Source organism: Carassius auratus, chromosome 2, assembly GCF_003368295.1.
Source record: "Carassius auratus strain Wakin chromosome 2, ASM336829v1, whole genome shotgun sequence".
NCBI lineage: Eukaryota > Metazoa > Chordata > Actinopteri > Cypriniformes > Cyprinidae > Carassius > Carassius auratus.
In genome coordinates this window covers 25,882,144-25,937,386 of record NC_039244.1, presented here as the reverse complement: position 1 = coordinate 25,937,386, position 55,243 = coordinate 25,882,144, and the positions used below count along the sequence as shown (strand labels likewise).

Genomic DNA, 55,243 nt, shown 5'->3' with positions numbered 1-55,243 from the left:
ATTTGGATACATGCAACTATATATATTTTTATTATACACAGCGCTAGTTATTGCTGCTTAAATTTCTATATTTATATTCATTTAGATTCAAATATTTTACCTGTTGTTATGGCAGAGCTGTGGTGCGCCGCGTCGTTTTCGTGCTTCTTGCGCGCGTCTCTCCTGTTCGCCTCGCACGTGATGGACTGAACAACTGTGCAGAAGACGCAGATGAAGAGCGCGAATCCTTTCATCACTGCCGGCGTCATTTGCCGATCTAATGGAGTGTTTAGGTTTGTCAGCTTCGCGTTAGACTGTCCTCCTAGAGATCACTCAACAAGTGCGGTCCGTGCTGAAGCTCATTTGCAGCGTTTTTAAAGCCCAAATTCACCCACGCCCACTCGGGTACGAGCACTCCTCATTCAACACCCTGCCAAAGTCTGGCTGGGCATTTCACTCATCTATCGCAGATGTATTGCTGTTGTCAATCATTAACACAAAACTCAACAAATATCACAGCAATACATTAAAAAATTATCAGAATATGAGAATATTTAAGCTTGCATTAGCAGACATGGTTTAAGCCTAGTCCCAGATTAAAATGCATGTCTGTTGTGGTTTAACTGTAAGAAACTTGCACTGACATATCTTTAAATATGTTAGTAGTTCTATTGATTTTTCTCTAAGTGCACACCAGAGTTATTATTATTTATGTCCTAATTGTAAAAGTACTTGATCATAAACTTGATTACCCGAAGTTTGTTGTAAGATGTTTTGACACTGAAGTTGATAGCTCTCCAGCTCCATCAGTCTCAGTGGGGACTGTTTGTGTGCAGCTTTTAAAAGCCATTTTACAGATGCGCAATTGGACTGGACTCTAAACATCTGAAACCTTAAAACTGCTGTCTGTTTGGGTCACTTTCCTGGAAGCTCCAAGGGCTCATACGGAGCGCAGCATGTTGTCCTCCAGCATTTTTGTGTAGCTCTGCTCATTTTTCTTCCCCTTCATGAGTTCTCCGGTCCCTGCTGTTAAAGCATCCTCGAAGCATGATTCTGCCATCGGCATGATGCACCAAAATGAATTAATTAGATCATAGATACTCAGAGACCTATGAGAAGATAAATTGTTGCAGAAGGAGTAGCTGTAGTTGCGTCAGGGTGGATAATTATTTATACATTCAAAAATGCATTTTATTTTCTTACACAAAGGAAGATAATATTGCTATAGATTGTTCTTTCATAGCATCAGATAATATATGTCTGTGGCTACTGTATACTGTTTACATTTTGGTTGTAGATACAGCTGCAGCACATTTTGTAGTCAGTACCAGTTGCAGCTGAACCCAAGCAATCCCATTTATAACTCCAATATTATATAACAGCACCTGATAAATCTAATTTAATGCCAAATACATCTTTGTTCCCACATTTTTATTACAACCTGTTTAGAATTATGGGTACTGTGCACAAAAATCATAATATGATATTTCAATACTTTGACAGTGAGTTATCAGAAAGTGATTTACCTAAAAGGTTTGCCAAATTCTGAGAAATGTTTACTTAGCAAGTGCTAGGAACTATTAATTTTGACCTTATGTACCACATCGCAATAATTCACACGAGGGGGGTGGCAATGAACATAATTTTTTTGACAATAAATATAAATTCGGATCCGGCATAAAAAAAGTCTCAAATCATTCAAATTAGAAACACGTTATTGATTGCATTTGAAGTTTCACATCCAATCACAGTAATGATGTTAACAAATAAATCAGATAATGCATTGGCAATTTAGTGATATTCCTGCAGTTGTGGTTGACCTGTCTTGAAATACAATCCTGAGTCCTCTTAGTCTGAGACTGAGAAAAGACAGAGTACAAATGCGGTCGAGACCAAGACAAGATCAAGACCTTTAAAATATGGTCTCAGACCCCATAAACTGTTGAGAAAACATACAAAAAACAAGGCAACTTGATGACTCAACTTATCCTCTGTGTGATCAGTTTGTTTTATTGCCCTTTGGGAGGTGATTTTTAATGCCCAAAGCAAAGACACATATTTATAAAAGATATTTTGTACTTTCTGCGATCTGATTTATTCATCAAGAAGCTATGTGATTCAGTTTATTGGTATTTATGTGTTTTGTAGCATGTGTCTGTATGTGTGTTTGGTTTTTGCTGGTGTGGTCAAAGACAAATTTCAACGATGGTTGACAATAAAGATGTATTATTGTATTGATGCAGTAAGACTTTAGAGTTGTCTCAACATTTCTTTTATAGTTCTTCTAGGAAACAGTACTGTGTTCAGCCTACCTAAATTTGTCTTATTTTGCTAATAAAGAAATTCATCAAAGCAACTGAAACAACAATTACTGTTGTTGATTCAATTTATTATTTTATATCCAGGATATAGATTTAAGTGTTTGAACATATACTCTTGAACATACTTGAGGTTATTGAAGGGCTACACATAAAATCTTCAGAGTAATCGATCAGAAATTGAGATGAGCACTGTGACCAACATTCCTGAGTTCTTATTTTATGCATACACCATAAACTTGGTGACATAAGGTTAAAATGCAATTATCTAAAGCATGTTGGCAAGGTAATGCATTTTGTATGTTGTAAAGCATAGCTACAAAATAATAATTTGGGAGATAATTGGATTTAATTTGAGTGTAATTCAATTCAAGGTAATTTGTATAGCGCTTTCACGATACAGATCATTGCAAAGCAGCTTTACAGAAAATTAAGTTTCTACAATATATTTAGTAGCAGCTTGCCAGTGGTGACTATATCAAATTAATGTATATGGCAGTACGGTAAAATTAAGTTAACGCTTAACAAAAAGTAGTATACTTCAAGTTTATTTTATTAAGTATACTTAAGTAAAGTTCAAGTATATTTTTAAGTATACTTTATTTAGCAAGTATACAAATATCTAGTCATGTGTTCTAGTAACTTTAAGTGTACTGTTTCAATACTCCTTGGGACTAAATTGGCTTTCTAGTATATAAAAGTATACTTTTAAGTATACTTTAAGTATAACAGTAGCAAACGAGTACAAAAGTATACACAACTAGTTTACCTCTATGTTTACTAATTAAATACTTTATTCACTTTGAAGTATGTTCTCAGTGAACTGCTAGTTTAGCAGTTTTATACAGCAAGTATACTCATAAGTTTTCTTTAAGTGAACTTTACATCATAGTTTAAGTATACTACTATGTCCCTATTTAGGTTTTAATTTGTATATATTTTGTTATATGAATATCTGAACATACAAAACATCCAAAGAAAGAACAGGGTATCTGCTTGTAAACAAAAAACATTTTATTCTAGCTTCATGCATTCTTTCTTAATCTTGTTGACATTTTATTCCATAACGTTACAGTTTGGATGCTGTTTCATGTCAGATAAATCAAGTATCATGTGTTAGTATCTGCTGTTTATTTTTCTTCTTCACTTGTGTTTTCTTGGAAATTCTGTACAGACAGTGTGTACTAGCGCCCTCTGCCGTATAACAAAGAAAACACAGATTCTAGAAGCACAAGTATAGTTCAACTATATTTAGACTTTTTGTAAGTATACTTAAAAATCTAACTTAATGTATTTCTGAGGAGAACATAATGCCCACTTCTGAGAAGAACATAAAAAGTAAACTAAAAGCACATTTTCCTATTTTATCTTAAAAGAAGTATTCTAATAGCACACTTGAATGCATTTCTTTTTTGTACAGGAATCAAACAGAAAATGAACACTATTAACAGTAATAATTATATGTTGCAATCAAACTTGTAGCAAAATGGCCACTTTATTAGGTACACCTTGCTAGTACCGGGTTGGACCCTCTGTTGCCTTCAGAACTGCCTTAGATGAGGCATAGATTCAACAAGGTATTGGAAGCATTCCTCAGAGATTTTGGTCCATATTGACATGATAGCATCACGCAGTTGCTGCAGATTTGATGGCTGCACATCTATGATGCGAATCTCCCGTTCCACCACATTCCAAAGCTGACCTATTGGATTGAGATCTGGTGACTGTGGACTCCATTTGAGGAAAGTTAACTCATTGTCATGTTCAAGAAACCAGTCTGAGGTGATCTGAGCTTTGTGACATGGTGCATTATCCTTCTGGAAGTAGCTATCAGAAGATTGGGACACCGTATTCAAAAAGGAATGGACATCGTCAGCAACAATACTCAGGTAGGCTGTGGTGTTTAAACAATGCTCAGTTGGTACTAAGGGGCCCAAAGTGTGCCAAGAAAATATCCCCCACACCATTACACCACCACCAGCAGCCGGAACCCTTGAGGCAAGGCTGGATGGATCCTTGCTTTCATGTTCTTTATTGCAAATTCGGACCCAATCTTCTATTGTCCAATTTTGGTGAGCCTGTGCGATTGTAGCCTCCGGTTCCTGTTCTTAGCTGACAGGAGTGGCACCCGATGTGGTCTTCTGCTACTTGTAATCCATCTGCTTCAGGGTTTGAAGTGTTGTGTGCTCTGAGATAGTATTCTGCATACCTTGGTTGTAACGAGTGGTTATTCAAGTTACTCTTGCCTTTCTATCATCTCTAACCAGTCCGCCCATTCTCCTCTGACCTCACCAAGGCATTTTCATTCACACAGCAGCCGCTCACTGGATATTTCTCTTTTTCTGACCATTATTTCATTATCCTATAGATGGTTATATGTGAAAATCCCAGTAGGTCAGCATTTTGGACCACATGTAGCTTGTTTATTGAAGATGCAGGGCCAACACCTAGAAGTGCATTACAATAGTCAGTCTAGAGGTCATAAATGCATAAATGCAACTAGCTTTTCTGCATCAGAAACAGGTAACGTTTCATAGATTGGCAATGTTTCTAAGATGGAAGAATAGCTGTTTTTGTAACAATCGGAAATATGATTTTCAAAAGACAAGTTGCTGTCTAATATAACACCCAGATTTCTGAGGAAGTGACAGTACATTCATCCAAATTGTAATGCAAAAGATTCTGTGTATTGCTTTTTTGTCCAATAAGTGATATATGTCCTAACCCGAAATTCAACAGAAGAAAATTATTGGTCATCCAAACTTTTATATTTCTTTTATACTTCTTCAAGTATGCGTCCTAGGACTAGATCTTAAAATCTCTTGATAATTAGCAGGCACTGTTGTTAGAGATGTCCTCTTGGGTGGGGTTGAATTGGGGGGATAATCGCATGGTGCCTCCACTAGCTAAACTCTGCAGTGCATTGGCCCTCCAGGGCAAGATTTGAGGAACCCTGCCCTAGGTGATATAACTTCATCTGTGAAGCCTTGGGTAAAAAATCTGGGTGTTATCTTTGATGATGGTCTAAAATTTGAAAAACTGTTATGACACAGACGCAGGATGCAAAAGCAATGCGGTTAATTGACAAAGTAGATGAGTTGGTCAGACAAACAAACAAGGAAGTCCAAACACTGATGGAGAGTGGCGATGATCACAAGCTTTGATGGTCGTTGACGAAGGGACCTCGGTGGACAACCAATGAAGATCCTCTGTGATCCGGTGCTGTTTCTCCCAGGGAAGGTGCTCGTGATCCACAATCCAACACAGCCAAGGGGACAGAATGGAACACAGGAAAGAACCACAACGATCTGACAACATGAGACACCAGTTACTACACTTAAATAGACACATACAATGGGACGCAGGTGATGTGATCACAGACCACTAAACAAGCCGAGAGAGACAGGGAATTCATGAACTGTGACACAAACAGATTAATTCATTGGTTAAATCCTGTTTCTTTCAGCTTTGACTACTAGCGAAAGTTAAACACATTCTATCTAGTAGTAATTTCGAAAAAGTAATTCATGCTTTTGTAACATCTAGATTAGTCATTCAGCACTATCTCGCTTTCAGATAGTTCAAAATGCAGCTGCTAGGCTTTTAACGTGTTCCAAAAAACGAGAGCATATTACACCATTTTTTTACGTTCTCTACGCTGGCTACCTGTGCGCTATCAGGTTAATTTAAAAATTCTTATTTTATTGTTTAAATCATTAAACAGTCTGGCCCCTACCGTTCTTTCTGATTTATTGACTGAACATTGGCCCCTCTTGTCTCTTTGGTCATCCAACCAGAGATTATTACGCAATCCCTAAAATGAGGCTGAAATGCAGGGGTGACCGCGCATTCTCAGTAGTAGATCTGCACCTCCACTATCTGTTTTTGAATCTATGTTGAAAACATACCTTTTTGATTTGGTGTTTTGTAACTGAAGGATTTTCTACTGTACTGTTTTATAGTATTATTTTGTATTGTCTTGCTGAAATATTTTTATTGTTGTTGTTCAGCACATTGGTCAAGCCATGTTGTCTTTAATATTGCTATATAAATAAAATTGACATTGACATTGATATTAATTCCATATTTTCTAATAATATTACCAAGGGGCAATATGTATATCGAAAAAAGCAGAGGACCTAGGACAGATCCTTGTGGCACTCAATACTTGTACTCTTCTAAATCTCTCATGTACCCCTTGTGTATTTTATATGGGTGTAAAAGGCAGTCATTTAATAGTGGCTGGTATCTTTCAAGAAATGTCAGCTTCTGATATGATTCCAAAAACATTTCTTAATTTAATCCGGAAATCAAAGTTTCAGGATTTTGAAAAATGTAAAACATTGAAGTGTTACGTAGAAGATGAAATTATTAAAGTTCTCCAGTATTAATCAAATTAAATATTGAGTCTTCTAAAACAATGCTGGATAACATGATCATCTGGTTTTGCACAAACTTGTGGAATTCATGTCAGCTCAGATTGTTGTTAAAGCAATAGCTGGACAATGCCACACTTTGCATATACCCAGATGAATTAGCATGTGTTCTGGTTGTAATTTATTTAATTTCCCCACTCCATCCATCCACTATATCAACATTTACTCTACCATATGTACGTAGGTACTCATCTTATCCCGTAGGTTTTAGGAGTCCCTTTTGTGATACGATCTTGAGTCATCCCTGATATCTTGCAGTTTTCACTCCTGATAAGATGCAAGTGCCTGCTCGGACTGATCGTCACTCAACTGTCTTCATTCCATAGGTCATATCTCCTTCAAGAGTTGTGCTGTTATTATTGTATTTACTATTTAGAATAGGAATTTGGTTTCTACTGTAATACTTACCTGCCTCAAAGAGCCTCAGTGTTCAAGACTATATTTTCACATGCATAGTATGAGCTGACAAGTCATTAATGGCTACCTTATGTTTACAGATATGTGTTCGGTGCAAGAACTTTAACTTATGAACATCTCTTATTACTTTGCAAGTGTTAATATTTTTGTCCATCAGTGTACTGTAGCTTTCGATTTGACCATTTTGGGGATATTAAAAAAATATATATCAATATATAAAGCCTCTACCCACATGTTCTTAGTTAGGTAGTGGGATATTTAATTTCTGACAGGAATGAAAACGAGATGGTGATGGATGGAAGTACAGTGCATTCAGTGGGTTTAACAACATACTGATTGTTCAGCTGACAAAAGTCTTTATGAAAAACCTACAATAGACTAAACTTTTAAAACTGTTTTGAAAGTTTTGAATTGTGAAAACTGGCAGAAATGTTATACCCCTTGCCATACTGTGATGCCGTTTCCCGGCACAACGAGACAAAACCAGTAAAACCCATTATAAAGAGGCGTTTGCTGCATCCAGTGGGGACAAATTTACTGATTATAATGACTTATAATGTATTTTTACGCGTTGCATTGCATATTGCGTTACATAAACATAAAACCATGTCTGCATTTGGGATCTGAGAAACGACAACCAACAAGTTCTACTCTACACTGCTCAAAACTCACATTTGAATCGTCAGTTTTTAAATATAAAAACTCACTTACAGGCTGTGACTCAGAAGCACCAGACTGTCCTAAATTTTATAAAGAATATCTCTTTGGATTTGAGACTTATAACTGTGACGATTCATGTACCAGAGAGACACAGGAGATAGTAGATCCAATCGCAAGTATTTATTAAATAAAGGGTAATCCAGTTCTTGGTCGAACAAGCAGAGGTCAAGGCCAAACAGACAGTCCAAAAATAAACAAACAAATAAACAAAGGAGAGAACAGGAAAGGGAACTCGGAAGATGAGAGGTTAGGGTCAATCTCAGGAGACAAAAAGATGAAGGGGAATCTCTGATGACGAGAAAGCTGATAACCCGAAGGGTAAGGACTCCATACAAACAACAGGGAAAGACTGGTATTTATAGGGAGAGTAGTGACACTAAAGTGACTGCACCTGGTGCAATTAACAGGAGTGCAATTACTGTGAAGACAGGACAAGACTAGAGGAATTCTAGTGCCTACGGTGAAGTGCCTAAGGGGAAGTGAGCCCACTAGTGGACACCCAGGGAAACAGAGACTAGAAAGCGTGACAGTAACACTCCAAAGAGAAAGGGAAAAAAATATTTGCATCATGTGACCACTTTAAAAATTAATACACTACATTAAAAGCAGAATGCCATCAATTTACCGTTTTCATATTAGATCCATGTATATGAGAAGTAGAGAGTTCCATCTAAATAGAATCCAACAGATACACAATCCATGTTCGTCTGTCCATTGTGTGAGGAGGATTCCAGCAGTTGACTAGCAATTTTTATTTTTTTATTTTTTTTGCTGCTGTGAGAGCAGCTAACAGTAAACATCTTTGTTGGACAGACAAGGTGAAGTCAGGCATATATCAATACCCAACAAATAAATAGTGTGTGATCTCTAAATCTAAACTAATACATTTTCATGTCTGCATCAATTAACCAGCTCCATGTACAGATTTTTTTTTAGTATAGTGATAGTCTGTTCACGCTTTAGTTGCTTTATTTTCTATTATACGATTATACTGTATAATTTAATATGTTGATCATTCACATGTATTTTCTTTGAGTAAGAACTCGATAGCTTGGTTTGTGAGAGTTCCCAGCTCATGTGAAATTTCTTTGACATAGCATGAGTTATGAGTAATCGACAATGTGTAAATAAATTCAAACGTGACAGCATAAGCATTCATATGACAGCCTTAATTCCATAACTATTACAAACAACCACCATAGAGGATACATAAATTTTATAATTCAACTCATATACATTAGAAATCATGCAGATCAAAATCAATTAAACAAATTAGATTAGGGCTGCTCTGGATAGACATCAACAGAAAATGACACAAGCCTTATTTTAATTTTTAGGCTGGAGATGGCCAAGTGCATCTTGTTTCAATAAAGAACAAAAACTATGTGGGCTTCCAACTCCATCTTAACATTTTTAGGCTTGACAGAGGAAACGCTGCTGGAGAAAATGATTCTTAAAATTATTGTTTGTTTTTATAAAGATTTCAAGATTACAAATATTTGAGCCCAGCAGCATAACAGCCCTCCTTCAATGTTACAGCACACTGGTCTCGTTCAGAAAGGGAATATAGAATTAGAGCTGTACTGAGACAATACAAAGCTCAGAGCACAAAATATTTGGCCTACTGCTGCTCCAATAATTGCAAAAACATCCTTGAAAAACTATTTTGACAGTATCTCAACAAAAACAAATATTTCCTTATTAACATTTTTTCCCAGTAAAATTTCTAAATATCCTTAAAAAAAGATTAGTTTGAAAAGCAAAACTGAATTTGCTTTGAAATTGTTGTCAGTTCCTGAAATTCAGATCTACAGTATGGCTGTGATTGTGATGTTGCTTTTTATTTATATTCTGAAAAAGTGTGTATGTTTATAATTTCTAGCAGAATCAAGAGTTCAGACATTCATTGAGGTCATGTTTTTCTCTGTGTGTGTGTGTGTGTGTGTGTAGTCGTCTAGGAAACATCGCCTGATTGGCTCCTGCGGGCTAATTGTTGGTGTGTCCTGAATGGTGCACAGCACTTTCAAACTTTTGATCCTGTTTTTGGGTTAGGTGGTTAGGGGAGCAGTCTTTGGTTAGGTAAGGTAGAGGTTTAAATACTAGGAACATTTCTTTTGCTATTTTGGCCTTGTCAGTTCTAAAAACTAAGCTCTAGAAACTAAACTCATTATTGTTTTTTTCTTATTTTAAGCATAAATCTTACATTTCGCAAGGTTTATCTTAAAATCAAGAAAAGCTACTCGGCAATAGGGTAATAAACTGTCTATGTCTTATTATATAAAAGGTTTTGGCTCCTCAGTGCAAAATGAATGTTACTTGTTTTAAGGATATTTAGATTCAAATAAATCAGCTCTAGTGCCACACATCTTGCTGCTCTGTAATTTGTGTTCAGCTCGAGGCCAGGAACAAATGATTCACTCACATTCATCAAGTGAGGCTAATTGTCAGGCCTTTCAGCTGACCCTGAGATCTTGAAGTAGTTTTTTTGGCACACATTTTTTTCAGCACACATGCACCCTAATAAAACACATTCTCCGCCCTTAGGCATCAGTAGATATTAAATCATTACCGACTAAATGTGTTACATTCCATGCCTTCACACACTATCAACATACACTATCTGATAAACACACACACACACTCACACTCAGCATGAGGTGTTTGGTGACAGCTTAAGGTTAAACAGATGACTGGAGCCGCTAGTCTTTTGCTTAGTTTTATTCTGTAATTAATAGAGGTCCACAGCGAGGCTGTAAAGCGTCGCCTAGAATGTGTTTTACATTTGGCATGGGATTACTTTCAAGTCAAACTATGAATTCATGGGAACATATTTCTTCTTCACACTTGTGCTTATGCCTCCAGTCGAAGCAGACTTGTGGATGTTTTGTCCAAACATTCAGTCTGACTTGACAGGTGTGTAATGTGAATGGAGACATCCTCCAATTCTTCACGCTGCTCAAGCCACCATTTGTTTTGGTTTGGTCTGTTTTGATTCATACCATACTTTAGATCATGCATGGACAGATTAGGTGTCTTGCTTATGACGGTCTGGAAAGTAATTGTCTTGGGGTTAGAATTGAGTTTTGCATTTTGTTTGCCCATATTGAGCCCCAGGAAAGAGCAGATGGTCCACAACAAGGTTAGTTTCTTGGCTTTAGAGGTGCATTTTTACACATTGTTATTGTTCTCCTTATTTCGTTACTAAGCAGCTAGCCTTTTCACACTGATAAAAGCTTAGAAGTTGGACTAATGCTAAATATCACACATTGCAAACTAGATGGTCATAAGTTAAATAAAAGCTGAAAAAATCATAATAGAAAACATGTGAAGAAAAAATATTTATATGGAAATAGAATATGTCTTGATCTGTTGCAAGACAAGTCTTGAATATTTGCTTTTGTTCATTACATATTAAAAACAAGAGTGCTTAGTGTTTGTAACATTTATTGTTGCATTAGTGTTCATAATATGAAACAGACCTGCCACAAAAGCAATTGGTTTTATAGCACACAATTACTCTGTTTATTTGTTGAGCTGAAATGTGAATTTTTTTATTTTCAATGTTGAAATGCTTTCCCCAGAAAAATTACAGGCATGACAGTAATCTATTTGTAGAATGATATATCCAAGGCACTTTCAGAACTTAAGAAAATATGTTTATCTGCACATCATGAACAGCTTGATATCTGATTTTATGACCAATGACAGCAAGCCCTGAATCGCCTCTTTTTCGATACAGTGACACTATCAAAGGAAAAAGCGAGACACAAGACCGCTCAAACACATCCAGGACATAGACACTAGTCAACTCTGAAGTGTATAATTAAAAACATGATTCATGAGATGATTCATAATCAATACTGAGTGGATTCGGTGTTTACAAAGAGCATAAAGTTTACAAGAAAACTACTTACAGATGTTTCCTTGTATACACTTCTGGTAGTCTCTCAAAGCAACTTCTGCCAGTTTGAGAAGAGCTGTTCAGGGAAGCCTCAGAATGTTCAAGGGTAATGGGATGTTTTATTTCACGCTCTGTGTTTCAAAAAAAGGGGCGAAAGAATTAAATATTAATCTCTTAGGATTTGCTCATAGATCATTTGCAAAAAAAAAAAAAATGTTTCTGAATGGTTTCCTAAATCAGTCAGACTTTGTTAATCTGGCAGCACAATTGATACCGATATCAAAGATAATGTGCTGCAGTAATTGCACTTACAGAATTCATTATACACCAGGGCTTTTGATTTGACATGTGAAGGGGGGGGGGGGGGGGGGTTAGGGTTACATAACTTTTTGGGTGAATTACGAGACTATTTTTCCAGCCCATGAATTATCAGCTTGCGTTCTTATTTATTTATTGATTGTAATGTAATTTAATTACATTACCTGATTTACTTTTTTAAACTTCCTTTGGAATCCTTTGGAGCGTCAACCTCTGAAACATATCTCACCACCCCATGAAGTCTCTGAACTGACTGAATTGTTCTGAAAATGATTCCAGTTATATCATTTTTATTTCTGTGCAGTTGTCATAATAGTTGTGGTGTGGACTTTCAAAACCTAGTTCTTTACAGTCATCGTTATAATAATCGTCCCCGGTGTGAATGCAAACTCCTGCAAAGCAAGAGGTCTGCCATATCTTCCTTGAGTATATACTGTAAGTACCATTTCACATTTTGTGATGTCATTCTCATCCACATCGGTCCAGATTTGCCTGAAGGCTTTATGATAGGATGTATAAAACTACAGGGTCTGCAATGTGCATTATATTACCTTACAGGCACGTAGCGAAGGGAGCGTGAGAGAAATGCTCAGTACATTATCTTCCTTTTACATTGCATGATGGTGTGATCTTCATTCCCACTCAGATTAAGCAGACTGACACTGAAGAGGCTGTTCACTGGAATAGTTCCCCAAAATACATTATCTCTTCCTAACAGGATTTATTTATTTATTTACTTTGGGAGCCCCTGGTGCCATATTCCAGCCTCCTACCAGGGCTGAATGCGCAGCATATGGTTTTAACATAAAGATGTCGACAATATCACAGTTTGGTGTATGTGTCATAATATATTTCCCATGGATCCCTGAGTCAACCCATCCAGTGATCAGTAAAAATTACTTTCCTTTTTAGATTTTTTTTCCCTTTCTTGCAGTTTTGAGTCCTGAACATATAGGCAAAATATTACCACATTTGCTTGTTGCTAATGCTAATGCTATCAGTGTGCAATTTCTCTGTATTAATTCTTCACAAAGCAATTTTGGTTTACCAAACTAAGGGTTTTTTTCTGTGACGCACAGATTTTTTGGAAATTTGTTCAGACTTGCTGTTCTAAAACAACTGAACTGAGGATAAACTAGAAATCAAGACATCTTAGATGTTACCGCCACATGGAACAGCGAGACTGTTTTGTACTGATTCACTTGCCTTTATTTGTTCCGTGACTAACCAGAATTACATTCGAAAATTGCCTGCTTAATTTTAAAGCAACACTGATGGCAAAACTTAAACAAATCCAGATTTTAGCTGTTGCTAATTTTGGAGCCACACAACAGAGGTGACCCCACGATCCCACCGAGTCGCCTTCGCTCATATCACAAAACCAAAACTCGACCCAGAGCTAGTATGTATTTAGCAATGTTTATCAGGCCCTGAACTTTCTGGAAAAACATCCCAAATGAAACATCATGTAGCCATTGTGTTGGATTTCACTACTGATATTCTGATGATAAATGGAGAGCATGAAGAGTGTAAAGTAGTGGAGTAACTGAGTCTAATAGTGTCCGGGAGATCAAATCTGATAGCTTTATCCTCAGGGATAAGTGGAATTGCTGACTGGCCCATATTCACATGTATGACTTTAGCAGGCTGAGTTATTTGTCATCCGCTGATTGCAGATGACAGCGTGTTTGCTTTCCACTCAGCTACAGTGGCCAGAAATCACTAAACACTTCAAGACATGTTAACATTAAATCTCTAAAACAAAGGCTTTTTCAAGTTTTGGACCTACTCATTCTACCCTTCAGGAAACTCTACAAAGAGTTTACATTTTCCTTGAACTTTACACAGACAGAAGGTTTATTATTGTGAACGTTGCGCCATTTGGTGTGTTATTAATCAAGCTGAGAGAATTATTATATTGGATTTTAATAAAGTAATATCATTTTAATCAAGACATTTCAGATCACCATACAGGGCTCATTATACAAATGACTAATTATTTATAACAGATTTCAGAAACTGAGATTTGTGCAGAACCAGTTGACTCACTTATCAAATATGTGATTGAAAAAATATCTGCCACATACGTTACATGCATGAATAAAACATTCAGATAAGTAATATGTGGAAGTATTTTGTATTCTCTTTTTCCAAGAAGTTTAACCATTTTTGGCTCGATGACCTGTTTATGATCATGTCTCCGGATGAATCATACATTTACATTTACATTTAATCGTTTAGCAGACTGTATCATACAACTGTATCAATTTATTCTGCAATCCAAATCACAAAGCCGATACCTAAATGAGAGTAATCCAAAACAGAAGTCAAAAATCTGGGTAACAAACGCAAAATTGTATCAGAGAGTGAGTGATGTTACTACTTTGGCTGCTATAGTCCAAGTGTGAGTTGGACTCAGATGTGCTATAAAATCTATATAAAACCACCTGATAGAATCACACATGCACTCACACACATCATTAAACCATTTAAGCAACATCTTTCAGTTAAGTCATTAAAAAGTGTGTGTGTGCTCCAAATCATTTCCTGGCACCAGTTGGTTTGATTCATTCAAAATAAACAAAACTGCTATTCTTTTCTTATTACGGACTAAGACCAAACAGCAGATTTGAAGTAATTGCCCTGTATTTGGTGTTTATTCTTTTAATTTCTTTGATGGGGTTCTTGGAATGGTCCTTCAGAACTCTGCTTTTCTGGACTGATTCGCACCAGTACGCTCCATGACTCCTCATGAACCCCAATTCAGAACTAAAGACAGATACAAGCAGTTTCATAAGACAAAATGTTCCCAAGACCGGCCTGTTCCTCAGTAAAATTATGGGATGGTTATATAAATAATAACACTCAACTAGAATTCATTTCAAAGGGAGTAAGTGGAAAATGAATCAACTTTAAGGTGGACACATATGATGACTTTTTATTTGGTCTCCTGAGATCATATCTCTCCACTTCTTTATATTCATGTGCTGTTAAAAGTCTCTAGGCTCTCTGTTCACTTCCACTTGTGTTCTATACATGCTCTATATAGATTTAAACAGGGAAAAGTTGAAACATATGTGTTATGTTAGTCCAGTGGTACCGTCATGAAGTATTCATGGCATGACATGAGGGAGGATTTCACCTAATATTCATGCAATCATGCAAAGGCCTCTAACTTATCAAAATGATCAAACCCTTTCTAAAATCCTGCTGTACACAATCTTCTACTGAACATGACTTCTATTGCATGGTTAATGATTTACACTTTTTTAGATTAATTGTTAAAATGTCCACCTTCAGCTCTTTTCGTTGTGAAATCTTTACAGGTTTTTATAAATAAGTAAATCTAAGAATAGCATTTATAGTGTTAGTAATATTTCAAGATGAACACTTACTGGACTGAAGCAACTTATCCATACATCATTTAGAAAAATAATGTTGAAATGTGACTATCAAATATAATACATCGGCTCAGTTATCATTGTATTGCACTGATTGCATTATAGAGCTTTGATCATTAAACAAAGGGTTTGATTTACATTACAGGCTATCAGAATTTCATTGTACTTTTTGGCCATATAAAATCAGTCCGCACTAAATCTTTGCTCAGTTTAGGCCTTTGAATAAAAATGATGTGTCCTGTATCGTATGTGTCCATATTCTCCCTTATCATAAAATATTAGCCATAAAAGCTTGATGTATCAGATGTGATAATCAACAAAAAAAGACATATGCATTTTTTTAGGTTAAAAAAAACTGTTACATAAGAAAATATACATAAAAATATATATATATATATTTAGTTCATATGTCAGGATTTACAGGGTTGAAAGATAAAACATTTCTCAATGTTGCATAAAAAAATCTGCAAATACAAATATAAAACAAATTGCATTAAAAATTGATATGGGCATACTTAAAAGCAGGTAGTGTTGCTGGTAGAGGCTGCATTTTGTGCAGCATTTAATCCAGTTAGACTTCATTTACCCGAGAATAAGAATCATTTTGGAGTCAATAGTTTCAGCAAGAAGACCAGAAATCCACCTGCTTGTCCTGTTTTTTTTTTTTGTTTTTTTTTTTTGTGTTGTGACATTACTTCTTTGTTCTCGCCGGCTGGCTCATTAGGAGTTCTTTGTGCAGCAGGACATTTGTCAGGGGCTCAGTCTCTCTCTCTTCATCCATTAAGTCTCTCTGAAGGCAACATTTGGTCCCTTCCAGTGTCTCACAGAAGGCCTTCAGTAGGCACAGCAGGAGAGTGCTATTTATTTATGTTGGTTGTAAACTGGTGTGTCCAGGATGCATCAAATCTGGCTGAATGCAAAAGACTTATAGTAACTGAGTGAGCTTATCCATCTGTCAGGAAGACAGACATCCAGCCATAAGAATTCTCTGACTGCCTCACTTCAGTAAAGAGAAGGCTGAAATGTTAATCTATTACCGCATGATTTTCTCAAACGTTCCAGTAAAGTGTGACATTGTGACAGTAATCTCCACACATTTCTTAACAACAGTGCTTTCACTTATTATATAGCTGTTGACTGTATTGACATACCCGTGTCCATATTTCATGATGATAATGTCAAGATTCATGATGTGCCTGAACCAATGCTTGGGCGGTTAAACACATTTAAACAAAGGAATCATCTCCTTCAGCTGATACACAGAATCACATGTGCCTGAGCTTTTCGTGTAGTCGAGAGAAGTCTGTGTGTCGTCTCTCATCTGGTGCACACTTCATTAAGATCTGGTACACCTGAGAAGTTCAGAAAGAAAATATTGTGTCCTCTTTATCACTAAAAACTGCATTTGAATCATCACAGATAATGATGCTGTGCAGTATTCCAACTGTTTCCATATAAGAATCAAAGGACTGTATTCAACACCATGTGTCTCTTAAAGAGATAGTTCACTCAAAAATGAAAATTTCTTCCAAACTCACAAGACTTTAGTTCATCTTCGAAACAAGAATGAATATATTTTTAATGAAACTTTCAAAGTTTTCTGTTTTCTCGTCAATTCAAAATGTCATAAAAATGATGTAAAAGTAATCAAATCAAGCGATTTAAGAGACATGATTGTTTTATATTGTTTTGTATTGTACTCGATGGCGCCGCGCATGGCTGCTTCAGTGCTTGGCTCTCCAGTGTTTGTACTGTTTTTGTTCGTTTTTCCTGTTTTTTGTTTAACAAACACTATCAGTTTCACCAGGGATGAACTGCTGAACATTCGGCAGAACACACCACAAGATCTTTTACCAGATTGAAATTATTCAGACGTTTTACTGAACGTTGTTATCGGAGGAGCGGCGGCGCTGATCAAACGCTTCAGGACGCGCAGACGGGGGAAGCGAGCGGGAGCGCTCGTCAGACTCAGGAAGCGCGGATTTCAAACGCCGTTGCCTAGCATCCATCTGGCAAATCTCCGCTCTCTACCTAACAAAACAGATGAACTCCTTCTGCTCTCTCAGACTAATAAGGATTTCTCTCACTCTGCTGCTCTGTGTTTCACGGAAACCTGGCTGAATGACGCCATACCGGACAGCGCGCTCCATCTGCCGGACTTTCAGCTGTTTAGAGCGGATCGCGAATCAGAATCCACGGGGAAATCGCGCGGCGGCGGGACATGCTTTTACATCAATGAGCGGTGGTGTAGAGATGTAACTGTGTTAAAGAAGACGTGCTGTCCTGATCTAGAAATGCAGTTTGTCAACTGCAAGCCGTTCTATTCGCCGCGGGAGTTTCACTCGTTCATTCTGGTTAGTGTTTACATCCCTCCGCAAGCGCATGTGAGCTCAGCTTTACAGAAACTTGCTGATCAGATCACAGAGACAGAACAACAACACCCGGACTCTGTTTTAATCATTCTTGGGGACTTTAATAAAGCCAATCTCTCCCGTGAACTGCCAAAATACAGACAGCATGTTACATGTCCCACCAGAGACAGTAATATATTGGATCACTGTTACACCACAATAAAGGATGTATATCACTCTGTTCCACGAGCAGCTTTGGGACGTTAGGTCTGATTCATCTTATACCGTCCTACAAACAGAAACTTAAATCTGCTAAACCTGTAGTAAGGACTGTGAAGAGATGGACCAGCGAAACGGAGCAGGATTTACAATCTTGTTTTGACCTCACTGATTGGAGTGTTTTTGAAGCTGCTGCCACCGATCTGGACGAACTCACAGAGACTGTAACATCCTATATTAGTTTCTGTGAGGATATTTGCATTCCTACCAGGACTTATTTAACATTCAACAACGATAAGCCATGGTTTACAGTAAAACTCAGACATCTTCGTCAGGCCAAAGAGGATGCCTACAGAAATGGGGACAGGGTCTTGTACAATCAGGCCAGGAACACACTGAACAAAGAGATCAGAGCGGCTAAAAAGACCTACGCTAAAAAGTTGGAAGACCAGTTTTCTTCCAGCGACTCAACTTCAGTTTGGAGAGGACTGAGGGGCATCACAAACTACAAGACACCATCCCCTTGCACTGAGGCTAATCAACGGCTTGCTAACGACCTGAATGAGTTTTTTTGCAGATTTGAAACCCCCAACACCTATTCTGACCATCTCCCTGCACAACCATTAACACCTCCTGCAATCCCCCGTTCCACACCTACTGCTCTTCAGATCTGTGAAGATGATGTGCGCCAGGTCTTCAAGAAGAACAAAAGAAGAAAAGCACCAGGCCCAGATGGTGTTACACCAGCCTGTCTGAAAATCTGTGCTGACCAGCTGGCCCCCATCTTTTCACAGATCTTCAACAGATCCCTGGAGTTGTGTGAAGTACCTTCCTGCTTCAAATGCTCCACCATCATCCCCATCCCAAAGAAACCCAAGATAACAGGACTTAACGACTACAGACCTGTGGCTCTAACGTCTGTCGTCATGAAGTCGTTTGAAAAACTGGTTCTGGGTTATCTGAAGGACATCACTGGACCCTTACTGGACCCCCTGCAGTTTGCTTACCGAGCAAACAGGTCCGTGGATGATGCAATCAACATAGGATTGCACTTCATCCTGCAACATCTGGACAAAACAGGGACTTATGTGAGGATCCTGTTTGTGGACTTTAGTTCGGCTTTCAACACCATCATCCCAACAACCCTCCAGACCAAACTGACCCAGCTCTCTGTTCCTAGCTCTATCTGTCGGTGGATCACCAGCTTTCTGACAGATAGGCAACAGTTGGTGAGACTGGGGAAATTCACATCAAACAGCTGCTCCACCAACACTGGCGCCCCTCAGGGATGTGTTCTCTCCCCTCTGCTCTTCTCCCTTTACACCAACGACTGCACCTCTAAAGACCCCTCTGTCAAGCTCCTGAAGTTTGCAGATGACACTACAGTCATCGGCCTCATCCAGGACGGTGATGAGTCTGCTTACAGACAAGAGGTTGAGCAGCTGGCTGTCTGGTGCAGTCTTAACAACCTGGAGCTGAACACGCTCAAAACAGTGGAGATGATCGTGGACTTCAGGAGAAACCCACCTGCACTCCCCCCACTCACCATCATGAACAGCACTGTGACTGCAGTGGAGTCATTCAGATTCCTGGGAACCACCATCTCTCAGGACCTGAAGTGGGACAATCACATTGACTCCATTGTTAAAAAGGCCCAGCAAAGGTTGTATTTCCTTCGCCAGCTGAGGAAGTTTAACTTGCCACAGGAACTGCTGAAACAGTTCTACTCAGCCGTCATTGAGTCTGTACTGTGCACTTCTATAACTGTCTGGTTTGGCTCAGCAACAAAATCAGAAGACTACAGAGAACTGTTTGGACTGCTGAAAGGATTATTGGTGCTCCCCTGCCCACCCTTCAAGAACTGTATACATCCAGAGTGAGGAAAAGGGCTCAGAAAATCACTCTGGATCCCTCACATCCAAGTCACCCCATTTTCGAACTTTTGCCATCTGGCCGGCGCCTCAGAGCCGCAAACACCAGAACAGCAAGGCACAAAAACAGTTTCTTCCCCCAGGCAATCTACCTCATGAACAGTTAAATGTTCCCCACTTATGCTTATGCAAACAAAAGTGCAACATCCTTATATTTATTTGTTACCCCTCCATCCTAGTACATCCCTGCATCTTTTTCAATCCTATCCCATTATCATTTATAGCACAATTGTTTACACACTTATTTATTTGGCTACATTTTTTTTTTTTTTTTTTGTCCGTGTGTTGGTGTCTCTGTGTACTGGAAGCTTATGTCACTAAAACAAATTCCTTGTATGCGCAAACATACTTGGCAATAAAGCTCTTTCTGATTCTGATTCTGATTATATGAGAAACAGATTTAATATATAATATAAACAATTGATTCATGCAAACTGATTCATATGGGTCACATTTATAATGTTTTTATAAACTTCGTGAAACACCAAAGTTTTGGTTACATGGCCTTTCAGTGGAGAGACAGAAATCTCTCAGGTTTCGTAAATAATATCTTCATTTGTGTTCTGAAGCTGAACAAAAGTTCAACATGGTTTTAGAATGACATGATGGGAAGTTCATTTTTGGGTGAACAATGCCTTTTTATTTGTGTTCGTTTTGAAACAAAGGCACCATTTGATTCTAGAAGACACTTGTGTGATACTTTTTGGATGCTTTGATTTCCTTTAAAGTGTGAAGCTGCAGTCCACATTCATTGTAACTGCATGTATAAAATCAGCTGATTATTCAGAATTTCTGCTTTCGTGTTCCACACGGAAGATACAAAGATATGCAGATCTGGAACAACATGAGGGTAAGTTAATGACAGAATTTTTATTTAGGGGTGATCTATCCCCCTTTGAGTGCTATACAGTCAAAATATGAACAACAGACAATCTGATACGAATTCATGACAGCAGAGTGAAAAAAATCACAGATAAGTAAAGATTATTTATATATGAGATTTTTTCCTTTAATTTTATTTTAGCTATATTTTATTGCAATCATTTGAAACAGTATTACAGAATCATTAAACATCAGAGTATTGGTCTAAGCATCACAAGAACGTTTTGTGAGGTAGTTAAACCTTTATTTAATGTAGAATTAAAACTGGTCCTTTTTTCCTCGCTGCTGTGTAATGACTGGTTTCACAACACAATAAAAGCTACCATTTGGCTGCATCTTGTTTTGCATTTTGTTGATGGAAAGTGGAAAAGTTAGGTGTGGAAAAAACTGAACACGCCGCTGCGGGGATGCATCAGGACACATGTGAGTCCCTCATGTTTTACTGGGAGGCACTAGATGGCGCCATTGACACTTGAGCTGATTATTAAAGGGATAGTTCACCCCAAAATGAAAATTCATCATCATCATTTAGTCGCCCTCATGTCGTTCCAAACCTGTATGAGTTGCTTTCTTATGTTGAACATAAAGGAAGATATTTTGAAGATTGCTGGTAGTCAAACAGTTGGTGGTCTCCATTGACTTCCATAGTATTTTTTTTTGTTTCCTATAATGGAAGTCAATGGAGACCACCAACTGTTTGATTACCAGCAATCTTCAAAATATCTTCCTTTATGTTCAACATAAGAAAACAACTCATACAGGTTTGGAACGACATGAGGGCAAGTAAATGATGACAGGATTTTCCTTTTTGAGTGAACTATCCCTTTAAATTCACCAGATGGTAACAAGTTTTAAAAAATCAATTTAGTTCAGTCTGTAAATAAACAAGATTTTTATTTTTATTTTTTTATTTTTATTTTTTATAAGTCATATGATTTGCTAGACATCGAAAGTCAGTGCCTGGTGTATGAATATGGATTCTGCAAATGTAGTAATAAAAAATATCTAGAAATCAGTCTAAATTTATGTTGTGTGTGTGTGTGTGTGTGTGTGTGTGTGTGTAGGGATACCAGTAGACAGTTTTTCATTCTCCCCTTTCTTATTTTTGTTAACAACCTATAATGATGTACATGAATTATAAAATATTTCAGCACCCCAACATATATTAAAACCTGTTTCAGTCTTTCAAATCAATACTTCTTCCATTTATGACCAGAAGTGAAGTGTGTTCAGCTGTGTTTAATGCAGTGAATGCCAACCACTGGAGGATCATGAGGGCAATGATAAACCTGCAAATTATTAGGACTGTCAAAATATTACAATAACTTGTCTTAATCTTATTGTTTTTCCCAGTTACTTTTGTATGAAAAAAATAGTAATAATAGTAAAAATAATAAATATTATGTATAGTGAAAATAATGTATTAAATGAATGACATTCAGAATGTATTTGCTATTTGGTTTGTTTTCAGCTAAAGCATTGTTTTTGGTGACTTTAATAATTATTTATTAATTACTGCTATTGCTAAATGATACCAAGTATAATTAAACAATATCACAAGCAAATAATGTGTTGTTATGATTGCATCACAACTGTGCTGATATTCAGAACAAAATCAGAAATGTGAGTGTGATATTGCTTTTACAACAGTATAAAAATAAATAAATAAATAATACAAGTTCATATTGAGTAAGACATGGTATGAGACTCACTATTTACAGTTACTCTGTCTATTTTTGCTGCACCAAACAATGCAGAATGAATTAATGAGTAAAAGAAAGAATTGGTTGAATGAATGATTAAATGACTCAATCAGAAAGACAGTCCCTTGTCGCCATCTACTGGTGAAACCATGTAACTTGCAGAAATGTAAGTCACTTATACACTTACACTTATATACACTTATATTTAGTTACACCCTACAAAGATGGACACTGTCCGGATAAATAATAATAATAATAAAAAGCATTGAAAATCTGTGACATTTATGTCATTAAGTTTTATAGTTAATGACATAAATAGTGAAAATGAAAGTGACATGACATACAGTCTGACCCATACTCGGAATTCGTGCTCTGCTTTTAACCCATCCAAAGTGGCTTAAAACACACACACACACAAGATTTCTAATAATATACTTTATTGTTGGTGCCACTATCATAACCATTAACAGAATGAGGAATAATGTACCTCAGGGCACTTCCCTCCCATTGTGCCCAGAGCAAAACACTTCAGGTTACCAAGGCAGCCATCGCATCCTCTGCATGAGAGCTAACGTTGTTATCATTACTGAACCCAGAACCACTGACAATAAGAACTCGAGGAGGGAATTCATTTCTATTCCATGTCAGCTTTTCAATTATATTTTCAGCAGTTATGTTTTTTTTTTTATTATAATTTATTTATAGGCCTATGCATAAGTTCATTTGTATAGGGACAGTACAAAAAAAACGTTATCCCAGTCAAAACTGGAAAATATGTATTGCACATAGAGAGTATAGCAAAAGCTAATTGTCATCTTTTTTTCTAAAAAATAAAAGGCTTTTCTAAAATAATAATAATAATAATAATAATAATAATAATAATAATAATAATAAAGAATAAAACTATTAGAATAAAGCTACCACAATATGTCATTTATAGACATTGAAATACCTACCTAAATTATATATATAAGAAAAAAAAAGAAAAAAAATTACATTAAGTTACACTTTTACATACAAAAATTATTACATTTAAATATGCGTGCAGTTCTGGTTTATTTTAAACCACCGCTTTACCTTCAATGTAAAGGACTTAATTTCAAGTATTGCCTTAAACTCATTTGGCAACAGGTTCCAGAGTTTGGAACCCTCAATAGAAAAGGCTCTTTGCTCTTGTGTAGTTCTACAAAAATTAATCCCACCTGCCAAACTCCTAGTGATTCTACTTGTATCATCCTTATCAGTTTACATAGAACGAACTGTGCCTTATTGTGCAAACATTTAAAAATCTATTTTATATATGACAGATTTTTACATTTGTAAAATTTAGCGTATCATTTCTTTTTTCTTTTTTTTTCTTTTTTTTTTTACAAAATGTAATACAGTATGAGATGCGGGACAAAATCATTGCATGAATAAAAAGATGAGCTGCCTCATTTGAGATATATTTAATTTTAATAAGTCTAGTTGTGAGTCTAAAACGGTAAAATTAAGCTCATTTACATCCTCTATTTCTTTATTATTTACTCGAATTATTACTTTTCTTTTTGCTTTCTATTAGAAAAGCATATAAAGACAGTTTTCTTAGCATTCAGAGTAAGATGATTTTCCTAGAGCCATATAGATATCCTTTCCATTTGTTTATTTAAAACTGCAGCAACCTTGGCAGATGACTTAGCCGATGTGTAAATTACTGTGTCATCAGCATAAAGCTGACAACATGGTAGATCATTTATAAACGAACTAATGTATAGCCTTTGTTTGATTAGCCTGTTTTTGATTATGTGTAAAAGTAAATATAGGCTTTAAAATACGGGGAAAAGCCGATATTCACAATGTTCAGGTCTGGTGAATACACCCCAAAATTGTTATTAAAATAAATGTAGCACCCTTCGACACTCGGAAGCTTGTTTTGTTCCTTAACTTTACCTGTATTCAGAGAAATCCCGCCCCCTGCGACAGGATTGGCTGCAAGGGTCTAAAATATATCTGCGATTTGCCAATTAAATTGTCATTCATCTATCCGCAACAAATAATAATCAGTTCTAGGGCGGGACTAAAGGGTGGTATCACACACACACACACACACACACACTCACACTCGAAACCCATAACATTGAGGATTGTAGTCCGACCCACTGATTCACACACCTGCGCAATATTTGACTAGCGCACACCCACCACCACGAACACGTTCCGTCACCTTTTAATCTCAAACTGTGGTGGTTTTATTTCGTTTTGGCGGTTATTATCCGTTTGTTTTACGGCGCGATATAAAATGCGTCGTTCGGATTGGGGGCGTGTCTCCGAGCGCGAGCTGTAGGATGTATCTCTTCTCCATCTGTTATTCAGTGACACTTTTAACAAGGATATTATGACTCCATCATTTAGCAGTCAGACAGACTCACACAAACGCCTATTTCTGGAGTATATAGTACGTTACGCAGATTAGACCGCTTTTTACAACATGTAGACACATGCGCGATACTTAGTCTCTCTGTGAGGGTTCTCATCAGCAGTAACAGTGCGCTTTCAGTTCTCCTTTCTACTGAAGCTGAACGGGCCCGTCTCATCTCATATTATCCTCAAACATGGAGCACACCGGCTGCGTCAACATCTGCAGTCTCACCAGCACCTTACCGGTGATCCCGTACCGGAAACTAACGGACCTGCACTACCTCAGTAAAGGCGGCTTCGGGACCGTGTTCAGGGCGCAGCACAGTGACTGGCGCACCACGGTGGCGATCAAGTGCTTGAAACTGGATTCACCGGTTGGTGAGAGGTGAGTTCAGTCAGTTTACCTGTGCTGTCTGCTTTGCGTCTTTATTAGCATAATAAATGTACGGTTCCTTAACCATTTTCCAAGGTTGTCGGGCTTTTTAATGTGCTTTGATTGTTTCAGTCTGGTAGTCTTCCCATAGACGCTGGTTGTTGCAGGTTTTTAGGAAGGGATACAGTGCAAATAAGGTCACTGATTTAAACTATAGTGCGACACTCACGTACACACATGAAGTATGCGGTCAGACGACATGCTTTGGGTATCTTACTGCAGTTGGGAACTGTATGTTAGAGATGTTTAAATGCATTTTTAGTCATGTTACCGCTATAAAGCGAGAATATGATGGACTCGAATGCTCCGGTCTGGACTAGTCACCAGATGCTCTTTCTGGGCAGACACTGACTGCGAAAGAGTTGAAGGTCAGGTCAGATGTTTCTAAAATCATAGAAAACCTGGAAGTGTCATGGAATGGGATTTCCAGGCCTGGGAAAGTCATGCAAACCAGGTAAACATTAAAGACTTACATTTTAAAGTCAGGGAGATAGATGTTTAGTTAAAATGAAAGTAGTTCACTTCAAATGTTCCGCCATCATTTACTCGCCCTCATGTTGTTCTAAACTTGAATGAGTATTTTCTTCTGCTAAACACAAAAGGAGAAATTCAGATTTCATCTATGCATTTTCATCTGTATGAGTTGATATTGGATAATTAATGGGAAATTTAGTGGAAATGAGCATCTACGCTGTCATCACACACACACACACACACACACGAATCTGTTGTCATTTCTCACACTTGTGTCATTCCAAACCCATATGACTTTTCTTCATCTTTGAACAAAGTAAGATAGTTTTATGGAATTGACTTGCAAGAAAATTAATAACAAAAAATAGTTTCATGTGTTTTGAAGATGAATGAAAGTCTTTTTGAACCACATCAGGGTGAGAAATGAGGACCGACTTTTCATTTTTTGATGAACATTTATATAATGTATATGTATATGTATTTAATAACATGCAGGTGTTATAAACTCACTTGTAGCATGTACAATTATTGATTTTAGTAATGTGAAATCCAGTAATGTGAAAATAATTACCAGCTTATCAGTATTGTCCAGAATTTTGATATAGTTTATTTTAATATTGAATATAATTCCAATACTCTTTCTATATAATTCATATAATGTTTATACTATTTTTGTGCTGTTTTAATGAGTGGCCTTCAAAAAGGACACAGAAGCAACATAAAAGTGTTGTCATTTATAAACTATGTCAAGATTTCCCATGTAAGAATGGATAATAGAAAAAGAGTTGTGGTAATCCATTCACTCAATAATTGATATTTCATCCTGTGGTCTGGTGACAGAAAAAAGAAACTGTAGTCCTTGTCTGATCTTTTTACCTTTTTTTTTTTTTTTTTTACAGGGAAAGGAATTGCTTATTGAAGGAAGCCGAGGTGCTTCACAAAGCTCGATTTAACCAGATCATCCAGATCTTTGGGGTTTGTAATGAGCCCGAGTTCTTCTGCATTGTGACTGAGTACATGACCAATGGATCACTGGATGAGCTTCTACATGAGGTATAACTGTACAAACAGCGTCTCTTTTACATTACATACTTCCTGTTTAGTCTAGTAGTATTAGCGTAATGGGCAGTTTCACTTTCTGCTTTATGGCACACAGGTTCTTGAGTGTTGACTTCTGTATTTTCTTATTGTGTTACAGAAAGATATGTACCCAGTGGTGGCCTGGCCGTTGAGACTGCGTATTCTTTATGAGATCGCTTTAGGAGTAAACTTCCTCCACAATATGTCACCACCCCTTCTACACCATGATCTTAAAACTCAGAACATCCTGATGGATGGGGAATACCATGTTAAGGTTTGCGCAGATTTGCTTGAAGATGTCTCCATGCCCCGTTTTAGTAGACTTTCACATGTGTGTTTGGATGCATTAGTAGATATATTTCCTGGAACTTACAAAATGTAAGCAGTCATTGAGTTATCTGAACATCAGGGTGATCAACTATTAATGTTTTTGTTGTCATTTGAGCTGTGTCCATGTTTGTCTGAACGTTATCAATGTCGGTATCTTGTAAGTCTGCTCTTTCCTGTTTCTTTCCCAAGTTTGAATATTTTACTCCTATAAAAAGCCTCTTTTGTTCCCTTTTAAATGAATTCTCTTGCTATGCCTTAACATGTCTTAATTCGTGTGGATTTAAAAAATACCATAATCATTCATTATTTATTCTCTGAGAAGTCTGCAAACCTTTACTACTTTAAAGGGATAATTGAAATTTAAACCTGTATTGCTTTATTCAGTGGAACACAAAAGGAGATATTTAGAATAATGTACTGGTGGCTCTTTTACTTTCAATTACAATAGGCACCGGAGCTCTGAAGCTTTAAAATGGACACAAAAGCACCATAAAAGTATCATGAAAGTGCTTCATATGATTTGTGTGCTGTAATTCAAGTCTTCTGAAACCATATAATAGCTTTGCATGAGGAACAGACTGTAGTTTTTAGTTGTTATTCACTAAAAATGTCTTCAAATGAAGCCTTCAAACCCAAGTCTTCTTTCATTGTAATTGGAAAATGGATAAAAAATGCTAGCAAGTGATTATTATTTTCTTTTGCTTTTAAAAATAATTTTGTAGCAAAAAAAAAAAAAAAAAGGCAGATAATGGTAAGAACTACGGTAACAAATGTAGTTCAGTGGCACCCTTTTTATTTTGTATCTTGACAGATAAACCCATTTTGGCCGAAAGTAATTTTTTGATTTTTTTTATGTTGCAACTTTACATTTGGCCTTTCTGATCTAAAGTCTTGTATGTGTGTGTTAATGAATAGATAGCTGATTTTGGCTTATCTAAATGGCGCCAGCTCTCTATCACTAAAGGCTCCGGCTCCAAACCTGCCGAAATGGGAGGCACAGTCATTTATATGCCACCTGAGGAGTACGAACCTTCCAAGAACCGCAGAGCTGATGTCAAATATGACATGTACAGGTCAGTTTCTGTAGATTTGATAAAGCTTCCAGTTTTGACCGGATGAGTGGACTTCCTTCTGAAATTCATATTATTTCTACTACAGGCTTTTAAAGTACTGCTCTTTCAGTTCCTGTATTTTTCGGGGGGCATCCCCTTGAGACGTTCAGCTGTCCTTATTTCACCATGGCCGCAGTCTGTTGCTGACTCAGCAAAATTCCACCCTTAATTTATCTTCAGAGTTCATATGGCGAGCTTGGAAATGTCTGGGAATTTTAAAAGTGATTTCCAGGCCTGGAAAAGTCAGGAAACATTTTTCTAGTTATTCTTATCTCTAAAATATTTGATCTGGCTAGGAATCTATAAAAGCCTTATCCAAGTTACAAGTGAATGGAAAAGCCAATGAAATTCATTGATTAACAGATGTGCAAACCCTTTGATTGGGAGGGAGGAATATAGCAGTACAGGTTGTTGGGAATTATGGGTGGATTTATATAATACTTCACCAATTTTTCAGAACAAAGAGAGAGGCTGGGAAACAGAAAAACATAACCGAAAAACATTAACCAGTTTCTGGGTTTAATCATAGCTCACCAAAACCGCTCATGAAAGAGGGCTTTATTTTGTTCTTTCACTGCTGTGGTCCAAAAAGAGAAGTGATTTAGAAAGTAAATGTCAACTTGCCAAAATATCTGAGGTTTTGTGATCTTAGTCAGAGGGCATGTTAAAATTATTTGACTGATAGGAAAGTGAGTTTTGTCTCCAAAGGGGGATTGCCAGATTTGGACGTAGAGACTCATCTGTTCTGTGCTTCCTCTTTCAGTTACGCCATCATCATGTGGGAAGTGCTTTCAAGACGGATACCATTTGAAGGTAGGGTCCATTGGCTGATCATGAATTATAGAAAGTGTACCAATGGGTTCCATGACAGTCACCTAGTTCATATGTCTTCTGTTACATTCTGACTGCTCTTGAAAGTGGCCCAAATGTATGTGAACATCGGAAATGATGAACAAAGCGTTTTTTTTTTTTTTTTTTAAACATAACCAAACTTCAAAAATAAGGACAATTTTGACCTCATATCTTCTCATTTCTTATAACAACATACAGAATAAGCCAATATCTTAAACAAAAGAGGACAACCCATCTCTAGTCACACAGATGAATCAGTAGCTTCAGTGTTAATCAGGGCACATATTCATGAAAATTATTAGTTGCAAAATTCCTAAAAAACATGGGTGTTTCCCGTTAGAATTAAAGCGAGCATCCTAGTTAAGATACAATTTATTCACAAATCAATCTTAACCCTCTTAAGTGTCAAAAATTGTTAGGAGATCTGCTCCATAATCATATCATCCTACCGTTAGCCTGTGAGATCGCCAATACATGATACTACAATATAATTACAATAATTACAATGCTTACATTTCCTCAGTTACGCAAACAGCTGCTACAGAAAATGAGCAAAGAAAATAATCGCTGACTTCAGTCTAGCGCGAGTTTATGAACTTTAAAAATCACTCCTGTTATATTTGGTGAAGAAATCTACACCGTGTTGGATGAATCTTATATTATAATTAGAATCTCTTATTAAACGAAGTCTCATCTGAACGTCTCTGATTGGCCATTGCATTCATAAAGTCAACAGAATCGCGTGTGATTGGTTATAATGCGCAACACTTCAAACACGCGGAAAAATAAATATGATGGAACAAGTAAGCCCTAATATTAATTACAGAGTATTACTAGCCTAATAATAATGATCATCATCTTGTTATTGTCAAAGCCTGTCACAACCAATCACAGTCTTCAAAAGAATGCATCATACCTAGCAACAGGGTCAAACCCCGCCTCCTCGCTAAGATGAAAGTTTTTGTCTTTTCCTTGTTCAAAGCTGTTCTCAGATAAGTTCCTAGTTTGAAATCTGTAAGCTATATTAGAAGCTCTCTGAGAGGATTCTGTGAAGCTTTAAGAATACCAGCCAATATCCTGGACCAGGATCAGTGACTCTAGAGATTATGCCATACTTAGACAATTCACTAAAATGTTCTCGAAACAGTTGCTTTAATAATGAATGTGTAAATCAGACTGCTTTAAATCTGTCAGTCTAGCACTTGTCAGTACTGATATAGGCCTATAAACTAAACTCCTCTTATTCACCATTAAAATAATGCATGTCTGTGATTGGTTGCAGTATGAAATGCCAGTAAGATACCAAAACCAAATTTTCATGAAGTTATAAAGACCTTTTTTTTTGTCATGGATGGAATACTGTACTGAAATACTCTTTTAAAGTTTTCCCTGCTTATTCTATTCAGTACAAAACATAAAGATCAAACACCAGGCTTTGTTAAAGTTAACGAAAACCTTTTAAAAAATCCAGTTACTTCAAATAAAACGTTGACTGGAAAAAAAAAAAAAATCAATCAGATTTTATTTCAGCTAGTTGCCAATGCAAGGTGGTCACACTTTAGTTTGGGGGCCAGTTCTCACTATTAACTAACTATTAACCAAGACTGTTGCCTTAATAAACTCCTAATTGACTGCTTATTAATAGTAGGGTAGTTGTTACGTTTAGGTATGGGGTGAATAAAGGGATCTAGAATGTGATCATGCAGAATAAGGCATTAATATGTGGTTTATAAGTACTAATTAACAGGCGAAATGCTAGAATGCTGTGCAACTAGCTAAAAGTGAGAACCTGTCCCTAAACTAAAGTGTGTTAACAGCAAAGTTTTAACTTTTCATTTAGTTTAACTTGATATACCAAAATAAAACAAATAAATTAAAATGATATATACATAATTTGCAAAAAAAAAACAAAAAAAACTAAATTTTACAATTAAAATGAAAACTAAAATATAAAAATAAAAGCTAATTCAAAGTAACCAAAGTAGCACAGCAACCAGTGAAGTTAGATTCATTATGCAGCCTTACTCAACACTAAGCAAATTTAGCTGTGTCATGTCTTTGATGCAAAAAAAAAAAAACTCCTGACACAGATTTCCTCTCATGGTCACTTCCTCCAGTTTCATAAACTGCAGCCATTTGTGTATCCAGGCAACATTCCTCCTTTCTCTGTCACTGTCCTCTTGTTGTTTCTGTGAGCAGAGGCCACCAATCCCATGCAGATCATGTTCAGTGTTCTCCGAGGATCTCGACCCGACACAGGCCTGGACAGTCTGCCAGCAGAAATTCCCAGTCGAGAGACCCTCATTAAACTCATGACCAGCGGCTGGACCGCGGCCCCAAATGAACGGCCCTCCTTTCTCAGTGAGTGTCAGCCTGATCCCCACCCTTGACCTTTCCCCTGCTTTTCACAATTCTTCTGAATGTGTTTACTTCATGCTGTCACATTCCAATATGATGACCTTTTCTTGTGGATCGTTAAATATTGTAATTGTTTAACCACAATTCTATCATTCGCTCTTACTGGCAATTCTGGTGTTACTGACAAGTAAAAATGTTGAGTCATTATAAGTTAAGTTTTCTCATGATGATTTCTGTTTTGCAAACCCTGCAACAGATCAGGGGAATGAGGAAATGAGTGTGAATAGACAGAGAGAGCAGTGGGCTCATCTTCATCCAGAATTGTCGTCTCTGTCTTTTGAGAGACTGTTACCTTATTCACGGTGCACTTTCAGATTTAAAAACTTTGCAAGATGTTTTCATTCATTTAGAGGTGTATTATACACTGGATGAAAGGTAATATTCAAAAATCCATAATAGGGGTTCTTTAATGTACCAGATATGCTTAAGAAAATCACTGATTACTGATGTATTTTAGATTGTAAATAAAACCCGAGCATACCTTGAACCACAGACCTTATTTCAGGCATTTAACCAAAAACCCATTCAGAAAACTTTCAGGGAAATTCAACTGGAAGTCTTTTACAGTAGTGTTTCTACAGTAGTAGTTTTTACAGTACTGTTTTGAGATATGAGCAACTGAACAAACCCTGTTTATTCTGATGACAGATTGAGCAAGAGGGCATGATGTATGTGTAAACATGACTGGTGACCATACATACATTTTGAATATATATATTTTATTCAATTATTTTGAAGCGTAATAGCTGCTTCGTCTGTACTGTACAGATTGTCTTATTGACCTGGAGCCCATGCTGAGAAGATTTGATGAGATTAATTTCTTGGAAGCAGTGTTGGAAGTGAAACGAACAAAGGTAACTATGCATGGATGAACTATTGGTTTAATTCCCATTTTTGTCTAGATTTAGTTAGTGGAATTAGTTTAATTGTTACTGTAAAGCAAAAAAATAAATAAAAAGTATTGTAATTTTTGTGCCGGCTTTCCCTCAGTATATGAGGCCATCAAGTTGCTGCTCATCATCTCAAACAAATGGGAAACTAATCCAAGAAAAGATTGTGAAGGAGCAAAACATCCCTTGGCCAGTAAGTTACTATGGTTTTTTAAATATAAGTCCTGGGCTATTGATGATTCAGTATTTAATCAGAGATGAGAATGGTCTGATGGGGGTCTTAATTTTCTTGTTCATGTTACAGGACAACAGTTCCACATCTGGATCAGGATCCTGCTCTTCCCACGAAGCAGAAATATCCCATCCGGGCTGCCTTACCATATCCAATCCCTCTCAAGGCAGGACTCATTTCTTCTAAAAGAAAGATCACCCAAAAATTTGTTCTGCCAACACTTACTCACCGTCCTATTGTTCACTACTTGACTTAATTTCTTCCACAAAAACAAATTAGCTGGAATTGCTGTATGAGAAAATTCATAGTATTATTTTAAGGTGTCCTTGTTACACGTTACATGTTATTATAACTTATTATTATAACAACAATTAAGGTTGCACATTATTTTACAGTACATGTACTAACATGTACTTATAGTGTACTTACAGTGTATTTATCTAAGAAAGTTCTGGTAACACAAGGTAACTACATGGGGTAGGGTTATGTTTAGGGGTAGGTTCAGGGTTAGTACCTAGTTATTACATAGTTATTGTAATTACTATAATAAGTACATAGTATGTACATGACAAACAGGACTGTAAAATAAAGTGCTACCACAATTAATTATTCATAATTACATGCAAGTAACCCTAACCATATAGTAAGTAAATGCAGTTCAAAAGACAAACTTAGACGAAATGTTAGGGTATTGTAATCACATGCACCTAATCTATTCTTCTTATTTCCATCTGGTCTTTGGATTCTTTTAACTGGTTGGTTTATTGGTTCTGTTCTACATCATCAGGTGTGTCAGCTGCTCAGGCTGGTCCGCAGGCATCATTAATATCCCTTCCGCTTGATCCTCCAAAACCTCTTGTGGACCACTGCTCTCAGAACAACCTCAGCCCTGAATACCAGACGGCGCAGCATGTGTCCGACCTCAACATCCCGTTCAACCCGCATGCATCACAGAGTGAAAGTGACCTGCCTCTTCCCATACAACCCCTCACGCTGCAGCCACATCCACAAGGTAACCTGTTAGTCATACCTTGAATAGGACCAAAGCATCTGTAAGGTCTTTTTAAAAGTTGCTGTCAACTTTTGGCATCCTTGATTCAGGCTCTCCTTAATGTGCTCTTGACTTTCCTTGCAGATTTTGTTACAGCATTGGACACTCAAGGTCCGGTAGCTCGCTGGATTGCTGCCCGAAGGGAGGATGTGGTGCGGCAGATGACGGAGGCGTGTCTCAACCAGAGTTTAGATGCTCTGTTGTCCCGTGAGCTGCTGATGCGCGAGGACTATGAACTGGTCGTGAACCAACCCACACGTACCGCCAAAGTGCGGAAGCTTCTAGACACTTGCGAGCGGCACAGCGAGGACTTCTGCCGCGTGGTGGTGCGGAAGCTCCAGGACAACAAACAGATGGGCCTTCAGCCCTACCCCGACCTCAGCACCACCAGCCCTCCGCCTCCACCTTATACCGCCCCCAGCACCCCCTTCCTCTCCAACTCCTTTAACAACACACGACTCTTCTGACCTTCTCCCAACTCCCAATCACTGCTCTTGAACCAGAGCTCTGTGAGTCCTTCTTTCAGTTAAGGATGGTCCCTGTTCACATGCTCTTACGTTTGTGCTGCTTGGCCGAAACGTTGTGTGCCTGGACAAGTGCTTTTGCCCCTGTGGTTAAGGTGTTGGTGCCTATGACACACAACTTTAATGGTTGCATCGTACAAGACAGATTTCGGTCAAATAGCCACTTGGCTTGTTTTGTCTTCTGAGTTAAATCCTTGATGACAGGGACGCCAATTTAAGCAGTACAGTGGTTTGACATCGCCACGTTTAAACCTTATTCCAGTCATCAAAAGAATCTGGTTGCTGCTACTCGGAAAAGCAGTGACACGCATAAGCAATCAATTCTATCTTGTCAATTTGCACTTTCCATGCCAGCGCAAAAGTTATAAAGACACACCTTCCTGTAATGCCACGAAACGTCCCGATTACTGCACAGTTGCATGTCTGGACTTGATGAAAGCTCATGTGAATCAGCAGTTTTGTTCTTCCTCTTTATAAACCAGTTTTTTTCCCACACTGCACTCAGAGTCTGTTGGTTGTTTCACTATAGGTCAGGGTTGGTGGACGTTTTGCAGTAGACCTTTGTCAGGGTAGATGCAGTTAGATGTAAGTTGAAAATTGCAGTGTATTCAATGGGTTCTACAACAAATACATCTTGAGAATTAGACATGACTTTGAAAATTATGACAACCCCAGCTTTTGAACAGATGGAATGTTGCATACTGTATATTGTGGCCCATTTGCTTTACTTAATGAGAAGTCCATTAAATAAAGTACAAAATAAAGTCCATTGGCACACCAGTGGTTTGGCCATTAAGGGAAACTTCACCTAAAATGAAAGTATTGTCTTCATCGTCGTCATCCTCATGTCATTCCAAACCTATAAGACTTTCTTTCTTTTGAAAAATGTTTTTGTCAGTGGGGTCCAGTGTCCAGTTTTGTTTGGACCCCATTTACTTTTATTGTGCGAAAACATTCTTCAGGAGAAATGCCAACAAGTTAGCTTTGGCATGTTTGGATTTTTGTGGTCTAGTGAAGAATTTGTAGAATTTTTTGTTTGTTTTTTGCCCAGCTGCAAATGGAACAAACCAAGCTCCCTGCCTCTCTGGGTTTTCCATTGAGCCAATCAGATGTGTCATTCTTTCCTTGTTTTTTTTTTTTTCTTTTGGTACAGTGACTACTGTAGCATCCTGTTAGTGAGCAATATTGGATGAAGCTGACTCAATCCAGGCTGAATCGGTTGGTACACTGGAGTCTACAATGATAGAACTCACACAAACTGGCTGAGACCAACATTACACACCAGCCTTTTCTTCTCGGTCATGTTTTTGATGTTCTCAAATGGCATGTCAATCAAATGCATTAACTCAATAAATAAGATAATCGGAGACCCTGTTAACTGAACCATATGTGGCCCAGAGTTGTTCACACTTCAGCTTAGATAAGTTTCTTTTCATAAATGTGTGCCATCTACCGTATGTAGCCTAGTTTGCACTGGTTACCACTGGCTCCAGATGTAGCAGCAGACAGAGCACAGTTTACAGCACTTTTAAAACATAAAATAGACTCTAGCTGAAGCAACTGTGTGAAATATTCAGATGTTTACATCACATCTGAATAGATTTGAAGAAATGCAATCGGCAAGATGCTTTTTTTTTAAGAAACAGAGTAGTGACTTTACTACTGTTTATCCAACCGTTGCCAGTTTAGAGCAGTTTTCTGCCAGGTCATTTCAAAACTAAACCAAAGGGAATGAGTTAGCACTGTCAATATTCTAATGATCCTCAAGCAGAAGGCAAATGGAATTTGTGCTGATGGTTTGGTCTTTTTTAGCTTGACCCATGAGCCAATCATATGCTTGTTGATAATATGAAGCGTTCGATGAGGGTTTTGCTGTTTTCCAGTGTTTTCAGGCATTGAATTCCTGTGCTGGTGGGGTTGCATGATTCTTTGCTGTAGACTTCCCCTCTGTTCAAACAGACATTGTTTTAGAGGCCTTATTGTTACAGAGGTGATGTATTTTCCTTAGAGTGATTACATTTGTCCCCTGGAATGTCCTGAAATAGTTTTTTTTTTCTTCGCTAAATTGCTCATGCTGTAGTTTTGGACTTGATTTCGATGCGTGTTGATTGAGCATCACACTGATAAAAACTGAACAGAATTCGATTCAAAGTCTCGCTAAGTTGGTGTTTGATGTTAATGAATCATTTTCAATGCAAGAATCAGATTTGTAGTTGTTATTTACACTTTTTATTACAGATTTTTTTGTTGACTTTCCTTGTTTTGGGACCAGTTATGATATAAAGAGTATGTATGGCCTGTTATTTTTTGTATTTATTTAAAGAGTTTCTTAGTGATAATTGCCATGCATCTTAAGTATGCGTCATGTAATGGGGTTGTTGTGTATTTTTCTATGAAGTTTTGCAAATGATGTTGTGTGCCAATCTGGTGATGCTTCGAGGCTGAATTCATCTTTAGATTATTCTGTGGCTGAATCTACTTTAGCGCTCATCTCAGCAATATATCAGAAATATACTGAATTGCTTAATGGGCTTATTAGGTCTGGATACAAAAAGTGTTGTGTTTTTATTCATGTCACATTTAAAAATCACCCAGGCTAGGGTTTTATTTTAAATGACTACTACTGATATCATTATTCAGTTTTTGCCTTGAAGCTCTTAGACTTGACATAAATGGCTTGTCATCAAAGATTAAATGACAATAATGTATAGCATATGTAGCAGTGTACAAGTGTACATCTGTGCTCTGGTACTATGTGAGGTGCTTCCACAAAGCGTGATGTGTGATTAAAATGTGTAGAATTTCCTGAAGGTGTGGGGTTTCTTCTGTTCGTGTTGCCTGAAAGTACATTCTGAACTGTGTTTTCACAATAGCTGGTACTAATCTGGTTTAAGCGTGACCTCTCTCAACAATAGTGTGCTTTTGAAATCTGTTATGACCTACAAAAACCATTTCCTCATTGATTTGCACGGGACTGTTACCTGCACATGCAAGATATCTGGGTGGTTGCCTTAAAAGAGCTCACCACATGGTTTCTGTGACATCTGTGGCCATATTTACAAAGACAATTAGGGGAAAAAATATACGTCAGAAATTTGTGAGAAGCGTTTTAGAGCAAAATTACTATCTCATGATTTTAGAACCTAAATATCTAAATATTTACATTTATAATGTATTAAATTATGTCTTTTTAAAAATAGACGAAAAATAGATAATGCCTGAACCTCTTTTGTAAACGTTATTAGATGTGCGGTTACTGTACCTTTCTTCAATACCATTCAAAAGTTTGGGTAAGTACTTCTTAATTTTTATTATCAATATCAATTATTTGGTTAAATATAAATACGGTAATGTCTTCTAACCCACACAATCCTTCAGAAATTATTCTGATATTTTTATTTTTTGAAATGAATTGGATTTTTGTGGAAACATTGATAAATATAAAAATCTGGATCCTCTGAGTAATAAAATATCAAAAGAACAGCATTCATTTGATAAAGAAATCTTTTGTTACTTAAAAAAATACTTTACTCTCATTTTTGATCATTTTAATTAAAATTTTATTCAAAAAGAGAATACTTTTTGGGGTGGAGTATCCCTTTAAGGACAACGTCCACAGCTAGTAAAGGAGAAGGTGAACTCAGTTCTGCATTCGCGCATCTGAGACGCAACTCTCTGTATGCACACCGAACACAGCAATCGAGTACTCCTTTTCGAGTTTAATTCTTTTGCATATACTTTTGTTTGAACACTCTCAAATATCTTGAATGTTTTAATTGGGGCGGTTTAAAAACACATGCAAATGATAAGCATCGCTTAGGGCCCCACACAGCTGTAGGCCCCTATAATCATCACCACCTGTCACTAGCAACTGTCCTGGTCTCAGGCCTTAGCAGTTTGGTGAACCTGTTTAAAGCAAATCTCTTAAAAACTTCTATTGATGACATAAAAGTGTTTGTGAATACGGCCCTTGTTTCTTAATATGTCTTCTGTATTGTAACATTATGGGACGATTTTATCATCCGCCAGAAAGAAATGCCCTTGTGGAGTTTGATCATTGAATAAGTATCTCCTCAATAAGCTGCACGAGTTGAAGAGTCATTTCAGTCTTGCACAAACGAGTTGCGCAAGTTTAATACTTGAGGTCAGAGGGTTCATAGTAACAGTGCCTTAGTAAACACCTCTAATAATGGGCAAGCAGCCTGTCCTTAAACTGAGCTCGAGAGCCAGAGCTAGAACGGATCAGATAACAAAGACAAGCTTTAGTTCAACAGCGTTTTACTGAGCTACTTTAACTATCAATAGGGGTAGACAGGCGTTCTCTCTCTCTCTCTCTCTCTCTCTCTTTCTCTCTCTCTCTCTCTGAGTACAGACCTCTTAAAATAGACAGGGCAACTCAAGAAGCCATTTTGCCTCTGGTGGAAAAACATCATGGTCTGCGGTCAGGGATTGCGACAGCACTCATCCTGTTGACCTGTTACACCCTGTGACAGTCTTGCTTTCTTCAATCTGACCAGGATCACCATCACTCTGGAAACTTGTAGATCTCTGTAATCCACATTCTTTTCATTTTTTCCAACAGCATTCCCTTCTGACATGATTAAAGGTAAAGTACAAAAGTTTGCTTTTGGCACTACATTTAAAAATGTTAAATAGGAGCCCAAACGGTTGGCCCTACAGTGGCATTTCCATGGGTAAGTGAGGGTTGCCTGTTGGTAAATTATCTAAATTTGAGGCGATTTCTGATATTATTTTGTTATTATAAATAGAAAAATGTAATTACCTTCAAAATAATTGTAACAGAGTGCTCAAGACAACATCAAATACAGGAATATTGGTGACAAAAATAGACTCCTAAAACAATGGTCTTTAATGTAGTTTATTGGTAACTTTAGTTTAGGGACCAATTCTCAGTATTAAATATTAAATTTACATTTTATTAAATTTAAATAGCTTATTAGCTATTATGGTCACACTTTATTTTAAGATCCAATTCTCACTATTAACTAACCATTAACTATGACTTTTGCCTCAGTTAACTCCTAATTTGCTGCTTATTATTAGTTTATAAGGTAGTTGTTAAATTTAGGGTATTGGGTAGGATTATGGATGTTGTGCATTATATGTACTTTATAAGCACTAATAAACCACCATTATGTTAATAATATGCATGATAATAAGCAACTAGTTATCTGTGAGAATTGGACCCTTTACTACAGTGTCACCGCTATTACTAGCATATTTATTAGTTTTAATAAAACATGCTTTATTCTGCATGACCATATTTTAGATCCCTAATTCACCTATATACCTAAACTTAACAACTACTGCACTAACTATTAATATAAAACATATTAGGAGTTTATTGAGGAAAAATAATAATAGGCAATAGTTAGTTAATAGTGAGAACTGTTCCCCAAACTAAAGTGTGAAATTGACTAATATATCATTGAAATCAAAAGTTGCGTCAGTTAATATCTAATGAACCTGAGCTGAATGAACTAACAGTAAATAGTTGTATTTGTATTAGCATTATCAAAAATAAATAAATAATGTAACAAATTCAGAGTTGTCAAGTAATGAAGTACAAATACTTCGTTACCTTACTTAAGTAGACATTTTGGGTATCTATACTTTGCTTGAGTAATTATTTTTCAGCCGACTTTTTACTTCTACTCCTTACATTTTCACCTAAGTATCTGTACATTCTACTCCTTATATTTTAAAAATAGGTTCATTACTGCTTTTTCATTCTGGCTTGTCATCATTAAAAAAAAAAAAAAAAATTAACTTATCCAGATAAATCGCGCCATCTGCATGGAGTGAATTTGATTGTGGTTGGATGAGAAGTATAAACATATACCATTCCGACACCCTATTGGTTTGTAAAACTTAATTGTAAACCTTTCATGATTATGAGGTTTTTAACTGACTAAAGATATGATAACTGACTAAATATATTTGAATGTTTGATAGACTTGACGTCATTACGTCATTGCCAATGACGTCATTACGTTAAGCATAAAGAACCGGTGAAGCATCTTTCTTTCAACTGGTTTTTTTAATTGAACCACCCGAAAGAACCGGTTCGAGGAAAAGAACCGAACTTCCCATCACTACCCTTAGCACATATATACGCATACTTAAATTGTACTTATTTAAATATACCTTATTTAATCATACGTACTTTATACATACACTACTGTGCAAAAGTCTTAGTCACGTTAGTATTTTCACCTAAAAGAATGGTGTTCGGTCTGTTATTTCTATATTTTGCTGTAGTGTGTCAGTAGAAAATATCAGTTTACATTTCCAAACATTCATTTTGCCGTTGTCAGACTGCTTGCGCATTCAAAATCACACTAGATTATTATTAAAATTAATGGCAAACTGATATTTCCTTCCTTCCTACTTTATAAAGAATGAGCATACAGTCATTCACAGAACTAATTAAAGACAGTGACAAACAGCAGTCAACTTAACTAAATATCGGAGATACAGTAGAAACATTATGTGTGGTTTTGTATTAAATAATTACCCAGATTGTGAAATATATTCATTAGCCTTAGATTAAGGAAAGCACAGATTGAGAAATGAGAGCGTCCAAGGTGAAATCTATGGATTTATTTTAAATATTTGTAATGTTATTTAATGTTATCCATAGTTTTTTTTTTTTGTGGCTCTTTTTTTTTAAGTATCGGTTCAAACACCAGTACCATTTTAGAAGTATCGAAATGGCACCGGACCGTACTTAAAAGTTATTATTTCTCACTACTGGCTCATTTAACAAATGGGTGCTTTCTCTTCATCCTCCGCAAATTAAGCTTCTGTAGGTAGTTCGGTAGTGACTTTTGAATAAATTAGCATTTGCGATTGACAATGTTGTGATAAGTAGTCTATACCAACTTTGTAACTCGTTAATCCACTCGTTAATCTGGAATATTTTGCATGTAATATGTTTGGGGACTTTACAGTAACGTCCCATTAGTTAATGTAAGTTAATGCATTAACTAACACTGAGCGATATGTTTGTTACTGTACATTATATCTTAAACTTTGCTAATGTTAATAAACATACATATTACTGATCTAAGATATAACTGTTCTTTGTTAGTTCATTCAGCTCAGGTCCATTAAATAATATTATCAGAGACAACTTTTGATTTTAATAATGCATTAGTAAATGTTAATATTAATATATCATAAATAAATTCTGCAGAAATATTTTTCACTGTTAGTGCTGAATAATGTAACTAATATTAACAGATGGAATCTTATCGTAAAGTGTTACCAATATTTAAAGGCACAATATGTATTTTTTGCCGCTGGAGGGCGTGTATTAAAAATAAAGAGATAAAGGCGTAGCTGTTTCATCATTATACATACATTTGCAGGTTCATTTATAATCTTACTCTGTGTAGTCGTCGCCGATCTATTAAAACGCACAAACACATTAAAGTCTTCTACAAAACGAAACCAGAAATCGAAGGGTTATGACATCATTGACAGGCGACACCATGACACTATGGACATGGTCCGTGTCACTAGTTAAAATTGCTTATTTCTCTGGATTTGAACATTCATCAACATATTTGAGATTTATGTAAGTACACAAATCAGCAAAATACATAACACTGTTTTTGGGGTATTTTAATCAAGCAATCTTACATATTGTGCTTTCAGTGCCAATCACAAATTTGTTCCATTCTAAATGTGGTAACAATTAATATAGACCGATATGAAGACAAAATGTTGTTCTCAAAGTAATTTTGCATTGTGCAAATTAATAAGAAACAACAGTCGAAACAATGCTGTATCTGGGTTGTTAATGCTAAACAAAACCACCATAAACAATCAAAATTGTGTTTAAAGGGGGGGGGGGGGTGAAATGCTCGTTTTTACTCAATCTCCTGTTAATCTTGGGTACCTATAGAGTACTGCATCCTTCATATCTCCAAAAAGTCTTTAGTTTTATTATATTTATAAGAGATAAATAGTCTGTGCCGATTTCTTTCGGAAAAACACAAGCGTCTGGAGGCGTGACGTGTGGGTGGAGCTAAAGAATCACGAGCGCGAGTAGGCTTTTGCGTTGAGAGCGTTTGGAAGTTGTGACATTACCGTGAGGAAAAAAAACCATCATCCAAAACAAACCATGGCTTACAGTCAGATTCAGCCGTTTATTTATGATCCAGAATCAGATCCCGAGGCTGAAACTGAACGAGAGCAGCAACAGCAATAACTACAGCAGGACGTCTCTTTGTGGTATGTTACGTTATTGAAACTGTATATATTTGCTTAGCGGTTTTGGAAAATGACTAAGTTCCACTTTATGTCGTCTTTTTTTTTTTAAAGGTGTACAAGGTTTACTTGATGTGCTTACGCGCCGATAGTTAAGTTAACAACACAGAGATATTTGAAGCAGTTTTACTCACCGCCTGCGGTTCCAACACACGATCGTGAACCTTTTTCGTTGGGACTGCATTATCCTTAAGAAATAAACGATACGCAAATCCGGCGTCAAACTGGGCCTTGTTTGTAAAACAAGCATCTTCGAAATGCAGGGGAACAAATAAAAACACTTGCACAACTCTGTTGATGCTTTGTAAAAATAAACTCCATCCACTGGTCCCTTAATGCTGTTTTTTTTTTTTTTTTTGGTCATCTGAGCAGGGTTGTCTTGCCCTGGCAACCAAAAACACACTTCTTTTGTGACAATTCGCGACGCTCTCACTCTGATCAGTGAATGTCTCTTCTCTTCCGGCAGAAGTGCCTCAGGACCCATATAAGGAAATTCCGCTTCATTTAACGTCACACAGACCCATACTTTGAAAAAAACTTTCCGAAACTTGTGACAAACCGGAAGGAGTATTTTTGGAACAAAAATATTACTTTAAACGTACAACTTAATTTTTGAAACTTTGTCCATGTTTAGCATGGGAATCCAACTCTTTAACAGTGTAAAAAAAGTATGCATGAAATAGCATTTCACCCCCCCTTTAACGAGTTGTACCAGTAATTACAAATGTAATAACTGTTGACTTCTTGTGTCTTCAGCATGAAGAAACTGATGTCTTTAGGCCAAAAACTCTGTCCGGGGTCACGGAGAGACCTGGACGTAAAGAAACCGGCTGGAGCCTGCAATGGTCTAGACCCGCCGGAGGAGAAGATGATCATGAGGAGGGAGATTTCTCTCACTAATGGCATCTGCTTAATTGTGGGCAACATGATTGGCTCAGGCATTTTTGTGTCGCCCAAGGGTGTGCTGATGCACAGCGCCTCCTACGGCCTTTCGCTGGTCATCTGGGCTCTCGGTGGCATCTTTTCTGTGTTTGGTGCACTGTGTTATGCAGAACTTGGAACCACTATTACAAAATCTGGCGCTAGTTACGTGTACATCCTGGAGGCTTTTGGGGGTTTCCTTGCTTTCATTCGTCTGTGGACGTCCATCCTGCTGGTCGAGCCGGCTAGCCAGGCGGTCATCTCGCTGACGTTTGCCAACTACCTGGTGGAAGCGTTCTACCCAACCTGTCAGCCTCCGTACGATGCTGTGAGGCTGATAGCAGCGGCTTGTCTCTGTGAGTCCTCAGTGTGAAAGTCTTGTCTGCTTTTTCAGTATTGAAGAGCAATACTGCCTTTTTAATCTTTCATCAGCCACCTCTGAAACGACTTCCCTTTTCGGCTGGTTTCTGTTAGTCATTGTGTGAGATCCTGTCACCCCAAAGCCATTGTATTTCCTGAGACAAATTTTTCTTATCAAATTCAGTGCCTGATTAGAAATGATATAAAATGACTTTATCATGTATTTTTTCTTAATTACAAAAAATGAATTTGTCATTTAAGTTACATGTAACATTAGGCTATATGCCTAAAGCTAAACGTTTTCAAATTAAACATTTCACTTTGTGTGTTTTCAGTTAGCTTAGCTTATTAGCTTAGCATAACATTTAGTCCTTAAGAATGTCTTGACTGGGATACTTTACCCCAAAAAGGATCATTTTTATTTACTTACCCTCATGTTATTGCAAAACAATTTGTCTGTTAAACGCAAAAGAAGATATTTTGAGAAATGTGTCAAAGTTTATTGTTCATACAATGCACGTCAGTGGGCTTCAGTGTTGTTTGGTAGCCAGTGTTCTTCAAAATATCTTCTTTTGTGTTTTACAGAAGAATGAAGGTCATTCAGGTTTGGAACAACTTGAGAGTGAATAAATGATGACATAACTTTCACGTTTAGGTGAACTAACATTTAGCTAATGTTTTAGCTAAGCTTTTTTATTCAGGCATTGAGGAAGAGGGATAGGCTCGAGAACAGCACCTTAAATATGTCATTTAGACAAAAAATGAATAATTCTTTATTACAGATGACATGATATTATTATTGTAGATGCTATGTCAGTGATTTTATTTCTTTATTTCATGAGTGTGTGAGAAATATCTTCTGCTGTCTTTCACATCACAGCACACGAAACCTTTTTTTTCTTCACTTTACTAAATTTCATATATACTGCAGATCATTCTGTGTAAAATGGCATTCAAAACCCATTGCATTTCCCTATGTAATGACGAAAAGAAAAAGAAAAAACCTGAAAAGTGGCTGTTTCATGCCACAATTAACCAACACGGCTAAGTTATTACATTAAAAGAAAGATTATGAAGTTATTTTAGTTTCATTTAGAATAATGTGCACTAATGAATCATCAACCACTGATTTCTAAAGAGATGTAGGCCAACTATTGCAGGTCTGACGATTGCAGACACTGGTATTTGGGTGAAAGATCAACAACAACACATCCTTTACAAAGAAGTGATGGTACCATGGTACAGCCATGCTATATTAATCTGATACTAATGATTAGTTTCACACATCATTATGTGTACATTGCACTCCAAGGTTTTTCAAATGATAACATGGTTTCAATATAACACAGATTCAAAAAGACGTTCTTTTGTTGGTGTACATTCATTTGCAATGGCTTTTTTTTTTTATCTACAAAACTAGGTCTATTTAAATGCTTATTTTTGTTCAAGTATTCTAAAGCAAATCGAGTTTGGGCAATGTAAAAGCGAAACAGATGAATGTTACACTTTTCTCAGTTTTGCCTGATTTTCACTTTTGCCTGGTGTAATACACGAGACAGACGAGGTGTTTTTGTCTCTCTTTTCTTCTCAGCAGCTGTTGCCTTCACACAGTTTCTAGTCAGAGTTAAATGTGTTCTCAGAAGGCAGGGACATGATCCACCGGTGCATGAGGACAGACTGTAACAACACACACACCATTCACATGCTAACTGAGATCGGACCTGGCCCTTACCAAGAATAGGGTACAAAAACAAAAACTAGTCATTTGTTTCTTTTTGTCAAATATCAATGCTTATTGCTTAGCTTTCCGAAAATGTAGATTATCAGATTCACAGATCAAACAATTGTTATTAAATATATATTATACATTATCAACTGAGTAACGTTATTGTAGCAATTTAGAAAATCCTTCTTTTGTCAAACAATTCTGCTGTACAACAGGGCTATGCATAAAAATGTGGAACAAAGCTAAACTTTACATTCTTGATAATGATTTTTACCACAAAACACTGAATACAGATTAATCCGTGAGATAATTTTCCATGATAACCTTCCATTTTATAATGTTGAATTGTTGCATGTTGTCAAAAAGGTCAAACTCACTATTTTAAATGACAATACAGTGTTTTGAATGGCCTACTTTCATGCTATATTAATCATTTGTTGTCATTATATATATATATATATATATATATATATATATATATATATATATATATATATATATATATATATATATATATATATATATATATATATATATATATAATCAGGACACTATAATGTACTATATTCATGGAAAGTGTCTGCTGTGGTTTTTGAGAAAATAAGAGCAACAATAAGAACCAACCTTATATGTAATATCTTGCGAGTCATCTTTTGACTAAAACATTAATGTTAAACCTTCTGATATTCACACTGGTGATGTCCATATGTATTTAATGTGTTCCTCCTTATTTATCTTTCCTCAGGTATCCTGATCTTCATAAACTGTGCTTATGTGAAGTGGGGCACTTTGGTTCAAGATGTTTTCACATACGCCAAGATCATGTCTCTACTCCTCGTCATCACAATGGGCATCATTAAGATAATTAATGGTAAAAATAATTTCTGGAGGATCCTGATAGGGTTTATAGGTGGATTTATTACAGTAATTAAGAGGAATTGAGATTGCATGAACAAGGAAGTAACTATTAATCATAGTTCAGGTTGCACCTACGCAGGCTTTGTTGTATGAAAAGACTCATGGCTAATTAACTAGGGATCTCAGTGGTTCTTGTACTGCTCAACCATATAATGTTCTCTCTGTGTTTCTCATACTTCCTTATGTGCACCACAGGAGAAACGAAGAACTTCATTAATGCATTCGAGGGTTCCTCCACGGAGGCGGGCAGCATTGCCCTGGCTCTTTATTCAGCTCTGTTCTCCTACTCCGGCTGGGACACGCTCAACTTTGTTACTGAGGAGATCAAGAACCCTGAGAGGTATCAGAATAACAATTTGTTCCACATTTAAATGGATATTTTGTTCTTCAGTAATTGTGCATCTAGGTATAAAAATCACATGCTCCTGGTGGCCTTAGAACCCAGACATTTAAACCAATAATATGACTCTACAAATACATTTTTGTGAGTAACTATAAATAAAATAAAAATGACGTAATGATAAAATTTAGCCTGGCAAATTAGAGGTCTGAAATATGATTGCGTGTAGCCTAAGGAATCTGAATCTGGTGATTTTTTAAAAATATTTTTTTCTTCATAAATAAATATGCAAATTGTACAAAATTAAAAATGAATGAGACCCAGGGCTTCATTTCCAAAATGAATAATCATTTTAAATGATTCAATAAACCATACATAAAATCATTCACTTGCTTCATTCCTGACTGAATCAGACGTTTAACAAATAGGTTGAATGAATGATTCAATGACTCACTCAGTAGAATTCAGCTGTCGCCACCTACTGGCCTTTTTACTCTCATATTATTTTGTCATCATTTTATTTATATGTTAACTTTTGAATTAAAACAGTACTCTCATAACATTTTTCAAGCAGCAACTGCAGTATAATTTCACACCCTCTGCGCTGCATTAAAAATAATTGTAAAAATTACATTAAAAATATGTTTTCATTAACTAAAACTAAACCAATAAACAATATAATATAACTAAATATAGCTAAATATAGCTAACTAGAATATAACTAAAGACTAAGACTTAAAATTGCAAAATAGCTGACAGAATTAATACTAATTAACAGAGATTTTGTTCCGCCACCACTAGCATATTTCAGACTTGATTGTGTTTCTCTTTAAGCATATACATTAGCATTTATCCTAAGCATTTAATCTTTCTCCTTAATCATTCATAGGAACCTTCCTATCGCTATAGCCATCTCCATGCCAATAGTGACAGTCATCTACATACTGACCAACGTGGCATACTACGCTGTTCTGGACATGCCTTCTTTCATGGGTAGTGATGCAGTGGCTGTAGTAAGGATTTTTCTGATTATGAAATATCTAATATTTAGTCTTTATAAGTTTATTCTATATCAGTCTGTGTCCCCATCTGTAGACATTTGGAAATCAGGTGCTGGGCCCCATTAGCTGGATCGTTCCCATCGCCGTGGCCATGTCTTGCTATGGAGGACTCAATGCCTCCATCATTGCTGCCTCCAGGTAAACCTATCTCTTGTCAGTTAAAACAACAAGGAGGATGGTAAAGTCGTGATATGTGCATATAGTAAAGGTTGCATTTTTTCATGTTAGGTTGTTTTTTGTGGGGGCAAGAGAAGGCCACCTTCCCATCAGCTTAAGTCTGATCCACGCTGAGCGCTACACTCCTGTCCCTGCACTCCTCTTCAATGTAAGGCTCTTGATTTTTTCTACAATTATCAGTATGCACATTATTTGAACTAGATTATCCATGATAATTTGATACTACAATGTATTAAACATGACATGGGGTTCACAACCCATTTTACTTCTGTATTATTGTGTATTTCTGTGGGGAAAAGTCCCTGAATCAGGGTTCTGCTTGGTGAAACTTCATTAACTTTGCAAATCTATTGTTTTGAACAGGCACGTGCACAGGTAGGGCTCAACCTGTGCAGAGCACATGCCCTTTTTGCCCTTACACTCCGAAGTGCCCTTTTTTTTGGTGTTTTTTTTTTTTTTAATCAATGCTATTGGTCACCCTTTACGTCTGTCTGTCTGTTTTACAAATATTTATCAAATGAAAGTTCTTAAAACGAGCTTGTGTAAATCTTATTCGATCCTCAAGCTGTCAGTAAGCTGATAACTCCGCCCCCTCTATATTCATTGAATCAACTGAAGTTCCACAGCAGCCGCACAGTAGATAACAGCTGAGCTGAACAAAGTTTTGCGAAGGGTAAATACATATCTTGTTGTTTGAATAAGTACTACTAAACACTATGTCTATAAAGGCTCATATTTTATTTATTGGTTGTCTGACTGACTCACTGACTGAGACACGTGGGACGTCGCCTGAGAGAGAGGGCTAGCATTTGCCATCTAGTCATAGCCAATACATAGCCAACACTTAAATAACCTGTGCATACAGTTGCATTTCATGAATAATAAAATTCGATTTTGGCCAAATGAATTTTACCACAGGAAAAACTGAGCGCTCTGTCTATATAACTAGTTTGTAACCTGTAGATGAAAATTTAATGTGATCCCGGCAGCGGCAGGCGGCGTCGCCGTTTTAATGACAGACAAATTTTTTTTTTTACATTTGCACACATTCGCTGCTGGTCAAAAACTATATATTGATAAGTAATACAACAACATATAATTTGTTTTTATCATCGGAAAAACCATAACAGGTGCGCCCTCCGCTGTTTCATACTGGAACTTACACAAAGCGACTACTGATCCTTGTCACCTAGATAACATATATTTTTAAGAAATTTCTTCTTTGATTTATGATTGCTGATACACTTAATTTATTAACATTTAGGCTAATCATGTTATGGTATACTCTCCATGGTTTTACTACAGTAATTTAGTAGTAACAAATTTTTTTTTTTTTTACTGAAGATCACTGTGAAAATCTTCACACTATTTTTATTTCTTTTTTCATTGCTGGCTTATTTTAGGGAAAGTGTAGTGAATAAGAGACCTTCAAGAGACCAACATCCCTGGTCCACCACAGTATAAATGTTTGCCAGGCAGGCGGATACATGTTGGATATGTTATAGTAACGGTATGGCTATAGTTTCTTATAATCTGGAATTGAGTTGGACATAATTACTTAAATTATATTTCAAAAATGTTTGTCAAATACTTGACTCATTGCTCACCTTCCCCTCTTCTCAATGTCATTCATAATCATGTTAACCAAATAATACAAATTAGCTTATAAAACCAAACAGAATAGCTAAAAAAGAGAATATATATATTTTTTTCTTTGCAAAGTTCATAAAAAAGTGCATAAAGTTCAATAAAAAAAGATTTTGGTTTCTGTTTGGTTATAAGCTAATTTGTATTATTTGGTTAACATGTTTATGTATGAGTCAAGTATTTTTTTCTCTATAAATGCAATTTTTAAAAAAGAGGGAGTACACAAGAGCTGTCGTAATTGGGTTAAAAGAAGCCCTTAAAACCCTGTTTATCTATATTATCTAATTATCTAATATTATTATTATGGTTGTTATTAATCGTGAATAAATCTAAAGCTTTCGAGACTATTATTTTGTGTTAATGAATTTGTCATGAAGATTTGACCATTTCTTCCTTTTATGCAGGCTTACTAAATAATCTTGATATAAAAAGGGGGAGGGGGGTGCCCTTTTTCAGTTTCAGCACATGCCCCTCAAAAGGTCTGTGCACGGCCCTGGTTTTGAACCAACTATCAAGTCGTGTTATTTCAGAAAGCAAGGCTTTAAGTCATTGACTGTTTCAAAAACGTTCCAAAATGTCAACAGTTCGCCATTAGCAGTGTTCTCAGTGAACCCATGAAGCAGTATGTATCTATATGGGTTTTTACCAGATCTCAGTGCTATTTTACTAATTTGTAGACATTTTTAAAGAAATATTTGTATACTGTATTTTTCGGACTATAAGTCGCACCTGAGTATAAGTCGCATCAGTCTAAAAATATGTCATGACGAGGAAAAAAACATATATAAGTAGCACTGGACTATAAGTCGCATTTATTTAGAACCAAGAACCAAGAGAAAACATTACCGTCTCCAGCCGCGAGAGGGCGCTCTATGTCTTCAGTGGTAGACTACAGGAGCACTGAGCATCATAGAGCGCCCCCTCGCGGCTGTAGATGGTAATGTTTTCTCTTGGTCAATATCTCTCAGTTCATGTCAAATTAATTTTGATAAATAAGTCGCACCTGACTATAAGTCGCAGGACCAGCCAAACTATGAAAAAAGTGTGACTTATAGTCCGGAAAATACGGTAATAATAGTTTTTTTTTTTTTGGGCACCAGCAGAATTATTTTAGAAAGTAATTGATTAAGAGTTTTGCAAAGCTCCATTTCTTCCATCACTACTGGTTATGTCATTTTATCATTTTATTTTTAAATATTTAAATTCACTTAGTATGAAAAAATTGTCATAATTCAGTTTCACGTTGCTTTCAGGCCTTTTTATTGCCTTGAAAATTAAACAGTCTGTATTTCTAATGCTGTATGTTTAACGATACACTCAGTCATTTGTTGTTCATGTTGTGGCTTTGACTTAATGCGCGGTCACATTAGCGAAATCTCAGCATAATTTTGCATTGTCAATAGCACGGAGATGTAGCCTATGAAGCACTGCTCACACAGGAGTTGCTTTCAAACCATAGACTGTATAAAAACATGGACATAGTGTCCATGATGTCACCTGTAGGTTGTGGGCGGAGCCAGCAGTCGCCATCTTGGCAGCGCATCATCGTGTATCACTCCCTGATAATCTAAACTGGCAAAAGAGGCAGGGTGTGGGTGGAGCTGGTTGCTGAAACCACGCCCACCTTGCGGTGTCACTCAAGTGGCCACACCCTTAATTATGCAGAACTTTAAGGCTTAATATTATTTAAACCGTTATAAAAAAAAAAATTCACCCCCTCACAGTTGTCATGAAGGGCAGAATTAGCTATATAGACCAATTTTTGTACCAGGCTGTAAACATATTTTTTCTGTTAAAATTAGTATATTCTGTGAACGAACATGTAACCACAGAAGTCATATGATCTTTCATTAGATGATCTGCTCCACATATAGAAATAGAATTTATTGGGCTACTGAAATGAGTGGAGTGAGTGGAAGTCATTTAAAACATTTTTATAACAAGTGCTACTCATTTCTTTTATTAAATGAATTAATGTGTAAATGGCTGCTATTATGATTGCCTGCCGCCTTTGTGTTTGAAATAAGCCAGGTATCTAAGTGGGCATTGATAAGCACTGGATTTGTGTCTGTTTGTAGTGCATGATGGGTCTGATCTTCCTGTGTGTGGAGGATGTGTTTCAACTCATCAACTACTTCAGCTTCAGTTACTGGCTGTATGTGGGCCTGTCTGTGGCCGGACTCATTTACCTGCGCATCACTCAGCCTGACAGACACAGGCCGGTCAAGGTAACTGGATCCATGCACATCTGACTATTACATGGTGTCTGAATAACACTCTGTCTTGACTCTGTCTTTTTCTCCATTAGCTCACATTGTTCTTTCCCTTCGTCTACTGCCTGTGCAGTGTGTTCCTCGTGATTGTTCCTCTGTACAGCGACACCATTAACTCTCTCATAGGAGTTTCCATCGCACTGTCTGGGGTGCCGGTTTATTACCTGTGTATCTACTTGCCCGCAGAGAAACGTCCAAAATGGATTGGTAAACTAAATGGTGAGAATGATATTATACATTTATTGATATAAGAGGAAAAAATATAATTAATTAAGCTGCAAATTTCCTGATGTCAGATATGAATGCATTTAAAGTTATAATGACCAACATTTAGGTTGAGAAGGTTTAGGTGTTGGTTCCCTGATCGATGTAAATGGATTTTACCAGTTTGACCTTTTGTTTCACAAAAACAGTAAATGCATGGCGTAAATTTAGGTTTACAGAGTTATAAAGGCATTGCAGAAAAAATACCCTGTTCAACTGAAGGGGTCAGAGAGAGTAAAATGCTCTTTAAAAAAATCGGTATTTTGCCACATGAAATACTAATATCTCATAGGATATATTATGTATTTATTTATTTTTCATATGAAAAAGCAGCAATTTCATGAATTGTAATTGTAAGTGTCAGGGAGAGTAACATGAAACTTCTTAGTAATACCTTACAGGAATTTTTATTTTATTTTATTACAGGAATATACATTGAAAGTCTTGATTTGTAATCGTCAGAGTCAGAGAGAGTAAAATGGTCATAAAAAATGAAGACTTAGGCAACAGCAACAACAAAAAACATACTAATATTTCACAAGAATTTAATTTATTTGATTTTAACTGTAGTGTGAAGAAGCAGTGAAAAGAAACATGTCAGCTCTTTTATAGGGGATAAACTGGTCTCCTCTTTTCCTTTTCTTTTTTTTTCTTCTTTTTTTCATTTGGTCATGTGGTGAAAGCATTATAACCATAGCAGCTACCATTTCACCACAACAAACATGTGACAATTATTCATGCAAGTTCACAGTTCTGCTTAATTTATTCTGTGAATCAAGCCGAGGAGTGGATAGATGTTTTCTTTTGGTATGAAGGAGGACCTCAAATTCAGACTGAGAAATGTTTTATGAGATAAAGTTACATACAAAACCAGAACTAGACACAAAATGTTCTAGTTAATAAGCTTAAAATAATGAGGTTCATTCTTAAAATAAGAAAATAAAATTCCAGTGGGATGGGGCAGGTAAAATGATAGGTAAATGTATATTTTATTTAGTGTAACTCCATTGCTCCTGTTTTCTCCAGCCTGTGTCTCTCTTTCTTTTCTCCATGACAGATGCTGTCACCAAATACACTCAGATCATGTGCTGCTGCTGCTTGACTGACCTGGACGTGGAGCCAGAGAAGTTGGCAGAACCAAAGACTCAATAACTATTTCAAGAGGATGTGCCTGGAGCATGGATTCCATCTCTCAGAAAAAAAGACAAACTGTTTATCAAAAGCAAATACCTCATGGATTTATAGAGTATATCTCATAGAGATCAAATTCTGACGATATCTCCAAGATATCTTTTTTGCTCAGTTTAACTGAATAGCAAGAATACTGTGTGTAATTTATCGTACTGGTGTGTTTCATCACTGTTCGCCTTTTTTTATTTCATTTACTCTGTCAAGGTCTAAATGAAGTTTGTACGCCACTGATTTAAAAAGACTGTACTTAAAGGTACTGGAAGAACTACACTGAACTACTTTTTAGTTTCAGACTTGGAAGGAAAACAGGGCCTCGGAGCTGAATGTACAGGCAAACTGTACAACATATCTCATCTCAGCCTTTTTGGGACTACAGTATAGACTCATGGGACTTTTTTGCAAAAGAAAATGCACATTTCTTTTTTGAACTGTTTGTCAGATGCAGTAAAAATGGAAGAATATTCTATTTGTGATTTGTGAAATTCAAAGATGAGTGATTTTGTCATTTTGATATGTGCACTTTTTTCTGTATGATAACTACACTTGGTTGGCTGTCTAGTTGATGTTTTTTATTCACTTGAAAAAAAAAGAGAAGAAAACAGGAAGTATCGCTTAGACGTCACTGAATATGTCTTGGGTGTTTGTGTAATTTAAAACTTATTAGAAAGTTAGCTTTGATTTGCTTTTCTGCAATCTTAATGGATAATCCTGGGATAGTTTTAAATATGTGTGATTGATGGGCCATGACTTAGGGATTTTTCCAGATGGCTAAAGCTAAAAATAACGAAACTATGACAGTCTGGGAGCTCCAGTGTCAGATGTCCGGGTGATGATTGCGAGAGATGCCTTTAGCCTCTGACGCACAACATGAGACAACCAAACATTTTATGAAATCATTAGATCTCATTTCATCTGTCTCACACCTTTTATCCATTTATCTTGCTTTACAATTATCCATTTAGTTAAATTTGACTATATATATATATAAATATTTCTTAGCTTTAAAATAAAAATATATTTTCATTTTGATTATCTGTTTTGACATGCAAACAACTATAGTCTGTGATTTGCAATTGACATTTAATATATGCCCATCGCAGCCTGTTTATTTAGAAGCACTCTTGTTTTTTGTTGGAATCTGGTTTCATACATTTACATTTAGTCATTTAGCAGATGCTTTTATCCAAAGCGAAAAAGACAAATGAGGACAATAGAAGCAATCAAAAACCAACAAAAGAGCAACATGTAAGTGCAAATGACAGGTCTCGGACGCAGTACACATAGCAAGGTATACATATATATAAATAGAAAGCTAGTGTCAGAGTTTTTTTATATATATATAAAAATAAGTAGGGAAAGTGAAATAAAGATGGAACAGATGCTTTTAGTCGTTTCTTTACTCTGCTGCTCTGATTGAGTTGGGCAGGTCATTCCACCAGGAGGGGACATTTAATGAAAAAGTCAGTGAAAGTGATTTTGAGAATGCACAATAATGCGTCGTTCACTTGCAGAACGCAAGCTTCTAGAGGGCACATAAGTCTGAAGTAATGAATTTAAGTAAAGGGGTGCAGAGCCAGAGGTGGTTTTGTATGCAAACATCAATGCCTTGATTTTCATGCGAGCAGCTATAGGTAGCTAGTGCAAATTACTGAACAGAGGTGTGACGTGCATTCTTTTTGGCTCATTAAAGATTAATCT

General features: G+C 36.6%; 3 protein-coding genes across 4 annotated transcripts in view; 2 read left to right on the top strand and 1 right to left on the bottom strand.

Moving 5' to 3' along the window:
* LOC113038505 (agouti-signaling protein-like) overlaps positions 1-388 on the bottom strand; it is a 4,753-nt gene extending 4,365 nt beyond the window's left edge. The window contains exon 1 of the mRNA XM_026195987.1: positions 101-388. Coding sequence (XP_026051772.1) covers positions 101-248 — 148 coding nt within the window. The 5' untranslated portion in view covers positions 249-388. The remainder of the gene's footprint in view (positions 1-100) is intronic.
* A 24,263-nt stretch (positions 389-24,651) lies between these two features.
* ripk2 (receptor-interacting serine-threonine kinase 2) lies at positions 24,652-37,175 on the top strand. Of its 2 annotated transcripts, none has more exons than XM_026195728.1 (11): positions 24,652-25,358; positions 26,780-26,933; positions 27,079-27,234; positions 28,206-28,363; positions 29,166-29,215; positions 31,454-31,615; positions 32,441-32,526; positions 32,663-32,755; positions 32,867-32,960; positions 33,582-33,806; positions 33,930-37,175. In XM_026195728.1, exons 1-11 carry the CDS (start codon positions 25,168-25,170, stop codon positions 34,310-34,312), a joined length of 1,752 nt encoding a protein of 583 aa, XP_026051513.1. In that variant the 5' UTR covers positions 24,652-25,167; the 3' UTR covers positions 34,313-37,175. The 2 variants fall into 2 exon arrangements, with proteins under 2 accessions (XP_026051513.1, XP_026051519.1); XM_026195734.1 differs by lacking the exon at positions 24,652-25,358 and adding an exon at positions 25,652-25,860.
* Positions 37,176-38,628: 1,453 nt separating this feature from the next.
* LOC113038381 (Y+L amino acid transporter 2) lies at positions 38,629-54,574 on the top strand. Its single transcript, XM_026195747.1, has 10 exons — positions 38,629-38,975; positions 43,424-43,944; positions 46,420-46,545; positions 46,788-46,932; positions 47,822-47,945; positions 48,028-48,131; positions 48,222-48,318; positions 51,896-52,045; positions 52,126-52,309; positions 53,412-54,574. Exons 2-10 carry the CDS (start codon positions 43,425-43,427, stop codon positions 53,504-53,506), a joined length of 1,545 nt encoding a protein of 514 aa, XP_026051532.1. The 5' UTR covers positions 38,629-38,975; position 43,424; the 3' UTR covers positions 53,507-54,574.
* The last annotated feature ends 669 nt before the right edge of the window (positions 54,575-55,243 follow it).

What these genes read in the sequence shown, in the direction of transcription:
- ripk2 (XM_026195728.1), top strand. Translation starts at nt 25,168, where the DNA reads ATGGAGCACACCGGCTGCGTCAACATCTGCAGTCTCACCAGCACCTTA. An exon ending in TGAACGGCCCTCCTTTCTCA is followed by an intron (nt 31,616 to 32,440) that starts GTGAGTGTCAGC and finishes TGTACTGTACAG; the next exon opens with ATTGTCTTATTGACCTGGAG. An exon ending in TGGAAGTGAAACGAACAAAG is followed by an intron (nt 32,527 to 32,662) that starts GTAACTATGCAT and finishes GCTTTCCCTCAG; the next exon opens with TATATGAGGCCATCAAGTTG.
- LOC113038381 (XM_026195747.1), top strand. Translation starts at nt 43,425, where the DNA reads ATGAAGAAACTGATGTCTTTAGGCCAAAAACTCTGTCCGGGGTCACGG. An exon ending in GTAGTGATGCAGTGGCTGTA is followed by an intron (nt 47,946 to 48,027) that starts GTAAGGATTTTT and finishes CCCCATCTGTAG; the next exon opens with ACATTTGGAAATCAGGTGCT. An exon ending in ATGGATTGGTAAACTAAATG is followed by an intron (nt 52,310 to 53,411) that starts GTGAGAATGATA and finishes TCTCCATGACAG; the next exon opens with ATGCTGTCACCAAATACACT.